Below are 71826 nucleotides of genomic sequence, written 5' to 3' on the forward strand. Positions count from 1 at the left end.
TGGGAGCTCCTTTGTATGTAACAATTTGCTTTTCTCTTGCTCCCTTTAAGATTCTCTCTTTGTCGTTAATTTTTTACATTCTAATTATAATGTGTCTGGGTGTGGGCCTGTTTGGGTTCTCCTTGCTTGGGACTCTCTATGCCACCTGAACTTTTGTGACTTTTTTCTTCACCAGGTTAGGGAAATTTTCTTCCATGATGCCTTCAAAGACATTCTCTATCCCTTGCTCCTTTTCTTCCCCTTCTGGAATACCTATTGCTTCATTTCATGTTTCCCCACAGCTTCCTTAAGCTGCCCTCTTGCTTTGTAATTGCTTTTTCTTTTGGTTCTCTGATTGAATGATTTTTCTACCATGTCTTCTAATTCACTGATCTGATCCTCAGCTTCTCCTAATCTATTGTGTACTCCCTTCCAATGTGTTCTTTATTTGTGCTATGTCATTCTTTATTTTCAACTGTTCTTTTTTTCCCCAGTTTATATCTTTTTCCATGCTGTTGAGCATCTTTACCATCATTGTTCTGAATTCTATATCAGATAAATTTTTTATCTCCATTTCTTTTATCTCTTCTTCTGGAGAATTCTCTTATTCTTTCATTTGGATGTTGTTTATCTCCTCATTTTGGCTGCCTGTTTAGGTTTGTGACTATGTATTAGGTAGCTCTGCTATGCCTCTCATTTTCTATTAATAATGCAGAATAGTGTCAAATGCTGTTTCTGATTAATTAGATAAGGTAAGAACTCAAAGCCTCCAGAGACCACTTCAGCCTGCAGACTGATTGGATTCAGTCGTGAGTAGCCCTCAGGCAATCATCCACAGGTAGTGAGAGGTTTTCCAATAGGGTGGCACAAGTGCTTCTGCCTAGTGGCTAATTATTATCCTCAGTCTCATAATGGGCTTCAGAAACTCTGCACTGTGGGGCAAGGTGTTTTCCAGTAGAATGGGTTAACTATCTTCCCCCCAGGCAAAACTCCCTGGATAGCAAATATATGCTTGAGAAAGATGTCCTCCACAGCATGAGGGAATGACTCAGCACAGGAAACCGGGGTGTCTGTCTTCTGACCTCTAACCCCAGAGTCCCCAACCCTGGCTTCTGCTCACACAGCTCCAGTATAATCTCTCTCTTCCAGAGCACGAGTGGTTGCACATGAAATTTTGTATGTTGGTCTTTTAAGAGAGTGCTTGCATTTCCAGCTGTCTTTCTCCTGCAGACAGCATTCCTGATGCTTTTCACAGCCAAATATTATGTGGGCACCTTTCTTAGTTCTGGTGCTCTCTGCTGGGGGGCTCAGCTTGGAGATTAGATATCAGAGTTTTCAGTGGCAACCCTCCACAGCTGAGATATCTCTCTTGAACATCAGCTGCTGTCTGGGAGCCCAGCCAGCCCTTTCACACCTCTGCCCTTCATACCAGCTTCTATGTGGTCTCCACTTTCCATCCTTGGTTATCAGGGTTCTCTCCAGGTAGTCTTCAGTTGATTATTCAGGATGTATTTTTGTCATAATTCCAGTTTGGTTCTGGGAGCATTTTTGTGCCACCATTTTTAATCTCTGGAGACCAATTTGGGATACTAGAGCAAAGAGTTCTTGCTTAGGGTTTGGATGTGGAGGGTGAGGGAAACAGAGGAAGCAGAATAAGTGTTAGTAGGTATTCAGAATATTTATCACTGGATTCTTCCATTAACCAGATCAGGTACTGAGTGAACCTCTCTTTCCTGGTGGCTCGGTGGCTCTGTTTTTATTTTTCTGTAATAACAGGACAAAATACTGACCCTCTAAGGCTGTTGGAAAACAAAATGGATAATATTGATCTCAGTCTTTCTGAAAAGAGACACTGGAGGCTCTGGGGGTGGATGAAAATCCCTTCTTGATGTTACCATTGGGCAAACACACAGATTCAATATAAAGCAGATATATCAACCCTCTCAACAGTCCTATGAGGTAGATATTGTTATTTGATACCATTGTAATTTAACCTAGTTATGAATAACTGGTAAGTAGCAAAGGAAAGGTCAAATATTTTAGTGTGCTCCATAAGGTCTGAGTGAAGTAGGGAAGTTACTTTCCTGTCAGTCACACCTGGGAACAGGTCATTTCCCAGAGTAGGTGTGGGCATTGCAAGTGTGGGAAGATTTGAGATATTTAAGCTCCTAAACAAAAGAGTTTGTTTTCTTAGTCTCTTGCTCTTGTGTTCTTTAGACTCTTGGGATTCCTGTTGCAGGGTGCGTGCCCTCTTGGCTCCCCTGCACTTGCCTACATGGCCCACAGCCATGTGGTCCAACACACAATGAACTAATGGAAGCTTCATGCTACACTGGACCCAGCTCCACCATGGACACTGGCTTTGCTTCTAGCTCAGCTGAATTCCTAGCTGCACATTTTCCAGGACTGGACTAAGGGAAATGGGACTTTGGAAACCCAAGAATGGAATTCCACTCAAATTAAGCTTTCTACCACATCTCATCCTCCCATGTGGGCCTCTCAAAATGCTTCTTCCAGTGGTATCCCAAGAATCCCCCTCGCACTAGCAGCAGAGAAAGGCCATTCACGCATTTCTCTGTTAACATTATGATTCATTTTATAGGGGTGGAGACTGAGACCTGGGGTGTTTGTGCATCACCAGGTGTGGAGCATTGGAGGTGAGCAGTTACAGAATAGAGTTACTTGGCATCATCTTGAAGATGAAAGAAAAGAGAGGTCCTCATGCTTGTTAATGCTCAGCTTTAAGATCTCAACATGGAGCAGAGGGATCCCTACAGTGTGGTTTTATAATGCATTTCAAGAAGGTAAAGTGGGGAGGAGGATGCCTCAGGCCTCCTTGGAACTGCAGTTCAGACACCATTCTCTGCCCCCTGTGGCTGGGGCCAGAAGCTGACAGCAGGAATGCTATGTGGCCTCACTGTGTCTAGGCTACCCAGGGCTGGAAAGGTGGGAGGGAATTGACAGGACCTTAGTCTGCACCAAGGCCCTGGGCCTTTAAGAGCACTCCACTTACCCTCTGGTACTCTGTCACTCAGTCAGCCCAGCTTTGAATAACACTGGTCCAGGACCTGTATCCTTACACCAGACACAGGAAAGAGGAGTGATGGTATAAGCTTTTCCAAATTAAACCATCCTAGGCCCCCATTGGCTTGCTAAGGATCATCTCAATGCCTAGCACAAAGTCTGATAACCGAAAGGGATTTCCTAAGCCAATGGGTAAATTTTCAATGGAAGTCAGTGTCCCCAACCTCTAGCTTCCCTCAGCATCTTCAGAGCCTGAGATCTGGGCCCCTGACCTGGCTTCTGGCTGGTCAAAGAAGTGACTTTTCTCCCCACTACTTACCTTCCTGTGTCCTGGAAAAGGACCCCCAGACACAAAAGCCTAGGGAGCACACAGAGGAAATGCCCGAAGGGAAGCTCACTATGGGGGACAGCAGGCAGGAGCCCTGAAACTAGGCCCAAATCTGCAGCCAGCAAGCTGTGTGGCCTTGGGCACCTCATTTAACCTCTCTGTGCCTCTCTTTTCATCTCCAAAATGAAGATACAGCACAGAAGGTAAGGGCAGGTGGGCTCTGACATTGGTTGGCCTGATTTTGAATCCTAGTTTGACCACTTTCCTCAGATTTTTTTACTAAGGCCTGCTTATACCCTTGTGATAGGCCTCAGTGCTCTAATTGCTGAAATGAATAAAAATAGTATCTACTAATACACTGTTGGGAGGTTAATATAACTAATTTATAGACATACTTCTGGACAGTGCCTGGCACCCAAGAAGTGAGTTATTGTTATTGTAATGTTCCCTTGTTTAAAAGATAAAGGGCTGCTCTCCTGGCCTCCTAGGGTTTTGGTGATGCCCAGGCATCATGAATAAAAAACCCGGGAGGAATTTGGTAGCTACCTGGTTTCTTTTGTTTTCAAGACTGGAAACTCCTCTCCTTAGTGGTGCTAGCCACTCACCCCAGCTGACTGCTCTCCATAACAAAAGGCAAGGCCTGGTTGGCCCACCAGGTCTTTACCCCAGAACTGGCCAGCTTCTGCTGCCCAGAAAACCACAGTGGCTGTTTTTTCAACAACCACTGGTGTCAGTGTCTTGAGCATCTAAAGAAGACAAGACCCAGTTAGACCCCAAAGATTTAGGCTGTTTCCAAATTTGGGGTTTCTCAGAGAGGAGACCACTTTTGGAATTTCCTCCAAAGTTCAGTGAGGCTCTTCCTGTACCAAGCTTGGCCCATTTGGCCCTGGGAAGAACCAGGAAATGCCCTTGGGGGCTAGGGAGGAGCTGGGGTAAAGGCAAAGTTTTCAAAGTCCTTTTCCATTAAGTTTAAGAATGGGGTGAGCTGAAACCGGTTTGGCTCAGTGGATAGAGCTTTGGTCTGTGGACTGAAAGGTCCCAGATTCAATTCTGGTCAAAGGCATGTACATTGGTTGCGGGCACATCCCCGGTTGGGGGTGTGCAAGAGGCAGCTGGTCGATGTTTCTCTGTCATCGATGTTTCTAGCTCTCTCTCTCTCTCCCTTCCTCTCTGTAAAAAAAAAAAAAAGAATGGGGTGAAAGGGTCCAAAAGTATTAAACAGAAAACCTGAACACTGCTGATTTGGTTTTCACCTTCTCCTTAGCTCCTGTCTGACTCTGAATGGTACAGGAGGTTCTAGAAGGCCAAAGGCAGGTGCTTTAGGTTACAAAGGTGCATAATTGGCCTCAACCTGACATCAGCCCCCAGTCCAGGAACCCCAGAGAATAAAAGCTTCGGAATGGTGTGCCAAGGTTCCACATCCTTTCCTCTGCAGACCCGAGCACCACAGAGTGAAATGTCGCTCAGGTTTGTATTTCTAACCTGGTTCCCAATTGGAAAGCAGGTGCAGACTTTGACCTGAAAATATTGCAGGCAAAGACAGCTTAGTCCCCTTCCCTTTAATCCCATGCCCAGCAGGAGGCACAGCTTCCTCACTCCTGGGAGTGGGGTCTGAGGCACCTGCTGCTCTTCCCAGTTAGTTGTTCTTCTCATCACTTTTGTTTTCACAGATACCAATGTTCTGGCATTTAATAGCCATCAACCACCCAGATCTAGATACTTCCAAATACAGGTTAATCATGTTCTTTTAGCATGTCCTCCTTATGCCTGTTTCATCCCTCCCTCCCCGCCCCCTTCAAATAACCCAGATCATTTACTACTGTTCAATTAAAATTATCCCCAGCCTAGATCTCTAATAAAATAATTAGATGCCAAGAAGGAAGCTACCATAAGAAATCTATAAACAAAAACTAAAATATTGAAGGAGCCTCCAATGTGACTGGGCAAACCATAGGCCCCAGGCTTTGAGAAATGCCTGTTACTGGGTTACACCGGCTCACAATTTACTCTCCTTAGGAGAAAAAGCATCTCAGGACAAACTACCTGCACAGGCCGAGGTCTAACTCATTCAGGGCTCGACTGCTAGCCCCAAGACTTAGGACTTCCTGTTGGAGGCTGAGGGGGCTTCCTTTCCTCCTTGACAAACTGTGGTTGTTGCCCTACATCAGTGGTTCTCAACGAGGGTTCATTCTGTGCCCCGGAGTACATTGACAATGTCTGGAGATACTCTTGGTTGTCACTCATGGCCAGGGCGGGAAGGGGCTGAGGTGGGGGAGTCTAATGGGTAGGGACCAGGGATACTGCAGAAACCTGTGGTGTAAAGGGCAGCCTCCACAACAAAATTACTTAGCCCCAAACATCAGCAATGCTGGTGCTGAGAAACCCTAGCCCAGAAGCCAATTTCAGGTTTTTTCCAAACAAAGCCGTTCTCAAGTTTCCTGGGAAACGCTGGGCTGCCTGTGATCCCAAGGACTGGAACACTTGGGGCTGCACCCAAGGACTGCTGTCAGCTGATGAAACTTTTCCAGTGCATTTCTTTCTGCAACAGAAATTGTCCCATGCACTGAATTGCACTTTAAATGACAGAACTGACTCTAATAAAATGCTCAAGACCCTCCCCAGAGTGGTGCTCCGTCCCTGCCCTTTCAGATGGGGGTGGTGGAAAGATGCCAGTCTTTTCTTTTAGGAGAAAGAAACTGAAGACAGAAAAATAGCAATGCTGAAAAATGGCCAGAAGTCATCCCACTTAGTTTATTTCATGAGATTCTCAGCACGTAGTGAGTATACTTTCCTAGGAAAAATTTTTGTCTCAGTTTACATTATAAATTATTTTACAAATATAGAACTGTGTTAGAAACAATATTTATAAAAGTCCATAGGATTTTCACATAAAATAATATCCCCTGAAACTGGATTTTGTGCAGTGTGGGAGGGCAGTCTCTTTGGTTCTTTCTGCAGGCAAGCCTTGGATACTGCAGTGTCTGTGCCAGACCATTCCTAGAAAGCAAGTGTCCTCTTTTTTGCTGGGGAAAGGGGAGATCTTGCCTTCAATTTGTAAAAAAACAAAACAAAAAAAACAAAACAAAACCCAAAACCGTAACCTCCGTGAAGCGCAATAAAACCAGGCACGCCTGTCCATAATATTTAAATAATGGTGACGTTACTTGTACCTCAATAACTTTAAAAATAGTTTTCTGTAAGTTATCTCAAAATAAAAATTTAAGAGTAATGCTGTGAGTTTCAAGAATCCACAGAGGAAAGCTAATTTTTTGACAATGTACTAGTATTCCTTTAAAAAAAAATAATTAAAACCCCAAACCAACCACATGGCACTAAGGCAATTCATAAGACATTATCTTCGTCTTAATGTAACATTGTTCCAATAAAATCAACTAATACTTTTTGGATAAGTTCAAGTTCAAGCAATGACTGGGTGTCTGCCAGGCACCAGGCTCTCTGCTGGGTGCTGGGAGGCTAACCATACAAATTATTCAAATGAAAATACCTCTTGGGAAGTAAAAGGGAGTGCTAAAAATAAATTATATTTTTTTAAAATTTACCACAAATGGTAAATATTTTGGGAAAAACATTTGTGGTAAATAAAAATTCAATTTAAAAGCTATTTTTATTAAAATTCTAATACTTTGTTTAAAGAAAAACCCAGGACACATGCTAAAAGGAACAGGATGTAAAGGTTTGCGAGGACAATGGTCAGCCCAGGCCTCAGGAATTCGGCGGCAGAAGTAACAGGGAGGTGGGGGTCCATCCGTGCTGCTCAAGAGAACATCTCAAGTGACATTTTTTTCAACTGGAATCTTTGGTCCAGAGTGATCTAGCTCATTCCTACTCTCTATGCACTGTCTGCCCTCAGAACTAGAAACACAAAGCTATAAGCACCAGCCTTTGAGCCAGACTGCCTGGACCTGACCCTGCCCTGCTGCCTGGAGAGCCACCTGACAGCCTGGTGCTTCACAGCCTCATATGAAAATGAGGCAGTAACATCAGTCTCCCAGGCTGTGAGGGTTAACAGAGTGCAGATGCTGAGCATGAGTAAAGGGGACTCATGAGCTGGATAGAGCTCATGGGTATTGGGGTTTCCCAGTACAGTATTTTTTTAAACTTTAGCGGCCAAGAATTTAAATGGAGGTTTCCTATAAAATACAGATGTGTCTTTTCTAGGAAAATCAGAATGCTGCCAGGCAGAAGGAAAGAATTAGCTGTCCACAGCAGCCTTCAGTGGGTCAGTCCCAACTACTCCCTGATGCTTCCAATGCCAATTGCTATCTTTTTCCTCCCCAATAACGTCATTCACTTTTTTTATTTTTAGCTAGCCATGTACACATTTGAGCTTGTGACCCTGATCTACAGTAATGAACAGAACAGATGTAGTCCCTTGTCCTCACAGGGCTCACTGTCATCCTGGGTCAGAGTAGGATGGCTGTCTCTCCAGAGAGGCCCTATCCTGAGCAACCTGGAGAAGCATGCTGGGTTGTAGAAAGAGTTGTCTTATACACCCAGGCTACTCCCAGATGTGGTTAATGGACCAGATCAGCCAGGAGCTCCAGAGAAACGCAGAACCTGCTCCAGATCAGCTGCCTTGGAATCTGGATTTTAACAAGAGCTCAGGTGTGCATCATCATGTCTATACCTCAGAGCCCTCCCTCGAGTAGATGAGGCTGTTGACCATGCTGAAGTTGTAGAAAGGCGGGCTGAAGGGACTGCTCTGCCCCGCACCAGTGCTGGCAGGGAAAGGGCTATAGTAGGAAGATCTCTGGCTGCTGCCATTGCTGGTGCTGGTGCTCAGCTGCAGGTTGTCTGAGGCTTCCGAGACGGAGCTGGCAGGAAACGTGCTGCTGGAGGGCAGGTGGGCCCCCTGGATCCCTAGGGGGTGGCTGCCGGCCACAGCTCGCTGGGCACTCCCAGTGCTGCTGGCACTTAAGGTGCTGAGGCTGCTGAAGAAGGTGCTGAGGCAAGGAGTGGAGGTGAGCCCAGCTCCTCCAGGGGAGGAGACACTCTTGGTGCCCTCAGGAGGCTCTGGAGACTGGGAAGGCCTTAGCAGAGCAGAGGGGCTGTCTTCTTCCAGCTTCCCACCCGCTCCAGCCCCTAATCCTGAGGACAGACCCTCTTCTGATTTTGACGTCCCTGCAGCCACCGTGGAGCTGCTGCTGGCCTCAGAGCGGCGCTTTCGCTTTCGGCGGAAGTTCCCGTTATCAAACATTTTCTCACAGTTTGGATCCAGAGTCCAGTAATTACCTTTTCCTGTGGAGATAAAAAGACAGGTGTTAGAGAAGGAGCTAGTTTATGCCTGCTCATACAGCTTCTATTTTTAGAGAAGGAGGGCAGACTTTCATTAAACGCTGATGAAAAAAAAAATGAATAGCTTCTTTTCACTTTCTCTTCTATATCCCCATATAAATGTGTACAAATTTTAAAAAAATAAAATTGCTTGGTGTTTAATAAATAAATAAATAAATAAATAAATAAATAAATAAATAAAAACGCTGATGAAGATGCTCAGTCGCCTATACTGTCTAGAGTTATTCTTATGGAAGAGATTTTACTTACCTTTAAAGAGAAATCTGGAACAAAGGTTCTTTCTGTCTGCTTTTACCTTCTCCTGGTAGTGTCTGCTACTTAAATTTTAAAACCTAATTCAATTCATGAGGCACTTATGGAGTGGCCTCACAAAATCCTGGTGCTATTTAGTAGGGCTAGGAATTGGCCCCACCTCATAGGTTGGTTGTGAGGATTAAGTGATATCTTTGGCCAGTAACTGGCAGCACACAGTAAGCAGTGCAAAACAGTGTCTGCTATCACTATTATTTGCTGAAAGTATATAACACTTGTCCCTAAAAATACTCCACTGGAAAAAGGCAATCTCAAATGCCCAATCCCATGCCTTGCTGGACAAAAAAGACAGCAGGCAGTACTGAGCAAACACTTGTTTCAGCCTCTTGGATGGATGTTTGGAGGACAAGGGAAGGCCTCTCCTAGAGTCTCTGTATTCCTCACCCTAAGCAGGAGGTGTCCCCGCATCTCTTCCAGGTTTTCCCTCCCCTGGGCAAATCTCGGGGATCAGGGTCCCATTTAATGCCGAAAAACGCTATTCTCCTGCTTAGAAAATTTCACTGGCAATTTATCTAACACAATCATCTTGGAGGATTTTATCTCTCAAAAGCTCTTTTCACTTGTGGCAAAAACAACTGCCAGTGTTTGAAAGTACTATTAAGCACTTATCCTGTACTGAGTGCCTTGCGCAGACAGCCTAGCCTACTCCTCACAGCTCCATGGAGATAGGCAATTTATTGCTTCCATTTCTCAGATGGGGAAACTGAAGTGCAGACTGGTTAGTAACCTGCCGTATTCCCAGTTAACAACAGTAGAGCCAGGAATGCTCTTGACTCCGCATACCTCACTAGCCCATTATGCTACCTCCACAAACTAACACACACTCCTCACATCCACTTTCTCCACTGACACATTCTCCACAAAGTCTCAGAAAAAAAAGTATTCATAACTACCATCTCAATAATGCCCTCACCTATCAGGATAATTATATTGTGCCACCTTTGTACCAAGTTCTTTGACAAGACACTCTACAGATCCTTGAACTTTTGGAAAGTCCGAGGAGTGCATGTAAAGTTTATGTGACCATCTCAGGTGCTTTACGGGCGGAGTTGGAAGATGCACGTCCAGAATTGCATGCCTGGTCCAGTGCAGTGATCACCAGCCCCACGTGGCTGGTGGGCACTGAAAAGTGGTTAATACAAAGCGAGATGTGGGGTAGACACACAGGGTTCTGAAGACTTGGTACCAAAAGTAATGTAAACTACCTCACTAATAATCTTTGTGCTTGTTACAGGTTGAAACAAATTTTGGTTTACATAAAAAACACATTGGGATGAAATTCACCGGTTTCTTTTTATTAATGTGGCTATAGAAAACTTAAAATCACATGAGGTTTATACTGTATTTCTACTAGAAACCACTATCTAATTTAAACAAAATTCTAAATCTCTGGAGTGTGCAACCGAAATGGTTTCTATTTCTTTTCTTTTTCTATCACAACTCTGCCCATACCTCCCTTGTCCTGGGCTCCATCTGAAAACCTCAAGTAGGATGCTGTTCCTCTGTTTTCAGCTTTTCCCCACATCCTCTCCCCAGGTAGAGGGAAACAATTACAGCACTCCACTGTACCCCAGCCCTCCACACCCCAGGGCTCAGATCAGAGAGAAGCAAATTGGGAGGGGGGGGGGGGTAACTTTTGCATTTTCAAATACTTAAAGTACCAAAACCACAATTTGCAGGACTCAGCTGACGCTCTCGGATCCTTCTACCGCGTCTCGTGTCTGTGCCACTTCTCCTCTCGAGATAGGCAGAGGATCTGCTTTGTGAAGGACACCAGAGGCTCTCACCACATCTTTTGTGAAATGTGATGGGATTCTCAGCTCATCCGAATCCCTCTATAGTCCCCTTCATCAGAGAGCTCACAGGCTCTCAGTCTACTTCCCCTCAGGCGGCACGGGCTCAGACCCGCCAGCCGTCCGAGTGGAGGCTGGGGGTTGGGGGCGAGGGGCGAGCTTCTCCCTCCCGGGGTCCCCGCTCCAAGGATCCTCTGATACGTTTCTTGTCCTGTGGGTTCTCCTCAACCCAATCAGACGAGATTTGGGTGGTTATCCCTCCACTGGCTCTCATCCGCAGTTAGAACCAGAAGACTCCGCGTGGACCCAAAGTCAGCCACGCCGAGAACACCTCCCCCCCACCCCACCCCCGTCCGCGCCGCTTCCCTGCGCTCAGGCCCGGGAGGAAGCACCTGCCCAGCCGCCCTCACCTGGGTCATCCTCGTCGCGGGGCACCTTCTTGAAGCAGTCGTTGAGCGACAGGTTGTGGCGAATGGAGTTCTGCCAGCCCGCCTTGCTGCGCTGGTAGAAGGGGAAGCTGTCGGCCACGAACTGGTAGATGTGGCTGAGCGTGAGCTTGCGTTCGGGCGCGCTCTGAATGGCCATGGCGATGAGCGCCGAGTAGGAGTAGGGCGGCCGCACCATCTTCATCAGGTCCTCGCGGCTGGCCACGGACAGCCAGCCCAGGTCGCAGGGTGCCGCGGGCCCCGAGGGCGCGGCGGGCGCGGCGGGCGCCAGGGGCCGCTGGGCGCAGGCGAAGGTGCCGGCGGCGGGCGGCGGCTGCAGGAAGGGCCCGGCGGCGCCCCGGGGCGGCGGCGGGGCGCCCAGGTAGGCGGCTGCCGAGGCGCCCGGGGCGGCGCCCGCGTTCGGGCCGTTGAGCCACAGGTACGGGTTGGCGGCGGCGGGCGCGGCGTAGTCGGCCAGCCCGTAGGGCGCCCTGGCGGCCGGGGGGGCGCCCGCGGCGGCGGCGGGGGCCAGGCCGGGCTGCGAGTACACGCCGCCGAAGTTGTCGCCGCAGTAGAGAGACATGTCGGCGGACGCCGGCGGCTGCGGGGCGGCGGCTGCGGGGGGCGAGCGGGGCTGGTCTCGCCGCTCGGGCAAGAGCATCCCTCTGGAGCGACCTGCGGCGCACGGCCCGCGATCGGCTACCGGCGCTCCGGGCGGGGCGGGCGGGGGCGCAGCGGAGCCGCCTCTTATACCTGCGCTGGCCCGGCGGCCGGGCGGGGGCCCCGGCGGCGCCCTCCGGCCCGCCCCACCTGCCGCCCTGGGGCGCCCCGCCCTACAGCCCCTCCTCGCCGGGCCCGGAGCCCGGAGGCCAGGGAGACTGGCGACTCCAGGTGTAAGGCGAAGAGGACCCCTTCCTAGCTAATATAGTCTTAGCGCATGAAATAAAATAACGAATATTAAAGAGATGATAACGAAGAGCACAAATACTTCTCCTAAGTCCGTGCGTTAGCTTTGGATGGCCTCTCGGGCCACCGGCCTAATTCCCTTTTTCTAACTCCAGCATCTGCACTTTTTGTGATTGAGGTACAGGATTTAGGTCTGGTCTCCACTGATCAGCTACCAGCTAAGCATAATAGATGTGATTTACAACTCTTTGGGATACTGGGTAGTTTATATTAACAGGCATCCTCTGTGATCAGAGGGACTGAAATCGGTTTTTAATTTCATATAACTATTTGTTCGTTCACATTCGGGCAGTATTTGTTCATTTTTATGTTCCCTGTGTTCATCCCTTTGGTGTGATTTGTCTTCAAAAGTAGAAGGATGAATGTTTCAAAGACATTTAAATAAGTGGGTTCGGAATTATCATTTTAAAGCCAAGTTTAATTTATACTGTGTGCAAGAAGCGCTCTTTAAAAAGAAGAAAAGGAGAGGAGGAGAGATAAGGGGAGGGCAGGGGAGAGGAGGTCACAAATTGCGTGTTACTTTTATAAAAACGTACTTTTACAAACTACATCTGTAAATTCTCAAATGCGGTTTCTGCCTGGGAAAACTAACAAAACCAGTATAATCCTGCAGCGACACCACATGCCATGCAATCATTATTTATTGGCTCCCAATAACAATAAGAAAATTGTGGGGGTTTTTACAAATTAAAACTCTCCTTAAATATGTTCTTAATAAGTGACAGGTCTGAGCTTTTCATTTAAGGAAGAGGAAAGAGGAAAACGTTTTTCCCCTACTTGCCAATTGCAGACTGGCAGCTCAGAGTACTTAATCCTGAACCCACACGCTTCCCAACTTGCATTTATTTTCATGAGAAAATTAGTTATGTACTTAGGGGGAAATTATGGTCTTCTGCATATAACTTGGGGGGTGGGAGCAAATGAAATCTAGAACTACTTAACTAGCAAATTTTGGTACCTGAGATCCAAATCACACCTCAAATGTAACTATTTTCCCATCTTTTCTGGAACAAGAAAGGAATTATTTGCCAACTCTTAAAGCACACTATTTCTTCAATCTCCTGACAAATGCTATAGAGTGGAATAGTGTTTGCCTTAATTGTATTTTGATTTAAGGGTCTAAATGCTTCCCCCCCCCCCCCATATAGCCCTAAATGAAGTTGTTTTGTTGTATTATTCTCTTGGGATGTTAATAAGGATGACAAGGATAGTCCAGGAGGTTGGAAAGTAATTTTTTAATGAATTATAATGCCCAAGTTTAACTTTTTTCCTTAAAGGTAACAGTCTAAACTAAATAGGGAAAGTCCAAAAGAAAAGCTGGATAGAGGGTCATGAGTTCAATTCCAGTCAAGAACATGTACCTTGGTGGCAGGCTTGCCAATCTATGAGACACATAGATGTTTTCCTCTCCCTGTCTCTCCCCTTCCCTTCCACTCTCTCTCAAAATCAATAGAAAAATGTCCTCAGGTGAGGATTAACAATGACAACAACAAAAGCTGGGAACCTAGATGGCAATAAATTAGGAAAAATTTGGAACAACCTTCCCTTTAGTAATTAGCATCCTTAAGAATATACCTTCCCTTATTTTTTAGCAAATTGCTTACCCATACATACTTTGCAGTCTTGCAGGGTTATTTTTAAGTCTAATTCTCAATTGAATAGCTCCAAATTACCCTGAGAGGCCATAATTGCATATTTTTGTTTCTTGCTTTGATTAAAGGTTTTGCCTACTAGAGGTGTTGTACAGTATTTTGTTCCTTAACTATATGCTATCTTTTTCGGACTTTAGTTTTATTTAAAAATGAGAGAGCCATCTAGTGGCTCTTTGCCGCTGTTACAGTGTCTATCTGGGGAGAGATCTGTGAAACAGACACACCTAACAAGGATCTGGAAGTTACTTTTCTATTTCCAATCATATCTTTATTAGGCAAGATTAAAACTGTTCTTGGTCATAGCTTGTGTTTTTTAATGTCAAAATGATAACAATGTTTTAAAATCTCTATTTTAAAGATTAAACAAAAATTTAAAAACAAGTTCCCCATAATGTTTTGTCAAAATGTCTTTTCACAGGAAGATATAATCAAGGCAATTGATTAATGTATCTCTGCCCATATAAAATAAGGATGGACTGTTCAATATTTTCATCACTGGAAAATAAAAATTTGGGATATGATTCTATATATATATATATATATATATATATATATATATATATATAATCTCATTTATTTTCCACTAACATTTTATAACATTCTTGTTCTTCTTTGAAGCACATATAATGGGAAACTGTCATTTTTTTCATTTTTTATTAAGGTATTATATGTGTACATATCTTATTGTTGCCCCCCACCACCCCACTCTCATACATGCCCTCACCCCCAAGAATTTTGGTTTTGTTCATAATTTTTATCTTTACCTTTTTCTTCTTCTTCCTCTTAAAGAATACCCTTCATCATTTCATATAATACTGGTATGGTGGTGATGAACTCCTTTAGCTTCTTCTTATCTGTGAAGCTCTTTATCTGCCCTTCAATTCTGAATGATAGCTTTGCTGGGCAGAGTAATCTTGGTTGTAGGTTCTTGCTGTTCATCACTTTGAATATTTCTTGCCACTCCCTTCTGGCCTGCATAGTTTCTGTTGAGAAATCAGCTGACAATCATATGGGTACTCCCTTGTAGGTAACTAGTTGTTTTTCTCTTGCTGCTTTCAAGATTCTCTCTTTGTCTTTTGCCCTTGGCATTTTAATTATGACGTGTCTTGGTGTGGTCCTTCTTGGATTCCTCTTGTTTGGGATTCTGTGCACTTCCTGAACTTGTAAGTCTATTTCTTTCACCAGGTAGGTAAAGTTTTCTGTCATTATTTCTTCCAAAGGCCTTCAATATCCTGCTCTCTCTCTCTTCTTTTGGCACCCCAAAAATCTGAATGTTGGTACGCTTTAAGCTGTCCTAGAGGCTTCTTAAACTATGCTCACACTTTGAATTCTTCTTTCTTTCTGGCTATCTGGTTGGGTGTTTTTTTGCTTCCTCATATTCCAGATCTTTGGTTTGACTCTTGGGGTATGTTGATCTACAGTTGAATTTCTGTATATTCTTTATTTCAGACAATATATGCTTAATTTATGACTGGTCCTTTTCTTTCTTTCTTTCTTTCTTTCTTTCTTTCTTTTTTTTTTTTTTTTTTTTTTTTTTTGCATTCTCATTAAGGTCCTTGAAAGTCTCACTAAGCTTCTTGGAGGTCTCATCAAGTTTTTCAATGGTTTTTAGAAGATTCTTGAGTAACCTTATAAATGTGGTTCTGAACTCTGTGTCGTCCAGTAGTTTTCTTTCCTCCATCTCTCCCATTCATGACTGCTTCTGTGTCTCCTCATTTTGGCTGCCTCCATGTGTTAATGGAGTGGCTTTGTGAGATTGGTGACCTATAGGGTCAATAGCTCAGCTTCCCCAATCACCCGAGGTGGTCGCTCTTGGTACACTCCTTCATGGGCTGAGTGCAAAGTCTTGGTGTAATTAAGCCTTAATCACAGTTGGTACACTGGGAGGAATTTACCTCCAGGCCAATTGGCTGTGTTTATAAAGGAAGAACTGCTGCGCTGGAGATTTGGTTATGGTGAAGGCCTTGTTTCAGTGGGGCTTCGGTGCTCACTGAGTCTGCCTCCTGAATGTGTCACTTATGGGTGTGAGGAGTTGAAATCTAGTGTCTCACACTGACCACTAGATACATAGGCTTCTGGATCTCCAGTGTGGTGCAGTTCAGCTACTGTCTGAGGCCACCCTGCAGCAGCTACAGCAAGAACCACAGTTCTCTCCTCTCTGCTTAGAGCTTGAAGGCTTGGAGCTGTCTGCACCAGGTTTCAAGTTTGCTAGGTTATACTGCACCAGAGAAGGCCATTCATATGCAAAAGCTGCTGCTTGGAGCTTGAGTGTGTTTGGAGATTGTGCAGTCTCAGGGCATCACTAGGCTAGGGTGTGGCCAACACCCGTCTCTTCTCCCCCCATGCCTCGTCGTCCCCCCCCCCCCGTCTTGTGCCTCCCACACAGCAAACAATTGTTCTTGTGCGCAGCTTTGCAAGCAAGCCACCCTCACATTCCCACCCAATGGCAGATAGTCTAGCTTCTCCCCAGAAACTGGATTTCAGAGAGATTGGGAGCTTGTCTCTCTTTAGGTTGAAGAAAGCAATGCCCACCTCCAGCTGGGATCCGCTGCCAGCCCGTATTGCATGCATACACCCATACCTCAGTTTTCCAGCACTTGTGCCCTGATGCTCTTTTCTCTTTCAGTCTAGTTGTAGAGCTTCCTCTCAGCAAGTGGTTCAGGGTGATAGACGTTTTGTCTTTTAGTTGTAGTTTTGTAATTGTTGTGCCCGGCAGCAATTTGGATGTTTACCTACGCTGCCATCTTAGATCTCCAACCTGGAATACTGTCATTTTGAATAAATTATGTAACAGAATGTAAAATGTATTACACTCATGAATTTATAGCATCGTAGAAACAATGGCACATTAGTGTTTGCTAGTATTTTTACACATTTCCAGAGGAAGCAAATGTACTATAAATTGGAAATAGCCTTGGTGCTTTTAACTTCTAATGGCTGCCAACTTAGAAGAACACTGAGCTGTGCAGAGAGCTGGTCCTCCGATCTCAGCACCATGTGTGTCACCTATGAAAAAGCCACAGGTGAAAGTAATGAAATCTGCTCATGTCTCCTACTTGGTTTTCCACTTTGCATGATTATTATTATGCCTATGTGACCTCTTCTAGTAAATCAGAGGTCTTTTTCAAGACAAATCCTTTTTAAAACAACATTCACCCAAGAATAGGTTTATTGATTTTTAGAGGAAGAGGGAAGGAGAGGATGAGAAAGAAAGAGAAACATCAATGTGAGCAAGAAATATTGATTGGTTGCTTGCCACATACACCCTGACCAGGGTTAAACCACAACCTGGAGAATGCCCCAACCAACTGAGCCACATGGGCCAGGGAAAGACAAATCCTTTTATGTAATTTTGTTTTTTAAACACCTTGCCCACCGTAGAATAAACTAACATCAATTTAAAAAAAAATGGTATCTGTTGAATTAAAGAATTACTAAGTGCCACATGGAATATACATAAGCCCATTCAAGGATGTATAAACTCATGGGCAGGCGCGCTAGTGCACACACACACACACACACACACACACACACAAATAGGACTAGGGAAATTTTTCTATAACAAGAAAGAATAGAAACATTACTTAGAGATGGAGGAAAAGCCCAACTCAAAATAATTTACTAGATTAATGGGAAATTTTTTTTTTAGAAAATATCTGTTATGCTCTCAGTGAGACATAAGAAAGCTTGGCTTTTATGAAACAAGAAATCAGCTAAGATAAAAGGTAAACAAACTGGTGCAAGTAGGGATGAAAAAGGAACTAGAAGAAGTGAGAAAAGATACAAGATGAATTGTAGTTGAAGAGGAGTTTAGAATAATGAGGTGAGAATAACTATCACAATAAGTGAACTTATTATTTTGGTGAGGAAAGGATTGATTATTTAAGAAAAGATGCTGAAATAACCAGACCTGGACCCATTAGTTCATTCCTTACTTGCTGTAATTTATTTCCAATTTCTGACCACTCTATTGGTTCTTATTTTAGAGCTGGTAGTGTCATTAATGAGGGGCCAACTGAAGAGCCTTTGTCTCCTCCCATCTATACCCCAAAGGCTGTGACTTCAGAGGACTGAAGCAGAACTCAGAGGGACCATCATTTGATCCTTTAACAAGTATTTTAGGGCTCTACTTACTGAGTGTTGATGGGAAACTGAGGCAGCTCTTTTCTTCCAGAACTTTCTACCAATTTGGAATTTACTTCCTGTTCCAATACTTTTCCCTTAGAAGCCCTTAATGTTGATGTTGCCAAATTGTCCCAGCCAGTCACCCAGTCAGCCCCTCAGACTGGAGTGAGCTGCAAATCCAGAGGGGGACAAAAATCAAACTCAGAAAGTCTCAGAAGCCCAGAGATAACCCAGCCTCATGCAGCTGACCCCAAGGCTCATGACCCTCTTCCCACTGCAACATTAGGCACAGGAAGTGTAGCAATAGGGGTAAATCCTGAGAATTATGGAAGCCTAAAGCATCTGGGGATACCACAGAAGTTCCATGTAATTAATCTAGAAAAAAATAATCAATCAGCCAAAACATTGGGCTCCAACCAATTCCTTAGAACATTTATTGATCTGCATCCCCTCCCTTCCCACTGAAGCTCTTCCAGTTGCCTCATTGCCCCTCCCTGCTCCCCTGGAATGCTTCCTGGCCTCTGGCTCCAGCTAATTAGCCCATTCCTCAGCTAACTTCTGGGACTCTTCCTTCTGCTTCAGGCTTCCAGCTTTCCTTCAGGATTTGCTGTGCACAGCTCCCTGCCCTGGGGCCACCTTAAGTGAAGGTTACACATGCAGCACTTCTCCCTCCTCTGGGCTAGAAGGCCCTCTAGCCCTGCTATCCTGCTGGGTGCTGCCCACAGATGCCTGGATGGCTCATCCAACAACCTGGCCTTTTACTTTCAGTAACCAACTCCTCTTCTCCAGGTCAGTATTCACTATACAGGGTGTTACTAGATGGGAACCTCACTTTTTTCTTTTTTTTTTTAGAGTTAACCATTAAGGAACAGGTACTAAATACCTGGCACTATCTCATTTGATTCTCACAGCAATGCTATCAGCTAAGAGCTGTTAGCCCACATCTTACAAGCAGCAGGCAATAAGGAATTTTGCTGTGATTTGCTGTGGAGCCCAGGCCCTAATTATCTCCTCGGTGTTTCTGCAGTGCCCAGTGCAGTGTCTGACATCAATGCATGCTCAATTATTGCTTATTGCTTGACTAAATTAAAGAGCTTTAAAAAAAAAAAAGTATAAAATGGAAAAAGTCTCACACTACAACCTCCTACCCCTCTTTGCCTCTCAGCAAAGGCAGTTGCTGGCTCTCCGTGTCTTCTGTTTTCCTCCAGCATGTTCTAAGGTGCTTACTCATACAGCTGTAACATTTCACAGTGTACAAGTGAAGCCCATGCTACTTGCATGGTTCTGCACCTTCCACATACATGAATATATATTGGATCACTTTCCAAAACAGCCCAGATGACCCTGCTTGAGCCTAATTCTACCAACCTGACAATCCTTTCCTGAGGTCTCAGGGAGGACCCACTGGTATGGCTGTGTGAGTGGCCCATAGCCAGTGTCTGCTCCAATTTGTTTGTGTCCCTCCATGCATATAGGGCAATATTTTGAATTTAACTTCTTTTTATGTATATTTGGATTATTTCCTTGTTTTATTTATTTTTAAAATATATTTTATTGATTTTTTTACAGAGAGGAAGAGGGAGGGATAGAGAGTTAGAAACATCAATGAGAGAGAAACATCAATCAGCTGCCTCCTGCACACCCTCTACTGGGGATGTGCCCACAACCAAGGTACATGCCCTTGACCAGAATCGAACTAGGGACCCTTCAGTCCGCAGGCCGACGCTCTATCCACTGAGCCAAACTGGCTAGGGCTATTTCCTTGTTTTAAAAAGATGGCTTAGCCCTAGCTGGTTTGGCTCAGTGGATAGAATGTTGGCCTGTAGACTGAAGGGCCCCGGGTTTGATTCTGGTCAAGAGCACATCCTGAGTTGCTCGCTCTATCCCCAGTAGGGGGCGTGTAGTAGGCAGCTGATCAATGATATATATATTGTATATATATATATATATATATATATATATATATATATATATATATAGATATAGATATAGATATAGATATAGATATATATAGATATATAGATATATATAGATATATATAGATATAGATATATATATATATATATATATATATATATATATATATATATATGATGGAGTGGAAAGGAGGGGGAGAGACAGAGAGAAACATCAATATGAGAGAGACATTGCCTCCCACATGCACCCTGACCAGGGCTGGGGATCAAGCCTGCAACCGAGGTGCATGCCCTTGACCAGAATTGAACCCAGAACCCTTCAGTCCACATACCAATACTATATCTATTGAGCCAAACCAGCTAGGGCTCCACTGCTCTTAAGATAAAGTCCAGCCCAGCCAGCATGGCTCAGTTGTTGAGCATCAATCTACAAACCAGAAGGTCATGGTTAAATTCCCAGTCAGGGCACATACTCAGCTTGTGGGCCAATCCCCAGTGTGGGTTATGCAGGAGGCAGCGCATCAATGATTCTTCTCTCTCTCTCTCTCTCTCTCTCTCTCTCTCTCTGTCCCTTCCTTTCTCCTTCCCCCCTCCCTCCTTCTCTCTTTCCTTTCTCCCTCATCTCCCTCCTCTCTGAAATAAATAAAAATATATTTAAAAAGATAAAGTCCACCCAAAATGACCTAGAGGACCTAGGGACCCAGGCTACAGGCTTACGGTTGTCAAGGTCACTGTGTCTGGCTTTCGAATACTGAAATAATCTTGTCTTTCAAAGGTAAATTGGGCTTTCAAACGAGGAAGACTTCTCTGTAAGATATGCCAACTTGCAAATCCTCACCAATCATGCAGATGATATTAATGGAGATAGAAGTTTTCTTATAAAGACTTAATTCTTCTATCTTGAAAAGGCAGGCCTGGGGCTGCATACGAAGCAGTAGTCACTGCCCAACACTTCTTAAAGCTGGAAAGATTGAGAAGACAGTGACCTATGGTTAACATAACTTGACAATTTAACTGCCTCATGGATCTTTCTGCCTCTCTTCTGTGGCCAACACTTCCCCAGTGTACACAGTGGATAGTGTTGGCTCTCCAGCCTGAATGAAGGGCATTCATTCCTCTACTGAGCCAGCCACAACCCCAGTATCCTCATGCTTTTCCTAATGCATTGTTCCCGTGTCTTGTCATCTTTGCCATGAATGAATCAATAAGTTAAAAAAAAAAAAAATCACTGCCATGGACAGCGTGGCTCAGTTGGTTGAGCATTGTCCTTGCACAGAGCTTTTGATTCTCCATCAAGGCACATGCCTGGGTTTTTAGCTGGATCCCCAGGACAGGGCATATGGGAGGCAGCCAATTGATTCTCACATTGATATTCTCTCTCTTTGAAATCAATAAAACATATATATTTTTTAAAAGTTAAAAAGTCAGTTCTCTTCCTCAGATATAATGGGCAGGTCAAGATATATCTATGAGCCCTAGTTGATTTGGCTCAGTGGATAGAACGTTGGCCTGCGGACTAAAGGGCCCCAGGTTTGATTCTGGTCAAGGGCACTTACTTGGGTTGTGGGCTTGATCCCCAGTAGGGGGCCTGCAGGAGGCAGCTGATCAATGATTCTCTCTCATCATTGATTTTCCTATCTCTCTCTCCCTCTCCCTTCCTCAATAAAGTTATATATATATATATATATATATATATATATATATATATATATATATATTAGAGTCTTTTTTTATTTTTTATTTTATTTTTTATTTATTTATTTTTACATATTTTATTGATTTTTTTTTTGCCCCTTTACCTCCCTCCCACACATCCCCTCCCTCCCCAGAGTTTTATGTCCATTGGTTGTACTTATATGCATGTATACAAGTCCTTCGGTTGATCTATTATCTCCCCCAAATCTTCCTCCCCTCCCCACTGTAATTTGACAGTCTGCCTGTTCCTTTACTTTCTCTATATCTGTCTCTTGGTTCATCAGTTTATAGTGATCTTTATCATCCACCAATGAGTGAGGTCATGTGGTGTTTCTCTTTCATTGCTTGGCTTATTTCACTCAGCATGATGTTCTCCAATTCCATCCAGGTTGCTGCAAATGATGAGAATTCCTTCTTTTTTATGGCAGCATAGTATTCCATTGTGTGGATATACCATAGTTTTTTGATCCATTCATCTGCTGACGGGCACCTAGGATGTTTCCAGATTCTAGCTATTGTAGATTGTGCTGCTATGAACCTTTCTGATTCGTGTTTCTAGTTTCTTGGGATATATTCCTAGAAGTGGGATTACTGGGTCAAATGGGAGTTCCATTTTCAGTTTTTTGAGGAAACTCCACACTGTTCTCCACAGTGGTTGCACCAGTCTGCATTCCTACAGCAGTGCATGAGGGTTCCTTTTTCTCCGCAACCTCGCCAACACTTGTCATTTGTTGATTTGTTAATGTTGGCCATTCTGAAAGGTGTGAGATGGTACAGCATTGTTGTTTTGATTTGCACCTCTCGGATAATTAGTGACTTTGAGCATGTTTTCATGTGCCTTTTGGCCTGCCTTCTGTCTTCTTTTGAAAATATTCTATTTAGGTCCATGGCCCATTTTTTAATTGGATCATTCATCTTCCTTTTATTTATTTGTATAAGCTGTCTGTAAATGTTGGAGATTAAACCTTTATCAGTGATATTATTTGCAAATATGTTCTCCCACACCGTGGGCTTTCTTGTTGTTTTGTTGATGGTTTCTTTTGCTGTAAAAAAAGCTTTTTATTTTGAAGTAGTCCCATTTGTTTATTTTCTCTTTAACTTCCATTACCCTAGGGGCAGTATCAGTGAAGAAGTTCTTTTGGCATACGTCTGAGATTTTGCTGCCTGTGGATGCTTCTAGTATTTTTATGGTTTCCCATCTGATGTTTAAGTCCTGTATCCATTTTGAGTTTATTTTTGTGAATGGTGTAAGTTGGTGATCTAGTTTCATTCTTTTGCATGTGTCTGTCCAATTTTCCCAACACCATTTATTGAAGAAACTGTCTTGACTCCATTATATATTCGTGCCTCCTTTGTCAAATATTAATTGAGTGTAGTGATTTGGGTTGATATCTGGGTTCTCGATTCGATTCCATTGATCTATATGTCTGTTCTTGTGCCAGTACCAGGCTGTTTTGAGAGCAGTGGCTTTGTAATATAGTTTGAAGTCTGGTATTGAGATCCCTCCTACTTTACTCTTCTTTCTCTGGATTGCTGTGGCTATTCGGGGTCTTTTATTGTTCCAAATGAACTTTTGGAGAGTTCTTTCTAGGTCAGTGAAATATGTCGTTGGTATTTTAATGGGGAGTGCATTGAACCTATAGATTGCTTTAGGAAGTATGGACATTTTGATGATGTTGATTCTACCAATCCATGAACATGGTATGTTCTTCCATCTCCTTACATCTTCCTCTATCTCTTTTTTCAGTGTTATGTAGTTTTCTGCAAATAGGTCCTTTACTTCCTTAGTTAAATTTATTCCTAGGTATCTTAATTTTTTTGCTGCGATGGTAAATGGAATTGCTTTTTTAGCCTCTGTTTCTGTACTTTCACTGTTGGTGTATAGAAATGCCATGGATTTCTTGGCATTAATTTTGTATCCTGCTACATTGCCAAATTCATTTATTAAGTCAATTAGTTTTTTAATGGAGTCTTTTGGTTTTTTTATATACAATATCATGTCATCTGCAAATAAGGATAACTTTACTTCTTCTTTTCCAATTTGGATGCCTTTTATTTCCTCCTCTTGTCTGATTGCAATGGCTAGTACTTCCAGAACTATGTCAAACAGGAGTGGCGAGAGTGGGCATCCCTGTCTTGTTCCTGTTCTTAGAGGGAATGGTTTTAGTTTTTGCCCATTGAATATAATGTTGGCTGTGGGTTTATCATATATAGCTTTTATTCTGTTGAGGTATGATCCTTGTACTCCCACCTTGTTAAGAGTTTTTATCAGGAAAGGGTGTTAGATTTTATCAAATGCTTTTTCTGCATCAATTGATATGACTATATGATTTTTATCTTTCAATTTGTTCATGTGATGTATCACGTTTATTGATTTGCAGATATTGTACCATCCTTGCATTCCTGGAATAAATCCTACTTGGTCATAGTGTATGATCTTTGTGATGTTCTTCTGGAGTCGATTTGCTAGAATTTTGTTGAGGATTTTGGCATCTATGTTCATGAGGGATATTGGCCTGTAATTCTCTTTCATTGAGTTGTCTTTATCTGGTTTTGGTATTAGGGTGATGCTGGCTTCATAGAAGGAGTTTGGAAGTGTTCCTTCCTCTTGGATTTTTTGGAATAGTCTGAGGAGGACAGGTTTTAGTTCTTCCTTGAAAGTTTGGTAAAACTCTCCTGTGAAGCCATTTGGCCCTGGACTTTTGTTTGCTGGAAGCTTTTTGATGACTGCTTCAATTTCTTCCAAAGTCACTGGTCTTTTGAGATTTTTAGATTCTTCCTGATTGAGTTTTGGCGGTTTGTATTTTTCTAGGAATATGTCTATTTCCTCCAGGTTGTTCAGTTTGTTTGAATAGAGTTGTTCGTAGTATTATGTAGCAATCCGTTGTATTTCGGTGGGGTCTGTTGTTATAATATTTCACCTCTTTCATTTCTGATTTTGCTTATTTGGGTCCTCTCTTTGTTTCTTGGTTAGCCTGGCTAGAGGTTCATTTATCTTGTTTATTCTTTCAAAGAACCAGCTCTTGGTTTTGTTGATCTTATGTATTGTTTCTTTGGTCTCTATGTCGTTTATCTGTGCTCTGATTTTTGTTATTTCCTTCCTTCTGCTTACACTGGGCTTTTCTTGTTGCTCTTTTTCTAACTCTTTGAGTTGTAGAGTTACATCATCTGTTACTATTTTTTCTAGTTTTTTGCAATAGGCTTGTAAGGATATGAACTTCCCTCTCAAAACTGCTTTGGCTGTGTCCCATAGATTTTGGATTGTTGTGTTTTCATTGTCATTTGTTTCCAGGATGTTTTTAATTTCTTCCTTGATTTCTCTGGTAACCCAGTCCTTGTTTAATAGCATGTTGTTTAGTCTCCATGTGTTTGATTTCTTTGGATTATTTTTATTGTAGTTAATTTCCAGTTTTATGCCATTATAATCTGAGAAGATGCTTGATATGATTTCTATCTTCTTAAATTTGAAGAGACTTTGCCTATGTCCCAAAATGTGGTCTATCTTTGAGAATGTCCCATGTGCACTTGAGAAGAATGTATATTCTGTGGCTTTGGGGTGGAATGTTCTGAAGTTGTCAATTAATTCCATCTGGTCTAGTGAGTCGTTTAGGATTGATATTTCTTTGCTGAATTTTTGTTTAGATGATTTGTCAAAGGGTGACAGTAGGGTATTAAAATCTCCAACTATGATTGTATTGCTATTAATCTCTCCCTTAATGTCCTCCAGCAGTTTTTTTTATGCATTTGGGTGTTCCTGTGTTGGGTGCATATATATTTACCAGGGTTATTTCTTCTTGATGGATTGTTCCCTTTAGTATTATGAAGTGGCCTTCATTATCTCTTGTTATGTCCTTCACTCTGAGATCTAATTTGTCAGATATAAGTATTGCTACCCCAGCTTTTTTTTTCATTTCCATTTGCCTGGAAAACTTTTTTCCATCCCTTCACCCTCAGTCTGTGTGCATCTTTTTTTCTGAGGTGGGTTTCTTGTAGACAACAGATGTATGGGTCTTGTTTTCTTATCCAATCTGACACTCTATGTCTTTTGATTGGAGCATTTAATCCATTTACATTTAAGGTTATTATTGATAGGTACTCATTTGATGCCATTTTAATTCTATACCCGTGTTCCTCCTTCACTTCCTATTTCTTTATTTTTACAGTAGACCCTTTAGCATTTCTTGCATTGCTGGTTTGGTGGAGATAAATTCCTTCAGTGTTTTTTTCTCTGTGAAGCTCCTGATTTCCCCTTCAATTTTGATTGATAGCCTTGCTGGCTACAGTATTCTTGGATTCAGACCCTTCCTTTGCATGACTTTGTATATTTCATCCCATTCCCTTCTGGCCTGATATGTTTTTGTTGAGAAATCAGTTTCTAGTCTGATGGGGGTTCCTTTGTATGTAACTTTCTGTCTCTCTCTGACTGCTTTTAAGATTCTTACTTTGTCATTGTTGTTTGCCACTTTAATTATAATATGCCTTGGCGTCTGTCTTCTGGGATTCATTTTGCTTGGGACTCTGCGAGCATCTTGGATTTGTGTGGGTTTTTTCTTCTCTATCTCAGGAAAGTTTTCTGTCATTATTTCTTGAAATAATTTTTCCATGTCTACCTCAGTTTCCTTTCCTTCTGGAACCCCTATTATTCGAATATTATTTTGTTTTGTGTTGTCTCAAAGCTCCTGTAGGCTCTCCTCCTGCTTTTTAATCTTTTTTTCTAGAAGCTGCTCTAATTGGGTATTTTTTTCCATCTTGTCTTGTAGCTCACTGATGTGGTCCTCCACTTCATCTAGTCTACTCTTGATGCTTTCTATTGAGTTCTTCATGGTATCGATGTCATTTTTCATTTCTTCTTGGTTCTTCTTCAATTCCTCATGGCTCTTCTTCAATTCCTCATGGTTCTTCCTCATTTCTTCTTGGTTATTGTCAAATTTCTCTTTCATTCTTTTTAGCCAACGTATGATCATTATTCTGAACTCTTGCTCTGGTAGGCTGCTTGCCTCTGACTCGTTTACTTCCTTTTCTGGTGATGCCTGCTTTTCTTTCATGTGTGGGGTATTTTTTTATCTTCCCATGGTTTCTCTTTTCAGGATGTCTGGTTATGTTGTGTTCCTTCTCTTGCGTTGATTTAAAGGTACAAAATACAACACTACCAGGTACAATACAAGAGGCACTTAACAGGAATGTATTTACAATATTAATAACCTCTAATAAAGGTGACCACTAGAGAAAGACAAATTAGGGGATAGGAGAGAAGGAAGGAAGGTAAAAATAAAATAAAGAAAAATTTAAAAAATAAGTAAATAAAAAAAGAGGGATAAAGAGATAGTCAAAGAAGAAAAAAAGTAATGACAAAATGAAGTTGGAAAACAGGGAAAAAAAGAAAAAGAGAGAGAGAGAAAGAGAGAGAGAGAGAGAGAGAGAGAGAGAGAGAGAGAGAGAGAGAGAGAGAAGAAGAAGAAGAAGAAGAAGAAGAAGAAGAAGAAGAAGCAGCACACTAAAAGAGAAATGGGAAACAAACTATATATATGTGGAGAAAATTGCCATAGGACAACCACTGAACCCAGCTAATGCCAGTAACAATACTAGGAGATTAATACAAACTACAGTATCCACTATTATTAAGTAAGGCTATGATATACAGAAGTAAAAGAAACAAACAAAAACAGAGGATTTAAAAACAAAACAAAACAAAGCAACAATAACAACACAGGAATAAGCATAACAATTTCACTAAAAAGCATAAAAATTCACAATAATCAACCTTCACACAAACTATGAAAAAAGGATAGAAAGTAGAACAGTTTTTGTTTGTTTGTTTGTTTTTTTAACTAGTTAGTATAGTGCAGAGAGTGGTATTTATACACTTGGATCAGGGGTTGGAACTTAGGTCTATAAGTAAAGTGAGAGCTTTAGCAGGGGGTATTCAGAAAGAATATAGGAAAAACTAAAGCTGGAAAGTGATAGGATAAACCGGAGACTTAAAGGTTAAAGTTTAGTAAGAGAGTGATGGTGTAAAGGTCGAGTTGAGATAGGGTTGAATGATGCTATAGTAGAGATTGAAATAGAATGAAGGTTACTCCCAATGTAAAATAAAGAAGAAATAAAATGGTACTGGAGAGGAAAACAAAAACAAAAACAAAACAAACAAACAAACAAAACAAAACAAAAAAAATTGCAAAATAGCAGTAGTATTAGTGATGACAGAGATTGAAAAATGTAATAATTGAAAAGGTAAAATCAAGTAAGGAAAAAAGAAAAAAATTTGTTTCTTAAGTAAAAGATTTCATTGTTACAAAAATGAAAATTAAAAAAATATGTAAAAAAGGAAAATAAAATAAAGAATAGTAAAATTAGCATAAAAATATCCAGTCGTGGTCATTCACTTCCTCTGTTATAGTATTTGGCACGCCTGATTCTCGGACCAGAGAGTCTTGCAGTTCCCAGATTTCCACTGCACCTCAGTTTTGTAAGGTAGTCCTTAATTTTAGGTAGGCTATATCTTAGTTATTTGTGTCCATTTATTTTTTTTTTATTTTTTTATATTTTTTATTTTTTTTAATTTATTTTATTTTATTTATTTATTTATTTTAATCAATCTTTATTCATATTATTTCAAAGGTTCCTCATTTCTTCCCCCCTCCACCAGGTTCCCACCCCACCCTCCACCCCTCCCCATCCCGCATTGTCCTCATCCATAGGTACACAGTTTATGTTCAGTCTCTTCCTCCCTCCCTTTCCCCTATAGTAAATCCCTTTTCAGATAGTAAATCAGTTACTTAGCATTTTCTCACATCAATAATACCTCCACATGCCCAATGATACACTTCACACAAAAGACATTTCCAAATAGGTCAACCACCCTCATCCAGGCCCCACCCAAGGCACTCACAGATCAACACCCCAGCACTATACTAACTCAACACATCCAGATGTAAGCCTTCATCACTTGATTCAGCAGACCCTCAAGTTCCCACAAAAGTTTCCAGCCATATCTGAGAGGCAGCCGTGGGGCAGGGGCAGGTGAGGAGTGAACTGTTCCGGGCCTGGCTGCTCCGGGCCTGGCCTCTGTTGCTCTGGTTCGTTCCACAACCAGCTGCTCCGGGTTTGGTCACTGCCGCTCCTGACCTAGTTGCTCTGGACTTGGCAGCTGCTGATCCGGGCCTGGCCGCACCAGACCCGGATGCTCTGGGCCCGGCTGTTCTGGGCCTGGTCGCTCCCAGCCTGGCAACCTCTGCTCCGGGCCTGGCTGCATCCAACCCACCTACTCTGGGTCTGGCTGCCCCGGGCCTGGCCGCTCCGAGTCTGGCCGCTCCCGGCCTGGATTCTCCGGGATTGGCTACTGCTGTTCTGGGCCTGGCTGCTCCCAACCCGGCTTCTCTGGGCCCGGCCACTCCAGGTCTGGGTGTTCCTGGACTGGCCACCCTGGGCTTGGCTGCCTCCGCCTCAGGCCTGGCTGCCACTGCCCCAGGTCTGGCTGCTCCAGTGCTGGCTGTTGATGCTCTGGTTCTGGCTGCTGCTGCTCTGGGGCCTGGCCGTTGCTGCTCCGGGCCCGGCTGCCACTGCCTTGTGCCTGGCCACTCTAGGCCTGGCCGCAGCCATTCCAACATTCTGTCCTTTTTTAAAAAAACGCATTTATGTTGCAATGTTGGCTGGTGAGTTGAGTTCTGACTTAGTCTTTGATTTTTTTCAAGATCTTCTTTTTATTCTTTCTTAAGTAATTTTACTATCTTTTTCTCTCACTTGATTTCTTCACATTGAGAACTTCTTTGGTTTCTTCCTCTTTGTCCTGGGAGCTCAGCAGGTTGGCCTGTGGCACCTCTTTGTTCTCCGTGGGCTCCTGCGCTGCTTCAGCCTGTTGCCAGGGTCGGCGCTGCCCAGGAAGCAGCCCCTGGCCTTGGCTCCATTGCCCGCGCTCAGCGGTCGAGGGCTCAGGGGCACACCCCCCCCCCCCGGGGGCCCCATCGCCCGCTCCTTGCTGGTGTTTGGCTGGCCGGTGTCCAGCAGGGGCTCCTGCTCCTTGTCGCGTTCCTCTAGTCTGGAGCTTTTTTTTCTCCTTCCCGCTAGGGGAGTCTAGCATCAGAGTCAACAGACTGTCTTCTGTGAGCAGTGTGCGTGACTCTGGGGGCTCCGCTTTTCGCCTCTTCCCTGGGATTCTGCCTCACAGCCCCGTCTCCCCCTGCCTGAGCCTGGGTCCCCAAGGTCTGGCCTAGGACTGGGGTTCAGAGTAGTTGAAGCTTGGGCCCAACACGGCCAGGGCTCCTGTTTCCTTCCCTCCAGGGCAATCCCGCATCAGAGTCAACATTCCTTCCCTTGCAAGCAATGTGCGCAACTCCGGGGGCTCGGCCTTTTGCCGCTCTCCCGGGACTCCACCTCACAGCCCTGTCTTGCTCTGCTTGAGCTTGGGTCCCCAGGGACTGGCCCAGAACTGGAGTTCGGGGGCGGTCGAGAGTGGGGCTCAGGACCACCGGAGGCTTTGTTTCTTCCCTCCAGGGCAATCCAGCATCAGAGTCAACATTCAGTCCTCTGTGCACAATGTGCGCGCGACTCCGGGGGCCCTGCTTTTTGCTGCTCCCCTGGGATTCCGCCTCACAGCCCTGTCTCCCCCTGCCGGAGCCTGGGTCCCCAGGGTCTGGCCCATAACTGGGGCTCAGCGCTGCAGGTTCGGGGGTTCAGCCCAGGCTGGGGGTTTTATTTCCTTCCTGCTAGGGAATGCCAGGCAGCACCCAGTCCTCTCCTCCTCTCCAGCTGCGACCTCTCCGCGTGTGCATGCGTGCGGGTGCGAAGCATGTCTCCGTACCTTAGGCTCTTTTTCAGCTCCTCTGATTTTCCTTCTGGTTTTCTCTTTCCTTCTTGTTGTAGAATTTTCAGTCAGTCGACTACCTGTAGCTCTGGGAGATGTCCACTCTACATTTTAGTTGTATTCCATTGAAATTGTTGTGTGCTGCTGCGGTTAAATGTCTACCTGAGCAGCCATCTTGGATCCTCCCAGTGTCCATTTATTTTTGATTAATTAAAAGAAAAAGAAAAAAAGAAAAAAAAAAAGAAAGGCAGTTTGTAATTCAGCCCTTATCTATGATCCTAATTGGACCTGTTTAGTAAACACACAGGTGAGCTGATTTTATAATATCCATGGTTTTGGCAGTTTGCTAGCCTCCATTCCATATTAAACCTTTGTATAAGCAGCAGATGCATTTTACTGGTTTACTGCCACTCTTTTTAGCCAGCGTCCAGTGGAACCCAGATTCATTCTTCTACTTTCAGTCCCCACAGCCTTTCTGTCCTGGAGCCCTTTACTTTTCCCCTACTTTTTAGATTGGTAATTGCCTTTCATATAATAGGTACACCATAGATAGTTTTTTATGATTATGATGATGATAAACTTGACCTTATGGCTGCTTCCTGACTCTTGCTTGGGTCAACCCCACTCAGCCAGGGTGAAAATGAAGCTGGATTGACCTAATTTTTCAATCAGTATTTCCCAGTCTGTGGTAGAGCTTGTTAAAATACAGATTTCTTTACAGTGGGGAGGTTAGGGAGATCTGGGGGAGATAAGAGATCAACCGAAGGACTTATATACATGCGTATAAGTACAACCAATGGACACAAAACTCTGGGGAGGGAGGGCACGTATGGGGGGGGGGGGCAATGGTATATGTACAAAGATAATAATTTAATTTAAAAAATTAAAAATAAAATAAAATACAGATTCCTTACTAGCCAGTTTGCCTCAGTGGATAGAGCATCAGCCTGCAGACTGAAGGGATCCCCGGTTTGATTCTGGTCAAGGGCACATGCAGGTTATAGGCTCGATCCCCAATAGGGGGTGTGCAGGAGACAGCCATTCAATGATTCTCTCTCGTCATTTATGCTTCTGTCTCTCTGTCCCTCTCTTTTCCTCTCTGAAATCAATAAAAATATATTGTTTAAAAATACAGCTTCCTTGGCCCCAACCCCATGAGTCTGACTCTCTAGGGTGGGGTACCTCAGCCTGTATAACCTCCATTCCCCCCCCCCTTACCCCATTACCCTGACACTTGAATTTGGGAGAGTAATTACCTATTCAAAACTTTAAAATGAGAGAAAGTGTTGCTTTATAGATACACATAAATGATAAAGCAGTGATTCTCAAGTTGGGAAGATTAGAGAAGGCCATCAAAAATCAAAGTGTTGCCCTGGCTGGGTGGCTCAGTTGATTGGGACATCCTCCTGTACACCAAAAGATTGTGGTTCTATTCCATCCCAGGTCAGGGCACATATCTAGATTGCAGGTTTGATCCCCAATCAGGGTGAGTACAGGAAGCAACCTGATCATTATTTCTCTCTCACACTGATTTTTTTTTTTAACTCTCTTTCCCTTCCTCTCTCTCTAAAAGTCAATGAAAATAGTCTACGGCCATACCACCCTGAACGCACCCGATCTTGTCTAAAAGTCAATGAAAATATATCCTCGGTTGAGGATTAAAACAAAAAAAATCAAAATCTTTTTCAAGTCAGAAGTCCTGCTCCTTGCCCTTGTTTCTATTGGAGAGGACTGTCATGGCAAGCCGGGACCAGTAGGTGTATGCCTGGAGCACCCCTCAGAAGTCAGGGGCAGCGGGAGACAGTTGACAGCTATGCTGAGGAGCAAAGAGCATACAAGAGGCAGAAAAAAAATCAACATTTCTTTTCTTTTTTAAAAAAATATATTTTATTGATTTCTTACAGAGAGGAAGAGAGGGATTGAGAGTTAGAAACATCAATGAGAGAGAAACATCAATCAGCTGCCTCTTGCACACCCCCTACTGGGGATGTGCCTGCAACCAAGGTACATGCCCTTGACTGGAATCGAACCTGGGACCTTTCATTCCACAGGCAGACGCTCTATCCACTGAGCCAAACCGGTTTCGGCTGGTGTTGAGTTCTGATGGCAGAGTGACTGATATTCAATAACAATGAACCTGAGGCTTCAATAAAAATTAAATCATATTATTGTGTAGCCTCTGTTAAGAGGGGAAGGGAGTGAATGATTTATATAGAATGATTTTAAATTTTTTAAAATATATTTTATTGATTCTTTACAGAGAGGAAGAGAGAGGGATAGATAGTTAGAAACATCAATGAGAGAGAATCATTGATCAGCTGCCTCTTGCACACCCCCCACTGGGGATGTACCTGCAACCAAGGTACATGCCCTTGACCGGAATCGAACCTGGGACCTTCCAGTCTGCAGGCCGATGCTCTATCCACTGAGCCAAACCGGTTTTGGCTAGAATGATTTTAAATATTTCTTTACCATTTTGTTGTTGTTGTTTAAAGGGCAATTATTTGAAAGTTTACAGCTCATCACCCAATAGTCAAAATAAATCTTATACAAAGTAGAAAATGAAGCATTCTTTTTCTTATTTTTAAGTTCTGAAATAGTAAAAATTCCTTGGTAACTAAAACGAAAATGAATATGAAAATCTCAGAGAAACCCTGTCTGAAATGATGAGCCACCGACAGCTGAGCCTCACACACCAATGTTTCAAGATCAGAGCCCTGAGATTCAAGAATTCTGAAACTCTCAGTAGAAAGAAGTCTGGGGCCAATATATAAGCCAATCAACAGTATGATTTTTCTCCCAGCCCTTATCAAGACTGAACATAAATAAAATTTGCTAATATGATAAATAAGACATATCTCATTTATTGTTTAACCTTGCTGCTTTAAATTTTATATATATATATATATATATATATATATATATATATATATATATAATTCAAATAGAACAAATGGCAGAACAACCAAACAACCAGTTCTATGACGTGCACTGAGCACCAAGGGGCATGCGTGGAACATGGCAGGCATCAACCTCGATGGGATAGTAAGCAGGGGCACCAGACCAAGGCAGGGTGTCAATTCCTGTCATCAGGGCAAGCCTCTGGTGGTTACTGAAAATTCTTTGCTACCATGTACACCACAATCCTGCCTGTGCTTGCACCTGCTGCTGGAGCCGGCCCCACTCACACCCATTGCCAGAGCCAGGTGACAGTCCTGATCGGGGTGATCAGGTCCAGTGGGTGCAAGCGTCTGCCAGCCCCAATTGCCCCTGAGGGCTTCTCCACCTCCCCCTGTTCCTGAGGGGCAATTGGAGCAGCAACCTCCACTCACTCCTGCTGACACTGCTGTCCCTGCTCTCAACCGCTGTTGGCGCCGGCCCCAATTGCTCCACACCATCAGCAGGTGCAAGTGGGACCTGCACTGTCAGCGTGTGGCAGTGGCAGCAGTGAGAGTGGGGCTGCCAGCAGACAGGGGACCAGGGGCCACAGTGGGAGGGGCCAGGAGGGCCACGGAGGATGGGCTGAGACCGGCTCCTGTGCTCACTGCAGCCTCACAACCCACATTTCCTTTCAAGGTGCATGGATTTGTGCACTGACCCCCTAGTTTCATATATTTTTTGATGTGTGTTCTTTTTCGGTGAATAATATTCTTTGTAAATTATTATTATTATTGAATTGCTTGACTTTTTGTTATGTGTTTATAGGAATCTTTGCATTAAATCCATGATAGACAAATCACTTAACTTCTTTAAGCCTCAATTTTCTCACTTGGAGAATGAGAACAATAATGCTAATGTGGATGATGATTGTTAACTTGCATTGAGCACCTGCTGCAGGCACTTTGCTAAGCAGCTATCCTGGTTCAGGAGGCTGATCCATAAGGTGCCCCTGTAACAATTAGGAAAGGCACCCCCTCCTCAGGTGAGCACCACCCTGCACTACGACACAGGCTTGGAGAGCAGGCAGTGGATTTCAGCCCCACTTATTGTCCTAGTTGTTTGCCCTCATCCAGGGCTCGTCTCCCAGCTGCTCACAGAGCAAGTCACAGAGCAAGTCAGTGGTGACTCTGCAGCCTGCATGAGCCACTTGTTTTGTTTTGTGTGTGTGTGTTTCCTCCCCAACATCCCACACACAGGCTGTGGTCAGTGTCAGGACAGCCTCACGGCACCCCGCACGGTGCCTGACAGATAATATACCCGTATTAAACGTACCAGTGGGAGCCCTCAGTCTGTCGTATGCTGTAAAGATTGCTTCCAGTGTTGTCATTTGCCATTTGATTTTGCTTGTGGTGTTTCCTAACCTACCCAATTGTTATACAATCAGATTTCTTTATCTTGCATTATGAGTTAGGTTATGACTTTCGGTTATCATCATAAGCACAAAACAATTAAGATAACCACTCCAGTGTTAATTAGGGAACAGGCTAACTCAAAGGACCCCAAAATACAAGATTGCGCTGTGTATATCTCACAGAACAGGCTGGGCTTGGGAAGTGGCTCTGCGCCACGGCTTCCTAGTGACCCCATGTCTGTTAGAACATGGGAAGGCCAAGGGAGTGGAAATAGAAAGCAAGCAATTTTCTTTAAAGGAACAGACATTCGAGAAACCAAGATGGCAGCATAGGTAACCACCTAACTGCAGCCTCATGCAACAATTTCAAAAAATACAACTAAAATATAAAGTGGACACTATCCAGAACTACAGGAAAGTTGACTGACTGGAAATTCTACAACGAGAAGGAAAGAGAAAACCAGAAGGAAAATCAGAGGAGCTGTAAAAGCCTAAGGTACAGAAACACATTGTGTGCTCAGAGAGGATGGAGCCGGAGAGGAGGGGCGGCTGAGTGCTTGGCTGGTGTTCCCTAGCAGGAAAGAGATAAAAACTCCGGACTGTGCTGAACCCCAGTTCCCACAGCACTGAACCCCAGTTCTGGTTGAGACCCTCGGGCCCCAGGCTCATACAGAGGGAATCTGGGCTATAAGACAGAGGAAGCTCAGGGGAGCAGCGAAAGGCAGAACCCTGGAGTCGCGCACATTGCGTACAGAGGACTGACTGTTGACTGTGCTGCTAGATTGTCCTAGTGGGAAGGAGACAAAGCTCTGGACTGTGCTGAGCCCCAGTTCCGACTGCACTGAACCCAGTTCTGGGCGAGACCCTCGGGCCCCAGGCTCATACAGAGGGAATCTGGGCTGTAAGGTGGAAGCTCAGGGGAGCGGCGAAAGGCAGAGCCCCCGAGTCATGCACTTTTCGTGCAGAGGAAAGACTGTTGATTGAACCGCTGGATTGCCCTAGCAGGAAGGAGACATAAGCTCAGGACTGCTCTTAACCCCACTTCCAACTGCACTGAACCCCAGTTGCGGGCTGGTTGGGGGAGAGACTAGACTTTCTGTTAGCAGGTGAAACTCTAGGGCACCTTTCTCTCAGAGGTGCTTGCAACGAGTACCAAAGACACTGAGGAACACTGAGACTCAGGAACCTCATAGGACAGGGCTAACTGGAAGCCAAGGCTGAAGGCTCCACCCTGAAACTCGGCCCCATCCAAGCTGAGCACAGAGGCTCTTGCAGTTTCCAAGTCTAGTCGAATAAGGCTGTCTCCTGGCATGGATACAGCTGATCTTCTCACCCTACCAACTCAGGGAAGCAGCGAAAATACCCAGACAAGGAAACAGATCACAAATGAAAGAAATGGAGGACAAAAAGCAACTGGATATAGAGTTCAAAACCACACATAATGTTTTTCAAGAATCTCCTAGAAAAGGTCGATAAAATAAATGAGACCTATGAGGATATGAAAAGGGATCAACTAGAAATAATAAAGGATCAACTAGAAATAAAGAATACATTGTCTGAAATAAAAAATATTATACAGAGTCCTAAAAACAGAATGGAAGATTGCAAGAATCAAGTCAAAGTCTTGGAACACAAAGACCCAGAGGACACTCCTCCGCAGAAGCAAGAAGACAAGAGAATCCAGAAAGTTGAATATAATGTAAGAAACCTCTGGGACAACTTCAAGCAAACCAACATCAGAATTATGACAGAGAGCAAGATACCGAAAACATATTGAAAGAAATAGTGACAGAAAACTTCTCCCACCTGGTGAAAGAAATAGACTTACAAGTTCAGGAAGCACACAGAACCCCAAACAAAAGGAACCCAAAGAGGACCACACCAAGACACATCATAATTAAAATTCCAAGAGTAAAAGACAAAGAGAGAATATTAAAAGCAGCAAGAGAAAAGCAGGTAGTTACCTATAAAAGAGCACCCATACGATTGTCAGCTGATTTCTCAACAGAAACCATGCAGGCCAGACGGGAATGGCAAGAAATATTCAAGGTGATGAATAGGAAGAACCTACAGCCAAAAATACTCTACCCAGCAAAGCTATCACTCAGAATCAAAGGCCAGATGAAGAGCTTCACAAATAAAAAAAAGCTAAAGGAGTTCATCACCCCCAAACCAGAATTATATGAATTGCTGAAGGGAGTTCTTTAGGAAGAGGAAGAAAATAAAGATAAAAATTATGAAAAACAAATATGTAACTATCAAGTGAATCTAAAAAACAAGGAAATTAAAAAAAACAAAAAGAACAAAAATCTGATGAACAATTTTAACTGTTGAATATAATAGAATCAGAGGTATGGAAGGGGAGTGAACTGACAATTCTTGGGGAAAAGAGGAGTGGGGGGTATGGGAAGAGATTGAACATAAACTGTGCCCTATGGATGAGGACAGTGGGGGGTGGGGAAAGGTCGGAGGGTGGGGTGGGAACCTGGTGGAGGGGGGAAAATGAGGAACTTTTGTAATAATATGAACAATAAAGATCTTAAAAATATATTTAAAAAATAAATAAATAAAAAATAAAGGAACAGACATTCATTTCCACTTAAATCCCACTGGAACGTAGTCACTTGGACATGCCTGACTACAAAGGAAGCTGGAAAATTTAGTCCCAGTGGGTGGCATGTGCCCTGCTGAAGCCAGTGGCCTGGCAGGCAGGAGCCTGGCTCTGCACTAAAAGAAGGAAGGAAAGCTCGCCAGTGCACACCACACCTCCCAGTCCCTGTGTTCTCAGGTGTGGCAGTGCTCGCTTGTTGAACTCACTTCTGGATAACTTTTGCTCAAGCTGCAAGAATTTCTGTTCTTGTAGATGAAGTATTTTGTTTTGTGTATGTGTGTTTCCTCCCCAACATCCCGCTTTCCCTCCCACACCCGGCCCAAGCTCTTTTGTTGGGGTTAGTTATAAGAGGTAAGTCAAAGATAGGAAAAAGAAAAGAGAAATAATACTCCTTGCCTTCCGAGGGTCTTGGCAAATTCTCCTTCCCAGTCTTTCAGCCAGTTAATTGCTACCTGCTCTTCAGATGCCAGCTCAAAACCCCATCCTCAAAATAGTGCCCGGCTCCTTCCCTCCTCTGCCTCCCAAAGTCAATGAGGGCCCTTTATCATCAGCTCATGTTACTTTTATTCCCAGCACTCACACAGGGTAGGTGCTCAATGGATGTTTGCTGGATGAAGGAATGAGTGAATGTTGAGAGAGGAAGACAGAGGAGCTCTGAGAGAAGGAGGCTGAGATAAACGTAACTGATACCTTAGCATGTCCATGGGTGGCCTGTCAGGTGAGCTAGATGTGGGGAGGGGCAAGCGGAGCCAGACTGGCCCACCGGGTGCTGCTGAGCTCCACATGCTCTGCACTGCAGTCCCCAGTTGTCCTCGGGTGGAGACAAGAAGGTGACACCCTTTCAGGACAGAGGGGTGCCATGAGAAGTGCTCGCTCTAAGTCCAGTACCAACTCGAGAGCTCTGTCCCTTTAGAAGGGGTGTGGACACTTAGTAATTGATCGCTAAATTAGTGAAATGTTCCATGTTGGAATTTTCCCAGCCTTTGCTGTGAAATAAAATTACTTGTTCTTTGACTTCATCCTTTTTCTTGAATGAAGCTAAAGCCTCTGTCGGGACCTACAAGTGAGCACTTACCATGCACTGTGGTGTGACTTTCTCAGTGCCATGGCAAAACTAGCATGGGTTTCTTCTCACCTTCACAATTTTACACATAGAAGATTCGTTCTTATCAACCTCACCACACAATTTTTTCTTACCTTATTAGTCGAGAACTTTCACCTTTTCACTTAAAGGAAGCACTTTACCTATTCTCCTCCGCATGTCCAAATTGCCAGCATCCCTGCTTTTGCACTTTGGGGCCGTTGCTAAGCAAAACAAGCGCGATTTCAGCACAAGCACTGTGATACCTGGGCAGGGGATATGATAGCCTGAGATGTGACCAATGATGATGGTGGAGCGCTTATGCCACGTGCAGAGCCTGGAAGAAGGGATAATTTCCTCCCCGGTGGGACAGAGTAGCAAGGCCACTCTGGCCTGCAATTTAAAACTTATGAATTGTTTATTTCTGGAATTTTTTATTTAATATCTTTGGACCTCAGTCAATTTTCTGTGTTTAACTGAAACTGTGGAAAGTGAAGCTGCAGAGAAGGGGTTCCTGCTGTATCAGAACAGCATAGCAAACCCAATCAGGGACCCATCGTTTCCTGTGGTCGTCACCTTTTGGCATTGCTCCTGGCATTTGGCAAGTGTCCTCGTCAGTAAGGTGCACAGCATGTTGACTATCAAACTACTGAGATACTCTCATTTTGCACAGATGTAAATTACATTACATGTAATGTATCTATCTTTTGTAAACTTGAGATTGCTCAAATTTTCTGCCTTTTTTATAGGAATGACAAATATTTTAATTAAATGTTAAGAGGGAAAAAAACACTTTGGAAAGCATACAGAGAAAGTAGTCGATACAGAATCACTTATAAGATGGAACCTCAGGCCAAGACCGGTTTGGCTCAGTGGTAGAGCATCAGTCTGTGGACTGAAGGGTCCCAGGTTCAATTCCGGTCAAGGGCATGTACATTGGTTGTGGGCACATCCCTGGTAGGGGGTGTGGAGGAGGCAGCTGATCGATAACTTTCTCTCATCAATGTTTCTAGCTCTCTATCCCTCTCCCTTCCTCTCTATAAAAAATCAATAAAATATATTTTTTTAAAAAGAAAAACAAAAGTAAAAAAAATGACAACTTTCTTAAAAAAAAAAAAAAAAAAAGATGTAACCTCAGGGAGTCTAACAGAAACTCACCTTCTATCAACTTTTGCTCATCTGACTTCATGTCCCAATGTATGTAGAAACAACAGCTGCTGAGAGGGGTATGGAGTTGGAGAAAATCCCTAGAGAATCAAAGGGTTGGGGCTAAGCTCTGGAAGTTTCTTGATTTGCTCTTTCTGAATTTCACTTTCTTCTCTCACTGTCGCCAAGGAGTGAGTAGTCCGTGGCAACCTGCTGGGAGAAAACACCCTGTAATGTTTTCACTTTTTGAGCTGCATCTACACATCTGTTACTGACCAATGGCAAAGTTTGCACTTCTTCAACTTTAAACAGTAAAGCCCTTTGCAATAGGCCATCTCCCTGCTTGCTCTTCGGGTTTTCTCTGTTCTAGGAGATGAAAGAAACAAAAGCCAGAGGGATGAGTCAGCAGTTCCTTTATCCTGGCTATTGCACAGCACAATCAATGCATAGTTATCTCTTGCAAACATTATTATTAGATGAGGTGATTCTAACTTTCTCTTATGAACACATCCGCCAGATTTTTATTGCCTAAATTAGCCCATTTTTATTGTTGCCATTATGGAGAACACGCCTCTGAGGAAAGCCATTTGAAAATAACACTGATAACATCCAGCTGAGGCACCTGAGGGCTCAAGGAGTAAGTCTCTGCTGGAAGGTGTGAATTGCAGCCACTTCAAAACTTGTGGTGTCTCTCCTGCACAGCGTGAACGCATCTGTGTCACTGAATTTTCAAATCTTGTCTGGCCAAAGATTAGGTCTGAAAAGAGAAATTATTTCAAGTCTAAGGAAAACATTAGGACGAAGGCCAGGAGGACGGAGCTGGAAACACCGGCCTCAGATGCTTTACACTTGAAAGCCATCGTTCAGTGGGCTTGGCTTAATCTGCACCTGCAGAGGCACAGGAAGCGGAGATGAAGTTTCCCACTGGGCTCTTCACAAAGCCAAGAGCAGCCTGGGAGTCAGCCCCAACCTCTGTCAGCCCAGGTTCTCTCTCATTCCCTAAATGCTGAGAGATTTAAGATGAGGGGGTCAGAGTGGCAATTTTTATGATTCCACCTAAGTCAGAAGAGATGCTTTTCTTAGACAGCTGTGGAAAGGAATGTGAACTGCTGAGTGCTTTGGGAAACCTGTTTTAAAACACCTGTAGTGACTGCTGTTTCCTCAAAGCCACCTCCCTGCCCAGCCCCAGCCCCAACCCCAGCCCCTGCCCTTGCACACTGCGATTCCTCTAGCTGCCAAAGCCTTGCTCCTTCAATGTGAGGACTGAAAGGGGCCCCACACCCACTGCCAAAGCATGATGCAGTCGTCGTTATTGCGGGAATGGAAAGCTCTGTTACACAGGTAATCTCAGCAGCACTCAGGGCTCGAGCGCACAGGGCTGGGGGGCCTCTGGGACGTGGGGAGACTTGGGCCCTCCTTGTTGCTCCTCTTCAGGATGGGCGCACTCAGAGAAAGTTCAGCAGAAACACAGAGCACCGAAGCGGCTCCTGGCGCCCTTGGCGGGTCAGTTTACTCCTTCGAGGTCGGAGAGCCTGAGAGAGAGGACTGACACAAAGCATCAGTCCACCTTTCACAGCCGGGCAGGACCCAGGGACTCCCTCCTCTCAGCCCCGGCTAGAGCGCTGGGCACGCACTAGATCTCAGGTCTGGCTGGCTCTTCGGTAAACCCAGAAAACAAGACCTGCCAACAGGATGCTCAGAGATTTAAAGCTTCATTAAAAAAAAAAATGTTGTTGATTCCTCAAACAAAACTGGTTCTGTAGCTACCTCAGGAGTTGAAATCAATCCTGCCCGAGAGAGACGGTAAAGGAAGCGAGATGACTGCCACTGGTCATCACTGTCCAGGGTGCAAAGAATCGGGGCGTCTGTGGCTTTAGAAGGTCCCTTGCCCGAAAGGTGCGCGGGGACTGCCGGGGAGCCGTCCCCCCCCTGACCCTGTGCTAGCTGCAGGCAAGGGCTGGGACTGCGGTGTCCGGGCTCTGACTGGGAGGCTCGCTCAGATCCTCAGATCGCAGGCACAGTCCCGGCTGATGGAAAGCTCGCGGAGTGCTATGGTTAATCAATTAGCTGGGTTGACAGCGCCCTACCGCCTCAGGTGTGTTCATGTAGCTTTCAAATAAACCCGCTTCTCTGAAAGGTAAGGGGTGTTTATTTTTCATTTCAAGCTTATCCCTGGAGGAGCCTGTAATTGATGATGGCACTGAAAGTTGCAGTTTGCTTTTATTCAACTGTTTTCACCTACAAAGTATGCATCATGGCTTAGTTGATAATGGCCCTTCTGTTGCAGATCGTGGGCTTTCTGTAGAAAAGTGGCATTTTCAGATGTGTGACAGAATTGCATGTCATCAACCATTTCTCTATTCTTGCTCATTCCTATTAATCCTGTCATTTTACTATAAAGACTTTATATAAAATGGGGAATATTGAAGACATTTCCCTGTTTGAATCATTCCAGGTTTAAATTTTAAAATAGGTTTCTAAATAAATACTCTCAACAAAGTGAATAAGCAGTACTCAGTTAATTTTGTAACATATTCCAGTGATAAATAAGATTAGCTCCAGATAATACTTTGCAAATGCACAGGGAGAAATTACTTGAGTCTAAGAAAGCAGGGCTCTGCCATCCATAGTTTAAGTGTGGAGCCCTGGAATCTAAGTCTGCATGCAGTTGGTTTACAGAATTAACATCTAATTATTAATTGGAGAAAAGACGACTGTATCTGAATCTCCTCTACAGAGAGAGAGAAAATGTCGCTACTAGAAATAATAACATGCAGAGACTGTGAAAATACACCTGAGTAGTTCTCTCTTACCAAGCAGAGATATTAAGAGTATATCTCAATTATACAGTGTCTACAGACCAAAGAGAAATTCAGAATTTTCAGAGATAATAACCAGTTTATTATTTAATCAAAGCCTTAGCTGTAGCTCTAATGATCCTGATACCCCTGCCTGAGTTGCTCTGAGAGACAGGGAGAGGAGGGGAAAGGGGGAGTGAGAAAGAGAATGACGGGGAGGGGTGGGGGGGAGGGGAGGAGAAGGGAGAGGAAGGGAAGGGAAGTGAGATGGGAGGGGAGAGGAAGGGAGGGGAGATTGGAGGGGAGGAGAGGGAAGGGAAAAGGAAGGAGAAGGGAGGGGAGATGAGAGGGAAGGGAAGGGAAGGGAAGGGGAGGGAAGGGAAGGGAAGGGAAGGGAAGGGAAGGGAAGGGAAGGGAAGGAAGGGAAGGGAGGGCTGGGGAGTGGAAGGCTGGGGAGGGGAAGGCTGGGGAGGGAAGGGAAGGGAAGGGAAGGGAAGGAAAGGGTAGGGAAGGAAGGAAGGGAAGGGGAAGGGAAGGGAGGGCTGGGGAGGGAAGGCTGGGGAGGGAAGGGAAGGGAAGGGAAAGGAAGGGAAGGGAAGGGAAGGGAAGGGAGGGCTGGGGAGGGGAAGGCTGGGGAGGGAAGGGAAGGGAAGGGAAGGGAAGGGAGGGCTGGGGAGGGGAAGGCTGGGGAGGGGAGGGTTGGGGAGGTTGATACTCAACCACTGATAGCTCAGTGGTTGAGTATCAACCTGTGAACCAGGTGGTCAATGTTCCATTTCCTGACAGGATTTATGCCTAGGTTGCAGGCTCAATCCCCAGTAGGGGGTGGGGGCATGCAGGAGGCAGTCCATCGCTGATTCTCTCTCATCATTGATGTTTCTAAATCTCTCTTCCTCTTCCTTCCTCTCTGAAATCAATAATATATATATATATATATATATATATATATATATATATATTTTTTTATTTTTTTTTAATGTCCATCTCTTAAAAATGTTGATGGGGAAAAATATTGAGGAGAAGTCTCTTTTAAGGGACTCAGACTCTGTGAATTGTAACTGGCCAATATTTGAGTTTAGTATTGTCATGGGCTGCGTTAGTAGACTGGGAGCAGATTTGGATTTGATGTATGGCACACTTTTATTATAGAAATGCGTGAGGCGGTGGGGGCAGCTATCTTGTGATGATGTGAGGGCACAAGGACAACCTAGGCTTTTATTAGTATAGATTGCTGAGTAGTGTTCAGTTCAATGGATTTACCACAATTTGTTTATTTACTCACTTGTTGATGGACATTAGTGCTGTTTCAAGTTTGGAATATTACAAATATAGCTTCTATGAGCACTCATGTACATAGGAATAGAATGGCATGTGGATGTTTAAATTTAAGAAACTTGTCAGTTCTTCCAAAGTGGGCTACAGTTGACATCCCCAGGCGTGGGTGAGAGAGTTTCCGTTCCTCACATCCTCACCAGCACTTTCTGTGACAGTCTTCTTTATTGTACCCACTATAATGTGTGCATAGTGGTATCTCGTGCTTTTAATTTGCATTTTTCTGATGACTAATGATGCTGAGTCCTCTTTTTGTTGTTGATCACTTTTCAGGACACATGAAAACTTGTATTAAGAAATCTTTAAGGCCTGGCTGGGTAACTCAATTAATCAGACTGTCTTCAAACCCTAACGAGCCTGGCAATAGTGATGCACAACATGATTGAGAAAGTCTTGCTATTAAAAAGGATAATAATTACACACACACACACACACACACACACACGCACAATCACGTGCTCATACTGAATGAACTAGAGGGAGTGCTTAGTGCCTGTGAAGTTCCTTGGAAACTAGAAAGAACAGGCTGCACACTGCCCTCGTCCACAGACCCATTGTGGTGGCTTCATTCTAGAGAGGCACCAGCAGCTTTTGGGTTGAGCACGGAAGGGTGAGTGATTAATTCTGAAAAGTGTGTTTTCACTCTCTGGCATGTACGGCATGTGTTCGTTGGCTTCAAGGCAAGGTAGTATATTTCAGGAAACTGCAAAGATCAAAGCACTTTAAATTACATGTTCATTTTAAAATTAAACAAACATTACAGTTGACTGCATGTTGTAAACAATAGGAAATTAATATTTGACAAATGAAATAAGTGTGTAATAAGCATAATAGTATTTTTACTTATCAGCCTTTGAGGACTCAATGACTTTCTAACCAACCTGGTTTATATCAGTGAGACACTTCGTAACATCATTGCCCTATCCTCTGTGGGCACTGTGTTTGTTTACCAAGCACTGAAGTGTCATCTCATATTGTACAACCTAGGCACGGGTTCCCGCCAACCTGGCACGAGACCTTGGCAGGCAAAGTAATGTTCCCCGGGGATGCCCACCGACCTGGGAACTGGGGACCATGCTCCCTTACGTGGTGGAAGGGAATTTGCAGAAGTAGTTAAATTAAGTTCCTTGGATGGGAGATCCAGGTGGGCACAATGTAACAGTCACAGGGTCCGTGTGAGAGAGAGGCTGGGCAGTCAGTCGGGTGTGAGGAAGCTGGAGTCATGTGCTTTGCAGACGGAGGAAGGAATGCAGGGGACTCTAGGCACTGGAAAAGACAGGAAACAGGTTAGCTTCTCCCCTGAAGCCTCCCAAAGGAATGGAGCCTGCAGAGACCTTCACTGTAAGACTTTTGACCCCATCACTGTAAGATAACAGGTTGGTGTTGTTCTAGGCTGCTAAACTTGCCGAGATGTTTGTGGCCGCATTGAAAATGAAGCTAGAGAGCGGGGATAACAGCAGTGCTGTTGGCTGCTGGGCTGGCCTGTTCCACAAGCTTTCCACGTAGTAACTCATCAGCCTGTCGGAGCCATAGGGTGACTTCTGTTATCAACTGCAGATTACAGAAGAGGGAACTGAGATGGAGGCATTATGGTCAGGGTCCCTGTGGCTTTGGAATGTGTGCACTAACTCACCACAGCTTATCGCTCCTCTATCCAGAGAAAGGCTCAGTGGTGATCAGCAGGAGGGAGAGTTTCCAGCCACACATCACTCCTAAAGGACATTTTACTCTATAGCTTCACCACCATTGCCCACATGATACTGTGTAAGACAAGATAAAAATGATAGCTCATCTCTGTCTTTCTGTCCTCTGCTCCAGGGCCACCTTACCTAGCAACAGCACGCCACGTATGAAAGGTCACACTGTGGGCCTGCTGCATGGAGAGTGAGTCTAAGCTGTCATTCAGCAGAAGTGCCTGCAACTGAACCTGTAACAAGAAGTCCTTTACATGTGAAATCAGCTTTTAACTATCCTTTAAAGTTTTATTTAAAAACATTTTTAGTGAGAAATGTTCATGTTTTGCTGTTAGAAAATGCTCATTTATAATCTTGATGATTTTTAATATGAAAGTATACCTACACACCATTTTAAACTGAAAAGTTTAAAGAAAGGTTAGGAGATAAAGTTGAAGGAATTTTCAAGAAATGAAAATAGAAAGAGTGCTTAAGCCAGAAGGCCCAACCAACATCCAATAATATGAATTCCAAAATAGTCAAGGAAATGGAAAGTATAATATATAATAAAAGCCCAGCAACTGAACAGTAGAACAACTAGTTGACCAGTCACTATGATGCACATTGACCACCAGGGGGCAGATGCTCAATGCAGGAGGAGCCCCCTGGTGGTCGGTGTGCCCCCACAGCAGCTGATTCCCAAAGGCCATGCCCCCCCTACTGATGCACTAATCCTGTGTGCTGGGCCTCTAGTAAGGAAATGATAGAGGAAGATGTTCCAGTTTTGAAGCCTCAGGTACCTAAGTTCAAAGGATCCACTGGGGAGGCCAACACAGTGACTCAGTAAAGTGCAGCAACTTCAGCACCAGGAGTGAAGAGGGTCTTCTAAAAGAACAGAGTGGAAGTCTGAAGTCATATGAAGGGGCCTGCAGACTGCAGCCATACCTGGGAGTGTCTCTCCAGCGGGAGGGAGAGCCAAAAGGGGGAACCACTGAATGTCCACTAATTGGTGAATGAGTAAATAACAGTGGGATAGCAATACAAGAGAATGCCATCTTATATAATAAAAACTTAATATGCTAACTGTCTGGTCATCTGGTCATCCATTCAACCAATCAAAGGGTAATATACTAGTGATATGTTAAGGCTGCTCAACTGCTTGCTATGATGTGCACTGACTACCCGGGGGCAGACTGAGAGGTTAGCTTACTGCTGGGGTCCTGCCAATCAGGACTGAGTGAAACAGGCCGGACATGCCATGGAGTCCTTGCACAGTCCCTCCCTGGCTGGCCAACCTCCCTCATCCCTCCCCAGCCCTGATTGTGCATCAGTGGTGTCCCCCAGCCTGGCCTGCACCCTCTTGCAATTCAGGACCCCTCAGGGGATGTTGGAGAGCTGGTTTCGGCCTGATCCCACAGTCCAGGCCAAGGGATCCCACTGTGCACGAATTTGTGCACCAGGACTCTAGTTTGGTGATTAAAAAAAAACAAAAAAACGGAATACTCATTGGTGCTGCTGCACAGAGGAGCCCTGAAGACGATGCTGAGATGCTGTTACAATGACCACCCGGGCAGGATTCTATGTAAATGCGGGCATGGGCAGGAGCTGCTAGTGGGTTTGGAGTTACTTTTTGGAGGGAAGAAAGTGTTTTCAACTGAGTCTTGGAGATATTTGCCTTATGAACTATCACTTCCACTTGTTTGACCATTGGGATATTATTAAATTGTGTACTAAAATCTCTTATTTTCAGTCATCAGACTAGCCCTGGCTGGTGTATTGGTTGGTTGAGTGTCCTCCACTGCACCAAGAGGTCATGCTTTGATTCCCAGTCATAGGGCTTAACCCTTAGGGGCATGCAGGAGGAAGCTGACTGATGTTTCTCCCTCTCCCCCCCACCTCTCTCTGCTTTCTGTCTCTCTCTCTCTCTCTCTCTCTCTGCTTTCTGTCTCTCTCTCTCTCTCTCTCTCTCTCTCTCTCTGCTTTCTGTCTCTCTCTGTCTCCTTTCTCTCTCTCTCTTTCTCTCTCTCTCTCTCAAATCAATTTAAAAACATTTAAATGAAAAGAATCATCAGACTAAAATAGAATTGTTTTTTTTGGAATTTCCTAACACATCAGTTACCAGTTAATAACAGAAGAGTTTTGCTGTGGATGGAATGTGGGAGTCTTCCAGACCCCAGACAGCCAGAGTGTTTGCCTGCTCACCTACCCTTCAGAGGCCAACAACCAGCGGTGGGAATGAATCTTTAAAACTCAACTTGGTTCCTTGATCTCCCTGTCGTTTGCTTCCCACCGCCTGCCACAGGCCCTCTGCTAGATGCCGGGACGCAGAGGTGAACAAGCTACCGCATGGCCCATGGAGCCCTCTACAGTTTCTCTTGAGCAAAGAAGGAAAATGCTTGACACCCTTCCTCATATTTTTGTTCCTGACAGCCTTTCCTCCACTCTGCCATTAGTGCTATTGGGGCAACTTCTCTCTTCCTAGTAAAATGTGTGGGGTGGGAGGGTATGTGCTGTGATGTGTGCCCCTCTGGCCATCGGGTGCCCCCCCCCCCTGCATCTTTCAACAGGTACTGTGCAGCTGCTTCTGTGAGCCAGGCCTGTGGCCCACCCAGACCAGGCCCCTTCTCTGTGTGAAGAGGAGGAGTGAGGGCTGCCTTGGATAGAGTGGGCAAGGGCAGGCCTCTCTGCAGGATGAGAGTGAAGGCCAGGCAATGAGCTGGAGGCAAAACATTTTCCACTACGCCGTATAGGAGGCAGGCATTACCGGCCCCACTTCACAAAGACAGAGGCTGGCTCTCAGAGGTGGAGATTGTCTCAGACCTGGTAGCTTTCAGTTGGCAAAAAAGACATTGACCGCCCATCCTCTGCCTGTGCCCACCCTGGCCATGCTCTACCACCCCATCGTGACATCTGGAAGCAGAACAGCAGAGGACCCTGGGGAGGAGAGGGATCCAAGCCAAAGGCTGAAGGGCGAGGAGGGAGAGGCGGCCCAGAGAAGCAGGGCAGTTTGAGCAGGGTCTCCCTTTCCTGCTCTTCTCTGGCCGCCTCTCCTTAAGCATTGCACTTGGTTGGGGAAGATAACCTATCCAAAGGATTGAGACTTAATTCTTGCACCGAAAGAAGGCTTGAATCAAACATGTTACTGATTTCTGAGCATTGAGAAGTGTGTAGGTAACATCACCTACCACGCCAGCCTGCCAGGGATGCTTTGTCTCCTTACCTGTCCCGGAAAGGCCAGTGACTGGTGGTCAAGGAGAGAGGGAGGAGGGCAACACAGCTCCCTGCACAGGAGGCCACAGGACGGGCCTCGTGTTGTGCCTGCAAACTTTACTGCTTCCACAAAGCTCGAGGCCCTCAGTCCATCATCAGCCGCTGGGAACCTGGTCCCACCTGAGCCATCCTTCTTCTTCAGGACACTTCCCCAACCGGGCCTCTGAGAACCATAAATAAAGACCTCTGCGAATGGCTTTTCTGTCTGACCTTTTCACCTGAAATAAAAATAAAGCCTGGAGAAGGTAATCCTGACTCCAGGCTTCTTCATGGAGTCCGCCTTCCCTTACCTGTTGACAGGTGCCTGCCAGACCTCACAGTTACCTTTGATTTAGCTGTAATGGCATCTCTACACCTCGGCAGGTCTGCCCTGAAACCCTCTCTGAAGCTTAAGTCAATCTTCACCGTAACCTGAGAGCCATTCCTCCTTCCAGATGATGTCACTGTCTGTTAACACACTAGAGTGATCACCGAACTCACGCTTGGGGCAAGGACAGCGGAGCACTCTCAAAGCCAGAGATGGGAGGGAACAGATGTTCAACAAATTTCCAAAGAAGGCTTTCTTCCCATACACCTTTCTGTAAATTCCTAAGATATCACATTTGTTTTCAAAGAAGTGGGCATGTTTTTTTTGCTTTTTTTTTTTTTTTTTATAAATCTTTATTGCTCAGATTATTAAATTTTGAAATTGGCAGAAAAGCATGGACATAATACTAACCAAAATCTCCAACTGAACACTTAACCATGAGTTTTTTCTTAACTCAAACCCTGAAATGCGTTTGCATTCAGGAAAGGGTCCCCAGCATTTGTGTGTTAGAGCACAGTTCTGACTAACAAGGATTCTAAGTGTCTTTGTTCCCAATTTATTTGCTACTCCAGAGTGAACAGTGTAGCACTTTCTTTGTGTTAAACAGAATCTGCTGAGCACAGTAAAATTGTTGTCACTTTGTTACAGGACGGAAATTTGTGTTTGTTCCCATTTTGCTTTAAATGTGTGGAAATGATTGAAATAAAGAATCTAATTCCAAAATATCAGTGTTCTCCTTTCCTAGCATGTTATTTTCCTATCGCTGCTATAATAAATTACCACCCATTTAGCAACTTAAACAACAAATGTATTCCCTTGAGGTGCTGGAGGTTGGAAGCCCAACCTCTGCTGTCACTAGGTCTGCACTCCTTCTGCCTTGTCCAGCTCCTAGAGGTCCCTGCATCCATAAATGTGTGGTCTCTTCCTGCATCTTCAAAGCACATCACCCCAACCTCTGCTGCTGTCATCACATCTCTGATCTAACCCTTCCTGTCTGCAGACCCTTGTGATCACCTTGGACTCACCAGATAATCTATATAATAAAAGTCTAAGCAGCCATTATGGCAGAATGACTAGAATGAACAGTTGCTATGGATGCGCACTGACCACCAGGGGGCAGACACTCAATGCAGGAGCTTCCCCCTGCTGGTCAGTGCGCTCCCACAGGGGAGCGCTGCTCAGCCAGAAGCCAGGCTCACAGCTGGTGAGTGCAGCGGTGGTGGTGGGAGCCTTTCCTGCCTCTGCAGCAATGCTAAGGAGTTTCAAGCCCTGCTTCTAGCCAGCGAGGGCTGTGGCAGAGGCAGGAGCCTTTCCCACCTCCACTGCAGGCAGGCGGTAAGGAGCGAGAGGGATGTCTGACTGCCAGCTTAGGCCCAATCAGGATCGGGCCTAAGTTGGCAGGCGCACTTCCTAGGGGTCCTGAACTGTGAGAGGGCTCAAGCCAGGCTGAAGGACACGCCCCCACCCCCATGCACGAATTTTGTGCACCAGGCCTCTAGTCAAGGATAATCTCTCACCTCAAGATCATTAGTTGAATCTCATACTTTGTAAAGTATTTGCCTTGTAAAGTAACATATTCCTAGGTGCTAGGGATTAGAGCACAGGCTGTCTTTGATTCTCTACCACACTTACTGTCACAGTCTTTACAAACCTGTGAACTAAAAGTAGGGCTTCCATAGCAATAACTGAAATGCTGATGAAGAGTTGATTATACACCTCACTCTAAGAATGGGCTTTTCTGTCTGAAGGCCCATACCCTTCTCCTCAGTGAGTCATCACCATCAGGTCTGGTTCTAGAACATGCAGGTGCTGCTCTGCACTTGGGTGGGGTGGCTGGAAGGGCATTGGACTCAGAGTGACTTAAAACAAGACTCAACCTCTCAGAGGACAGCTTTCACATGTGTAAGAGGAAGTGACAATACACTCTGCAATGGCAGTGAGGGGTGAATGAGGTTGATTCTAAGAGTGCTTTATATACATAGATTTGCTTTTTTTTTATTTTTTATAAATCTTTATTGCTCAGATTATTAAAATTGTTTCTCCTTTTCCCTCCATAGCTCCCTTTCACCTGGTTCCCAACCCACCCTCTGCCCTTACCTCCTTCTTCCCCCCTCACCCCTGCCATTGTCCTCATTCATAGGCGTACGATTTTTTAAAAATTTTTAAAATAAATCTTTATTGTTTAGATTATTACAAATGTGTTCCGCTTCCCCCCCCCAATTGCTCCCCTCCACCAGGTTCCCACCTCACCCTCTGTCCTTTCCCCATCCCCCATTGTCCTCATCCATAGGTGCACAGTTTTTGTTCAGTCTCTTCCCGCACCCCCACCCCCCACCCCCCTTTTCCCTGAGAATTGTCAGTTCACTCCCTTTCCATACCTCTGATTTTATTATATTCACCAGTTAATATTGTTCATCAAAAATTTTTAATTCCCTTGGTTTTTAGTTTCACTTGTTGATAGTTATGTATTTGTTGTTCATAATTTTTATCTTTATCTTCTTCCTCTTCCTAAATAACCCCCTTCAGCAATTCATACAATTCTGGTTTGGCGGTGATGAACTCCTTTAGCTTTTTTTTTTATTTATGAAGCTTTTTATCTGGCCTTCGATTCTGAGTGATAGCTTTGCTGGGTAGAGTATTTTTGGCTGTAGGTTCTTGTTATTCATCACCTTGAATATTTCTTGCCATTCCCATCTGGCCTGCATGGTTTCTGTTGAGAAATCAGCTGACAATCGTATGGGTACTCCTTTATAGGTAACTACCTGCTTTTCTCTTGCTGCTTTTAATATTCTCTCTTTGTCTTTTGCTCTTGGGATTTTAATTATGATGTGTCTTGGTGTGGTCCTCTTTGGATTCTTTTTGTTTGGGGTTCTGCGAGCTTCCTGGACTTGTAAGTCTATTTCTTTCCCCAGGTAGGGGAAGTTTTCTGTCACTATTTCTTCCAGTATTCTTTCGGTATCTTGCTCTCTTTCTTCTTCTGGCCCCCCCCATAATTCTGATGTTGGTTCGCTTGAAATTGTCCCAGAGGTTTCTTACATTATATTCACCTTTCTGGATTCTCTCATCTTCTTGCTTCCGCAGAGGAGTGTCCTCTGGGTCTTTGTGTTCTAAATCTTTGTCTTGATTCTTGTGATCTTTCAGTCTGTTTTGAGGACTCTGTATAATATTTTTTTTTTCAGACAATGTTTTCTTTATTTCTAGTTGATCCCTTTTCATATCCTCATAGGTCTCATTTATTTTATCGGCCTTTTTTTTTTTTTTTTTTTATTCTTGAAAAGCCTTATAACTGTAGTTTTGAACTCAATGTCCATTTTTTTCTTTTCCTCCATCTCCTTCCTTTGTGTCCTGCCTCTTGTCTGCATTTTAGTTGTTTTCCTGATTTGATGGAATAGTTTGTGTGCTAGGTGTTCTGGTAGAGCCCAGTAGCACAGCCTTCCCAGTTACCTGCGTTGGACAGTCTTGGTGTAGCCCTTTGTGGGCTGTGTGTGCAGTCTTGTTAAGCCTTTCTTATTGTTGGTATCACTGGGAAGCACTGATCCCCAAGCCAATTGGCTGTGACGATTAGCTGTGTCTCAATAAGGAGGGCTTCTATACTCCACTTGGATGGGGCAGAGTCTCAGGGTTGCGCAGACAATCTTTGGTTCCCAGTCATTCTCGCCTTAGAAAAGTCCTGTTCGCGGTGAGTCTCACAAGATTGGTTGCAGGCACACGCACCTCTTTGGTAAAGGTGCAGACAAGCTTTGGATTCTGGCCAGTCCCTCCTTAGAGAAAGCCAGCCTCTGGGAGAGTTTCTGTGCTCAGCTTGGATGGGGTTGGAGTCTCGAGTTGGTGCAGACAAGCTTTGTTTTCCCGTCGGCTCCTCCCCAAGTCCCACAGTAATGGTCTCTGGCTTCACACACCTCCAAGAGATCTCTGCCCACTGCCTGACAGTCTGGCCTCTCCTTGACTGGGGCCATTTACCAGAGCAATAGGGTGATTTTGTTTTTCTCTCGAACAAGAAAGCCAGCCGTGCGTTAGCTGTCCGTCCTCTCCACGGGTGCTGGGAGTAAGACAGCAGCAATCTAGGCTCGGCCCACCCTCTCCGCGCACCGGGAGTAAGCCAGTGCCTTTTCACATGTACAGTTCTCCATACCTTCACAGTTTCTGAGGGTCAGTGTGCCTTTTCTCTCCTTTCCAGATGGCAGAGCCTCCTCTCAGCTAGCCGTCCGGTGCTTCAGGGCAATTCCCCCCATCTCCCCCCGTGTTTTCCAGTTCTAAATTCAAATTTGTTGTGGTAGACTGCATTTGGGTGTCTACTCTATGCCGCCATCTTGATTTCTCATAGGTGTACGATTTTAATCCAGTTTCTTCCTGCACCCCCCACATCCCTTTCCCCCTGATAATTATCAATCTACTCCCTTTCTTTGCCCCTGATTCTATTATATTCACCAGTTTATTTTGTTCCTCAGATTTTTAATTCACTTGATTTTTAGATTCACTTGTTGATATATATGTATTTGTTGATCATAATTTTTATCTTTTTTCTTCTTCCTCTTCTTAAATAATACCTTTCAGCATTTCATATAATACTGATTGGGTGGTGATGAACTCTTTTAGCTTTTTCTTATTTATGAAGCTCTTTATCTGTCCTTCAATTCTGAATGATAACTTTGCTGGATACAGTAATCTTGGTTTTAGGTTCTCACTATTCATCACTTTGAATATTTCTTGCCACTCCCTAATGGCCTGCATAGTTTCTGTTGAGAAATCAGCTGATAGTCATATGGGTGCTCCCTTATAGGTAACCAACTGTTTTTCTCTTGCTGCTTGTAGGATTCTCTCTTTGTCTTTTGCCCTTGGCATTTTAATTATGATGTGTCTTGGTGTGTTCCTCTTTGGATTCCTCTTGTTTGGGGTTCTGTATGCTTCCTGTACTTGTAAGTCTATTTCTTTGACCAGGTGGGGGAAGTTTTCTGATATTATTTCTTCAAATATGTTTTCAGTATCTTGCATTCTCTCTTCTTCTGGCACCTCCATAATTCTGATGTTGGTATGCTTGAAGTTGTCCCAGAGGCTCCTTACACTATCTTCAACTTTCTAGATTCTCTTTTCTTCTTGCTTCTTCAGAGGAGGGTCCTTTGACTCTTTGTATTCCAAATCTTTGACTTGATTCTTGTGTTTCTCCAGTCTGCTGTTGGATCTCTGTATAATATCATTAAATTTATCAGCCTTTTCTAGGAAATTCTTGAAAAACCTTATAACAGTGGTTTTGAACTCTATATCCAGTCTTTTATTCTCCTCCATTTCTTTCGTTTGATATCTATTTCCTTGTCTCGGCATTTTTACTGCTTCCCAGAGTTGGTAGGATTACTTTGTTTGGTGTCCTATATTGCCCAGTGAGTCAGCTCCCCAGTTACCTGAGATAGACATTCTTGGTGCTCCCCTTTGTGGACTGTGTAAACAGCCTTGTTGTAGTTAAGACTTGATTGTTGTTGGTATCCCTGGGAGGAATTGACCTCCAGGCCCATTGGATGTGAGTATCAGCTGTATTTACTCCGGGATACCTTCTGTATTGGAGACAGTCTTATAGGATCAGACTTGCAAAATTGCAGAAGCCTCTGTGCTCAGCTTGGGTCGGGCGGAGTCTCAGGGCTGAGCTGATAGTCTTGGCTTCCCATCAGCTCTGCCCTTTGTGCTCACCTGAGTTTCTGCCTGACCATTCAAATTCCCCATGCAAGAGTGTGGGTGCCCCAGGGGCTCTCCCAAAATTGGGTTGGGTCTCTGTAGTCTGGAGCTTCTTTGCTATGGAGAGGCAGCGCCAACCTCCGCGGTCAGACCTCTCTGTGTGCACTCACTCACGTGCGACTGTAGACCCTGCCCACTGTGGTTCCCAGCTCCCCGGTCTCCTAGTCTCTGAGTCTCTAGGCGCCTTTCTCCAGACTCCATCCTTATGAGCCTGGGTCCACGGGATTTCGGCCGGGATTGGGGTTCAGTACAGTCAGAAAGGGTTCAGTGCAATCGGGGACTTCCTTTCCCCTCCTGCCAGCCAGGCATTCGGCCGCACTTCCTCTCTGCATGCGCGTTGCCCTACCTCAGCATTTTGCGGCTCCCAATCTGATCAGTGAGCCTCTCTCCTTCTTTCTAGTTGTAGATTTCTCACTCCTCCAGATTTCCTGTGGATTTAGATGATGTCCATTCTGTCTTTTAGTTGTTTTGAAATTGTTGTGTTATGAGGCAGCTTAGGTGCTTACCTAGGCCGCCATCTTGATTTTCATCTAGATTTGCTTTTATGGTGTTTCCAAATCAAAAAACAAAAAAAACAAAACCAAATAGTTTTATGGTGTGTGTGGGTGTGCAATTTAAAGGTTTATGTTTTCTGAATTTTGTTGTGTAATTTGGGGAGGGATAATTTGGGAGGATACTTAAAGCCAGTAGGTTTTGCATGTTTCTGAAACTGAGCTTGATGGAGGGGCTGAGGAAAGAGTAGCCTGGTCTGGGGAGGGTGGGTAACAGTGCAGTGGGGGGGGGGGGGTGGAAGAGGGTAGGCAGAGGGGGCCCTCTGAGGAGGATGGTACAGGGAAGTTTCAGAGCAGGGCCTGATTGAGAGGTCCCTGGTCACAAGGACAGCACAAGGAGGATGGGGTATTTTGCAGAATTAAAACAACCTGGCTCACTTCCACTTGCTGAACAGCTTTGGAGGGGCGCCCTGCGGGCAGCGGGGTTGTGGATGGACAGGGCGATCAGGAGCTGGTGACACTTGGCCTCTCTGAAGGCTGCCAGCTCCGTGGCAGTGGTGAGCAGACTGCATCCAGGTGATGTACTGGGGAAGTTGTCAGGAAGCATAGTTGTCGAGGCCCACACATCCGGAGGAGCTTGGCAGGGGGACACAGCATGGGTCCAGAGGATCAGGTGCAGTTGCAGAAGCAACACTCTCAGGGGGCTATGGCAGCCTGCTGGAGGGTAAGCGGGTCCCCACAGACAAACTGGGGTGTCATTGGGGTGGCAAGAGCAAGCTGTGCCAGAAAGGCTGAAGCAGCCAGTGACACCAGCATCTGCTTGCCCATCAGAAGCTCCATCGGTCTCTGCAGCTGTTGTGGAGGTTTATGGGGCGCAGGAGGAGAAGGCTGCTGTCTACTTCCGTGCCTTTACATTTAAAGTGGGGATTTGTAGGCAATATATAGTTGTTTTCTTTTTAAAAAAATATTTTTTATTGATTTTTTACAGAGAGGAAGAGAGAGGGATAGAGAGTTAGAAACATCGATGAGAGAGAAACATCAACCAGCTGACTCCTGCACACCCCCTACTGGAGATGTGCCTGCAACCAATGTACATGCCCTTGATCACAATCGAACCCGGGACCTTTTAGTCCTCAGGCCGACGCTTTATCCACTGAGTGAAACCAGTTTCGGCATATAGTTGTTTTCTTATCCAATCTGATAGTGTCTGACTTTTAATTGTGAAGTGTAGGTGTTTATATATTTATATATCAGACATTTGAAGTAGCTCTTTTGGCCTTGGCTGGTGTGACTCATTGGTTAGTGACGCCTGCGCACTGAAGGTCATGGGCTTGATTCCTGTCAAGGGCACTACCTGTGTTGCAGGTTAGTCCTCAGCCCTTTGGGATGCAGGGGAGAAGGCAAGCAATTTGTGTGTGTGTCTGTGTGTGTGTGTCTGTGTGTGTATGTGTGTGTGTGTGTGTGTGTGTGTGTGTGTGTGTGTTCCCTTCCCTCATTCCCTTCTAAAAATCAATGGGAAAAAATATCCATGGGTAAGAATTAACAACTACAAAAAGTAGCTCTTGCCCAGCCAGCATGGTTCGATTCCTGGTCAGGGCACATGCTTGGGTTCCAGGCTCCAGGCTCAATCCCCCTTTCCCTTCCTCTTTGAAAGCATTAAAAATATATTAAAACATTAAAAAATGTAGCTCTTTTACCTGAAAGAAGAAATACCAAGATACATTGACTGGGTAAAAGGGCTGGCACTAAGTACCATAAAATAGAATGTTTTCAAGGTCTGCATTTCATTCTTGATGTATTTACAGATGCTTCTAACTTGCAATGTTTCAACTTACAATTTTTAGACTTTATGATTGTGGGAAAGCAATACACATTTAGTAGAAGCCATAGTTCACATTTAAAATTTTTATCTTTTCCGAAGCTAGCAACATTTGGTATGATGTTGGGTAGCAGCCGTGAGAGGACTTCGCCCAGCTGTCGCTAATGTAAGTGTCTGAGCACATTTAAAGTGGCTGAGCAAAGTCGTGACGTTCAGAAGGTTGGGTGCATTAAGTGCAGTTTTTACTCCAATATTCTCAACTTATGATGGGTTTGTCATGATATAAGCCCACTGTAAACTAAAAAGCATCTGTATTTATTGCATTTATTCTAAAACTTGAATGAATAAAAAATCACCAGGTTTTGAAAATTTAGGTTCTTGGGTCCCACCACCAAAAAGTTTGATATGTTTGAGCCCCAATGCCTGTGCTTTATTGCACACTCTACCCTTGTCCACCATCGTCCTGCCCCAGCACCAAGGTGGGAGGGCCCAGATCACAGCTAGAGGAACTATGGGAATAGTCGTCCACTGATTCCTGTCACCTGATTTCCTTTATTTTTTTTTAAGTTATCAAAAATACTGAACAAATATCCTGGGCTGTGTGACAGCACAGGCCAATATCTACTGACATAGTTGAGTCCTTCAAGGAGGTAAATTTATTATTCATGCCTCTATCTCCATCCTCCAGCTGCTTGTCTAGCAGAATCTATGTTATCAAGGAATGAAAGAGGAAGAAGGCAGCTATTCAAATGAAAATTGAATCTAATGAGGACAAAATGTTGGATGGTTCAATTGCATCAATAGATCATATATAATTATAGGAAAGCATCCTATATTCACCAATCATCTACTTTTTAATTATTTTTTCATTTTTAGACACCCCCCACCCCCCCGTGTTGATTCCTCCCTCTGAATGACCCTTTCTGCCTCTCTTCTGTCCTGGGTCATCTGAATCCTTCCACTTTTTAAGATCCAGCCTAAAGAGGTTTTTTTTGTTGTTTTTTTTTCCTCCCACAATGCTGTTACTCCGACTTACCATAAAGCCAGTGTTGATTAGGCAAATTGGTCATTTGGTGAATTGATTTTCAGCTAATTGGCCTGCTGGACCCATGATGTTATAAGAAATCAACCTTAGAAGCCAGATGTCAAATGAAAAGGACAAATTACATCCGAGGCCCAGAGAGGAAATTTTCCAGAACCGGTTCCTCGGATGCTAGGATGGATGAGAAATCCCACCTGTCAGAGCAGATGCTGAGAAGGAGCAATTGGTACAAAGGAGAGGATACTGCCAAATGCAGAGCACCAAGGATATTTAAAATTTTTCTTGTGCTAGTAACTACATGTAAATAAATTCAATAAGCTTTCATTTAACATTCCAACAGCAAGGAATCATTCAGCATCACCAATGCCAGCAGGTCCCTGATAGAGGCTCAGCCCATGTGGGACAGGAGCCAGGCAGGTAGACAATGCAGTGATAGGCTGGCCAATCAGAGGCGCTTCCAGGGAGGTGCCTTGAGCTGGGTGGCCTCTAAAGAAGGAAGCGTGGGTGTGGGGACAGAATGAGTAGCACAGAGGTTTATAAAAAGATGGCAGCTGGCAGGGAGAAAGAACCATTTAGTGAGATGCATGGAAGTAGCAGATGAGCCTGCAAAGGTAGGAAGCTGAGTTGGGACCAGACCAAAATGAACCTTATGCGTCAGAGGGTTAGAAGTTGTAAGAAGGCAGGGTCTTCCTGTTTGGTTGTGAGACCTTGTCAGCTCATCCAGTATCCATCGGGAGCCACAGGAAGATATAGAGACAATATCTTGCATTATATAGCAATTAAATCAGCACTTGATTTTCTTTCGGTTTTTTTTTGTGTGTTTTTTTTAAATGCCTGTTGAGATTTCTGGGCCATTTCACAAGCAATCAGCAGTAATCTGTGCACAAACCAAGCAGTGAAAGAAGGTAGATCACCAGAGGAGGGGCTGTGTTTACCCACAAATACCTTGGCAGCGTGCAGTGATGGAGAGGAGAAACAGGCGCACTGACTGGGCAGGCAGCAGGCAGCTTCTCCACGCGCAGCTGCGCTCGTCCTGTCTGGTGGTGTGGCGGCTGCTGCTGTACGCAGTGTCACTAATGCAGAGATCTTCCCAAGTATTATTTTGAGCAGATGTTATATGCTACTGAACATAAGCTGGGCAGCTTCAAATCCAGGGACAAGCCTGGCGGGAGAACGGGATTGGAGAGTTCCAGGAGTGGTCTGCACGGCGTCTCCTCAGCTGTCATTTAAAACTGGGCCAAGTTTTTTTTGGGCCTCATATAACCCTATATGTCTCACAAATAGTATAGATACAATGTTCAAGTGAAAAAACAAAACAAAACTTCTTATGGCAGTTATTTGAGTCTATACCTGATATTAGGATGCTGCTCATGGAAATATTGTATAACATGAGAGACTAGGAGAGAGTGCTGGACAGAATGGAGGCTTGTATATTTAAAATACTTATCACTGATTCAAGTCATCAGTGAATTGTGTCTTTAAAAGTAAAGTCTATAAAGTGAAATATTACTAATGAATATGCATTCATTACAGAAAACTTTAAAAAATACTCAAAATTGCCGAAGCCAGTTTGGCTCAGTGGTAGAGCATCGGTCTGCGGACTGAAAGGTCCCAGGTTCGATTCCAGGCAAGGGCATGTACATTGGTTGGGTGCACAAGAGGCAGCTGGTCGATGTTTCTCTCTCATCGACGTTTCTAGCTCTCTCTCTTCCTTCCTCTCTATAAAAAAATCAATAAAAAAAAATACTCAAAATGTTAAAAGAAAAACAACACTGATAGTTCCATCAGTCTAATACAACTGTTACTATTTTGATGATTTCCTTTCAGATGTTTTTCCTACACATAGTTTTGAAATCTTTCTTAAATAAAAAGAAAATAAACATTTATTTTTAAAAATGTCAGGGAAATAGTTGGGATCTCAAGAATCATGTTTTAAATGAGGGAAACTCTAAGCCAGATATTCTCCAACATCTGGATGTGCCCTTAGAAACGCCTGATGCCAGCCTTAAAGTGGAAATGAATGGGAATCTTTGTTTCCCTTGCCAACACTGAGCTGTGGTCTGACCAGTGCTAGGGACCAGGGAGCGTAAAACCAACAAATTCTCCGGATGGCTACTGTGACAAGAAAGTGCACTGAGCCAGAGCACATAAGCACTGAACTCAGAAGAAGTGCGCTTTAGGTAGAGCCGAGGGTGGGCCGAGGATTTGGTGAGGATAGGACAGCGACAATCTGAAGATCAATGGAAACCAGGAAGAGAAAAGAAATATTTTCCTCATTTAAAACACAAACAGAATGTGGTTGAGATATAACATGCAGTAAGGGCACAACCAAAGTACCCCTCCAGGTGGACTTGCCCAGCAACTGGGTAAAGGAGTGGCAGAGGGAGCCCCTAGGAGGAGCCAGTCTCCTTCAGCAGAGTCCTGCTGCTTCCCAGAGAGGGAGCTACTCCCCAAACCCCCGCCCTGGGGAGGAATGCCATCTCCCACAATTATCGATAGCAACTGTCGTCCAGAGAGACCCGGGAGCTTCTGCAAGCGCACAGCCCAGGAAATGTTGCAGCCAGGATTCAAACAGTCTTTTCTACTCTTGAAAACAAAGCCTCATCCCTGAGCAGAGGCTCCACACTGTGGGCCCGGCAGGAGGACACAGCAATCTCACTACCAGGTCCCCCAAAACCAGCTCCACAATCAGAGCAGCCCTGGCCCGCTGCTATTGTCTACACTGCTTCCAGGGCGCTCCTGGCGTCTCTCTCACTTCCAGGAGTTCTGATTTGTTAAAGTATTTTCAACTTAACCAAACTGACAAGGTGGGGCTGGGATTTCTGGGGTGTGGCTCTGGTTCCCAGTGCTCATCTCTGCTCTGGCTAATCACTTTGAAATTAACCGGGCCTTAGGGCCTTGCAGTGGGGGGGCGCAAAGACACTTACAGAGAGAATGTTACCTTTTCCTGCATTGCCAATGGTCTGCAGTCATAGGAGGAAAACCAAAGAAAAAATAAGGAGGAAGCTTTAAGAATAGGAAAACTCCATTGACCTTTCCCCTCAGTCTCCAGTTAGGCAAAGCCCTCATTTTATGCTAATAGTCATGAGGAAGGGACAAAGGGGAGATGTGTAATTGAGGGCTAAACAAAATGCTGCAATGATGACGATGAGTTTCAGTGATACAGCACTATTGCATTTTGATTCTGGTACCAAAAGGTTAAAACTTTACTGCATTATTAAAAAAATAAATCAGAGAAGCCTGCAACCCCCCACAACTGTTTCAGAAGCACAGATGTCTCATTTCAGAGAGCACTGAGTCACTTTGAGCTTCTTGAAGTTTGGGAAAGCAGCTGAGGAATGCCAACTAGCTTCCTAAATGTGTGAGGGTCAGTTTTCACTAGGAAGGAAGTGAGACGAGATGTCTGGGGAAAAGCAAACACTTTGCATTTCAAGGTGGATTGAAATTTCTCTCTTGCCCTGCCCCTCTTCTCCCATGACCCCTGAGACAGCGTGCACCTTAGCTGAGTCCAGATCAAAGGTAAAGTGTGACTCTAGGCACAAACTGAAACCATCCTGTTGTTTAATTATCTCTTGATGGGAAAGGCCAGGTCTTGCTTTGCTTTTCCTTCAGTGTAGTCAGGTGGCTGGTGAGTACTATGGTGTTTATATTCCGGACAGGTTTATGCCACCTAACAGAGCACAAGTGGGCCAACAGTAGAAAATCTTGGACTTCATTATCCATTTTGGAATGATTCTTACAGACAATAATCTAAGGCATGTGGAATGTATGCTGTATGCTTTCAATTTGGAATCTGAAGCTGAAGGTGGTTTTTGTTTTTGTTTTGGTTTTTTTTTTTTTTTTAGAGTTCTACAATTGCTAAATTCCTTACTGATTCTAACAATAAATAAAATATTATCAGCTAGTTCTGCTTATGCCTCCCCTTCATTAGCTTCAAGTTTAGGAAGAAGGCGTTTCAGTGAATGCAGCCCTTACCAAGGTAAAGTGGACACTTTCACCTGCCCGTGGGGATACACCGTAAACATGGGTCTGAGTCCAAGCTAAAGGCAAAACCAGAGGGGCGGTGCAGCGGCTGGCAAAGAGCAGACGCTTACGTCAGGCAAATCCTGGGCCACTTCCTAGCTGTGTAACCCCAGGCGGGGCTTACGTTCTCTGGCACCTGCTTTTCTCACCTGTAACATTAGCACGTTGGCACATGACAGGACTGTCCTGAGAATTAGTGATAACATCCTTGGAGCCCGCCCCAAGAAAGGGACCTTGGGTCAAGACTATACCAGCGGCAAATTCTCAGAGCTATAGCTCATCAGTTAGTGCCCCAATTTTAAATACAAGCCCAGCAAATTTGGGGATCACAGCATTCTGCTTTGACATTCAGTTTGGACCCACCAATTAGATATTATGCTGTAAGTGAAATATGTGAAAAGCACTTTTATGTAGTTATTTATTTTTTTTGAGAAGCACTTTTAAATCCAAAGTCCCCTAGAAACAGTAACCAAGAAAGATAACTATAGTGTCAACAATTTGTAGTTCAATTAGGGGAACAAGTCAATTACTTTTGTAGCAAGGGTGTTTGGACCAACGGATCATGTTTGAGACCTGGAGAAATGCAATGATGCTAACCATTCTGCAGGAAATCTACAAGTCAGTTCAAAGCAAGTTCAGGTTGAAAATTAAATGTCTGTACAGTTAGCTGTGGCATCAGCTTAGTCAAATGATGTAGCTAACATTTTGTTTATGTTTTGTGAGATTGAGTGGTTTGTTATGGTAACACTGACTTGAAACACAGAATATACCAAAGGGACTAATACTCTGATGACAAGAAACAGAGATGGGTAAGAGTTTATGAGACTATCTATACTAATAAAAGGGCAATATGCAAATTGGTCACAATGCCTTTACAGTCACAACCGAACAACAGGCTGCATGGGGAAACCAGGTCGGCAGAGGGGATAGTGAGGGATGACCAAATGACTGATCAGCAGGCTGTGTGGGGCAACCAGGCTGGTGGAGGGCGGAGGGGGGGGAGACAGTGAGGAGTGACCAGGCTGGCAGAGGGGGGCAGTAAGGAGCAATCAGGTTGGCAGGGGGGCTGTTGGGAATGACCAGGCCAGCAGGGGGTGGGCAGTTAAAGGTGATAAGGCCATTGGGGGGGGGGAGTTAGGGGCAATCAGGCTGGCAGGCAGGTAAGCAGTTAGGGAGCTAGGGGTCCTGGATTGTGAGAGGGATGTCCAACTGCTAGTTTCAGCCCGATACTGGCAGTCAGCCATCCCCCAAGGGGTCCCAAATTGGAGAGGGTACAGGCTGGGCTGAGGGGACCCCTCTCCCCCATGCTTGAATTTTGTGCACCGGGCCTCTAGTGTGGTATATGTGTGCATGAGGGAGAAACAGAGAGAGAGTTATAAAATGTAAGTCAGAGGAAAAGAGAGAGAGACAGAGAGAGAGAGAGAGAATGTTTAAAAAGCATTGCCAGTGAGTTGTTACCTATTAAGGGGAAATGTTCAAAGCGACTGCTAATAGCCCTCAGATTATGGCTCATCAATGAGCACTATAGTTTTAAATGCAAGTCCAGTGAGTTTGGGATCACAAGAATTGTGCTTTCATACCAAATGTGACCCACGAGTAGGATATAACACTGAGAGAAAGAAAGAAAGAAAGAAAGAAAGAAAGAAAGAAAGAAAGAAAGAAAGAAAGAAAGAAAGAGAGAGAGAGAGAGAGAGAGAGAGAGGGAGGGAGGGAGGGAGGGAGGGAGGGAGGGAGGGAGGGAGGGGAGGGAGGGAGGAAGAAAAAGAAAGAAGAAAGAAAGAAAGAAAGAAAGAAAGAAAGAAAGAAAGAAGAAGAAAGAAAGAAAAGAGAAAGGAAAAAAAGTAACCATGGTTTCTATCGTTGCTGATGAGATGTGAGGCGAGGTGCCCAGAGCACACACGTTTCCTGGGGCCGTGCTGCAGGGTCATGACCAAGACCAGAAGAGCCAGAGTGGCCCTGCCGCTGCGGCCGCTGTGTCACCAGACCGGCTCCTCCTGCCGCGGTGCCGGTGCCAGCTCTCATGTTGGAATAGGGAGGGTTGAACGGATAGTGTGTGTGGGTCCTGAGGACGGCTTCTGGCTTAGAGAAATGCTCACAGGCACCTGCTGTGTCCCTGAGGCAGGAGGCGGACACCGTGCACAGGACGCGCCTGAGAGAGACCGCAGCATCTTCTTGCCTCCTGTGAGCATTGAGGTCTAGTAAGGGGCGTTTCCACTGTTTCAGGTTGAACAGTAAAGTCAGTAAGTGGTATGTGAAATGCACTTTTCCCTTCTAGAATTGGCACTGCCACCAGCAACCCTGGCTTTCTCAGCTGTAGCATGAATTGGTTTCTGTCCAAGCAGTGGGAGGGGATAGTGCCCTGGCCACACAGAGCTGGTTACCGACCCCACTAGCAGAGCCCAGCACTGAACTCGGCAGTGGTGTTTGGGGGCACACGGCACAGTGCTGGAGCCAACCCGGGCGGCACTTCATGAGCTTTGCAACTCAGGGTGAGTTGATTTCATTCTCTGAGCCTCGGTGCCCACATGCGCAGGTGGGTGTGGCAGCAGGACCTCCTTTTTCGTGCTGGCGTGAGGAGGGTCATGAGGGGGTCAGCCTTGCAGGGTGTTCGCAGTGCCGGCAGCTGGTACTTAATGCTACCTATTAAGTAGCACGCGTGGAAAGGTGCTTCCTGCCTGCCTGGCCCCACGCTGAAGTCTGGATCTGAACCAGCTCTTGTGCAGCACCTGTGAAGTGGGTGCTGGAAATGCTCTCCTTCACAGATGTGGCCTCGGGGGAGGGGGAGCTGGCGGAAGCTGCCCATGGTCAGCAGCTACGGAGGCAGAGGATTTCCAAAGATCTCCCTGTGCCCACTGCACTCCTTGGCCGGTCCTCAGGATGTGCCACACCAGTGTTCCTAGACCCTCTATACTCAGGGGGTGGGGAAGGGAGGAGCAAATGCCCTGGCCCAGGAAACCATCCGTGGATCATTCAGATCTCCCAAAATGTACTTTATGGACCCAGAGCAGTGATCTCTTTGGTTTGTCTGGCATCTCTGTGCGGGCACATGGGAAGCCGTGGGTAGGGGTTTGTGTGCTGGAGGAACCTGAGGGGTGGGGGGGGATAGAGCTTTAAACAGCTGTGTGGTGAGAGGGTCAGAGCACGCACGTCAGGGAAGAAGCTGACCGCCAGCATTTAGGGGAGGGCCTCACTCACGTCAAGAGAAGGCTTGTTTGGAGGAAGTTTTAATGAAGTGGCCTCGGAGCTGCAGGACGGACTCCCCCTGTGATACAGGCCTCGCTTTGCCTCTGCCCAGTCAGCGCCTGAGTTAGCAGTGGGGCCTTGGACTCTGTGAGTCTTCCCAGCTCAGCAATGCTATCTCTGTGGTCTTAGTGGCACCATCCTTTGGTCGCGTGGTGGGCCTTGCAATTCCAACGAGATTAACTGAAATCACAGAGGGACCTGGAGAAAGGGCTCCCATCCCGGGCAGCCAGGTTGGGAACCACATTCCATTTTAGCTCTTCGCCATCTCCTGGTCCTAGAAACGAAGAACATGACCATCAGCAGACATTGATGTTCTGTGCCCCCATTGATCTACTGAATTATTTCAAATTATTTTTCTGGAAATACAAATAGAAATAAATTTGATATTTAAGCTTTCAAAAGTAGTCAAATGAAGCAAAGGAAACAGCAAGGCAAACGGGATATTTTTGCAACAAGTCCTAAAGCCTTTACCATCTTCTTCACATTTTTAAAAAAATATTTTTTATTGATTTCAGAGAGAGGAAGAGAGAGGGAAAACATCAATGAGGAGAATACTGCATGCCCCCTACTGGGGACCAAGCCTGCAACCGGGCATGTGCCCTGTCCAGGATTTGAACTCTAACCTCCTGGTTCATGGGTCAACGATCAAGCACTAAGCCACACCACAGGGTGACTTTCACTATTTATGTCACAGTGTGCATGATGCTGTCATAGGTGACTCTCCTTCTGGCCTCCAGAGGGAACGGCTTTGAACCACAGGAAGAATGGGCCGTGCTCACACGCCTGCCCTAGGTTAGAAGGACTTTAGAGTTCTTTGAATACATTTACTTGGATGTCGCATGGCATCTCAAGTGAAGGTAACCAGTGCGTACATGGAGAGATAGACCTGAATTGAGATGCAGGAGGCAACACTCTGAAAACCAGCTTCTCCTGACCTCTGTAAGGAGGGACATTGGCAACCTGGAAGGAGCCTTCAGGGGCCTGATCTGGGTACAGGTTATACACATACAACGCATTAGACTAAGTCATTGAACTGTATATGCACAGTTTAAGGATTTTTTTTAATGTAAATTTTTTACAATGAACAAAAAGGAAAAAGGATGTGTTACCCACACAAATCTAGCTCTCCCTACCCTCTGTGATTTCAGTAAGTGGTGGCACCTCCATCCATCCAGTCACTAAGGTCTAAGTCCTTGTGTACCTGACTCTCTTTTCCTCCCTCTCCTTTTTTAAAAAATATATTTTATTGATTTTTTACAGAGAGGAAGGAAGAGAAAAGCCAGAAACATCGATGAGAGAGAGAAACATCAACCAGCCGCCTCCTGCATACCCCCTACCAGGGATATGCCCGCAACCAATGTACATGCCCTTGACTGGAATCAAACCTAGGATCTTTCAGTCTGCAGACAGACTCTCTACCACTGAGCCAAACCGACTTCGGCCCTTCCTCTTTTTCTACCCCTCCATCAATTCCATCAGAAGCCCCAAAGTTCACCCCACCCTCCAGTCCTCACCTCACCTCACCCACTGCACCCTGTCCAACCTCTTAGGATAGCTAAGATCCTCACACCCACTCTTCCTCCCACAAAACATGGAGCCTTTTTTAAAAAGTCCTACTTGAAATTATTATAGATTGACAGCAAGGTCCCACATATCTCTAGTTGCCCTGATGTTAACATCTTATGTGACTATACACACAATCAATACCAGGAAATGGAGAGCTACAGAGCTTATCCAGATCCACCAGTTTCACCAGCACTCATTTGTGTGTGGAGTGTATGTGAGTGGGAGGGTGGGTGGATGGGGGTCAGTCAGGGTGATTTATGAAAGACCCAGATGTGTGTAGCCACCACCGTGATCAAGACACAGGACTGCTCCTTCCCTGCTGAGGACAGCCTCGGGCACACTCCTCACCCCTGGCAACCACTATTCTGCTCTCATCTCTGTAATTTTGTTATTTGGATGATTTGGTATAACTGGAATCATGCAGCATGTGACCCTTCAAAATCAGCTTTTCTTCTTCGTGCACACCCAGTGGCAGTTTGCTCTTTTTCCTGCATACCTGTTCTGCATCTGCTGCACGCCCCAGCAGTGAGTGTGTAACAGGCACTAACAAAAGAATGGGCTGAAGAAAGAAGCGAATTGGTCTCTGAAAGAGGATGCTGATGATTATAATGTACTTGTTGGTACCTGGCCTTGTTCCAGAGAGGGATTAGGGTGGCTTGCAAAAACACAACAAGGCGACAAGATAACAAATAAGGTAGCGATGGCTAGGCCGCAGGTGAGAGGTAAGCCGTGTGGGGGGTGCAGGAGAACCCTCTTGCTCACCTTGGAGCCAGGCTTGGGCACCATGGTGGCAAACCCAACCCAGCTGGACAACCAGCAATAAATACACAAGTGGGGAAATTTTAGGCTGTGTTGAGGGATATAAAGAAAGTAAAAGTTGCCCTGCCAGCATAGCTCAGTGGTGAGTTTGAACCTATAAACCAAGAAGTCACAGTTTGATTCAGGGCACATGCCCAGGTGGTGGGCTCAATCCCCAGTGTGGGGCATTTAAGAGGCAATAATCAATGATTCTCTGTCATCATTGATGTTTCTATCTCTCTCTCCCTCTCCTTTCCTTTCTGAAATCAATAAAAAATATTTTTTTAAAAAGAAAGTAAAAGTTAAACGTTTAATTTTTGATGCCCCCACCATCTCTGCTACATGCAATTCTTCTGCATTCCGAGCCCCTACCTTGGGTTCCCATAAGACCTGGCAAGCCTTCTTTCCCTTAGATCAAACTTGTCAGACTCATGGCCCTCGGGCCGCATACAGCCCACAATGAGTATTTTTGCAGCCCAGCCAATATAACATTATGTAAGAAATGTTTTAATAAAATTTTTGTAACTTAACTTTTACAATATCCTGTTATACATAATTATTAATAACGACCTGCAATATACACTGACTGATTACTATCATCGTGTTGCATTCATTTCCCTTACACACCTTATGCATAGGCACACCATTTCTCTTCTCTAATACCAGCAGCGAATATTTTAGCAGCTGATTGCACATTGTTAGTCTTGTACTGACTTGTTTGTACATGTCAGAAAATATTTCGCTTTCAGAGAACAAGAAAAATATGTTCTTTTGCATTATGCTTATTAATTTGTGCAGTTATTCAGTGTCTAAATGTTCTATTATTTTATGACAATTATTATTCATTTATTTCAGCCCTTTGTATTCAGCATGTCTCTATCAAAATAGCTTTTGTTTTCTTGCATCCTACATAAACTTAAAACTTGTTTATTTGGCTCCTGTTAGCCTTTGAGTTTGACATGCTTGCCTTAGATGCTGCAACAGGCTTCGCCCTCCTGTTAATGGCACCTGCACCGTTTGACTCAGCCATCTCTATAGATGAAGTGACTGAGGCTCAGGGGACTTGGCATTGCTTCCTAAGGATGACTCTTCAATGTCGCTGTGTCAGTAATACAGTCCAGGAAGCACTGGCTGGGCTGGGCGCCTGTTCACAATGCAGACCCCTGCCCTCTGCAGTCTCACGGAGTCAGATCCTCTGTGGCAAGGCTCAAGCACCAGAACTGCTGAGAAGCTTGATGGGCAATTCTTAGAAACTGTGTTGGACTCTATTCTATTCTCAGGTCCGATTACATCCTCTGCAGTCTCTTCATACATACCTGTCAATTCATTGACTAGCAATAAATAAGTGTGTCTGGGGTGTTATATACATGGACTGTGGGCCTCAGGGTGTCAGGAAGAGTCCTTCAGTGCCAGGAAGAGTCCAGGCCTATTGTGATCGTCCTTTGCCAGGAAACCTGTCTCAACACACACAGGTTGAGGCTTCAGGAAGGTTTTGGTATAGAAGGTAGAAACTTTAGAATGTACCTTATCTGATATGGGGTTCTTGCAGATATAATTATAGTGAAGACCAAGATGAGATTCTACTGGATTAGGGTGAGTCCTAAATCCAGTGAGAGTATCCTTGTAAGTGATACACAGAGACACACAGAGAAGGTGGCCACGTGAAGACTGAGGCAGACAGAGACTAGAGTGATGCTGCCACAAGTCAAGGCACATCTGGGGACACCAGGAGCTGGAAGAGCCTTCTGAAGGGCAAAGCCCTGCTGACACTTTGACTTTGGACTTCTAGCCTCCAGAACTGTGAATGAATAAGTTTCTGTTGTGTTAAGCCAACAAGTTCGTGGTAGTGTGTTCTGGCAGCCATAGGAAACCACACAAGGGACTTCTCACTGAGGGCAGTTTGAACTGCTCGGGTCGCTGCCACCATGCACAGAAAGCTGCTTAAGGCAGAAGAAATCAGTACAGTGGGCAACTTGGAGATCCTATAGTATACCCTATGTACCCCTCCATTAGTAACGAAGACAGGCTCATTCTGCAAAGCTTATGGGAAGAAAGCAGAATTTTCAATGAAGATCAAGACTCATCACTAAAAGCAGAATCAGAGCATTTGCAAGGCAGTAAGTAACCTAAAAGAAGTCAGGCAATGTCAGTCCGGGAGAGACCAGGCAGAAGAGGAGCCAGGCCAGCTCCAGGGCTGCTCCCTAGCCACACGGATAAGGATTGCCATGGCCTCTATGATGGATGGACGCACCTTGCACCACGCTCAGGCCCAACAGGGAGTGTTGGGGTTGGGGGTGGGGGTGGGGAGACAAATGCACTTTTCAGTCTCTAAGAGCACATAATGTGTCTCAGTTGAGAACATTTTGGTTGCAAGTAACAGAAAACTCAACATAAATTGATTTGAGCAATAAGAGGAACTTATTGACTCCAGGAACTAAGGGGTCTGGGGCTTGAAATACCATTCAGCCAAGATTCTACTTTGTTTCTGTGATTCTGTGTGTATCACTTCTAGCCTAGTAACTTCACTTTTGCTCAAAATACCTTGCACAGTTGTAAGATAGCTACCAGCAACATCTGCAGTTACTTGCTTTGCATTGTGGGGTGTGGGGAGGGGAGAGAGCTGCTCTCCTGCAATCACTGAGCCATCATAAATCCAAGTGTTCAGCCCTGGCTCATTCATAAGGCAAAGGAAGTAAGATACCCTGATTGACTTAGACCTGTGCTACTCAAAGTGTGGTTGCCAACCTCTCCTGGGAATTTGCCAGAAATGCAAATGCTTGGAATCAGAAACTGAATCTAAATTCTGGGGGTGGGGCCCAGGGCTCTATGTTTAACATGCCCTCCCGCAGGCTCTGATGTTCAAGAACTGCTCTTGAATGAATCAGATCCCATCTATGCAGCTGGTGGTCCAGGTAAATCTACCCAAACTGCATAGCTGCTGTGCAATGCAGAAGGATGGAGTGAATGTTGGGTAGGCAGCCATCATGTCCGCTACCCTTAACTATGACAGCTATTGTAATTGGCAGCATTTATTCTTATTATGTGCCAGGTCACTGCTGAACACTTTACATGCATGATTTCATTTAATCTTCATCACAAACCTGAGGAAACTGAGGCCCAGTGCAGCTTAGTAAATTCATTTAGGGCTAAGTATCAGGATTGAGTTTGAACTTCACAAATGACCCCAGAGGCAGTGTGCTAATAAGTGTGCTGCCAGAACATGAGATGAGCATCATGGCAGAGGAAGTTCAAGTGAACTGCAGCAACTTGGAGGCACCTTACATGCTCTAGTTGTGGGCAAGGGGGATTCCTGGAGAAAGTGACAAGCTGGAAAGAAATTTACTAGCTGGGTGAAGAGGAGGAGAAAGAGTATGCTAAGTCCTAGAGCTCGGAGATGGCTTGGCAAGTCAGAAGGACTGGCTTCAGTGCGATGCTGGGGTGGAAGGAAGGAAGGAAGGAGTGACTAAGTGGTGGGCGGAGGCTGGAGCTGGAAGATGCTGTCCACTAGGGAAGAGGTTCAGCTTTTTTCTGGGGTTGTAGGGAGCATGGGGACTTGTCCGGGAGTGAATATATTGGACTTGGCCTTTAGAAAGAAGTCTCTGTTTGCAGGGGGAGAATCCAGCTGAGGAGACCCCATTGCAGGGTCCATCTCATGAAATTGATGGTGGCTGGAAAAGGGCATGCGGCAGAGGTGAGGGGGGGGGGGGGGACACAAACACATTGAGGGCTTGGTGGGTCTTGAGTCCCTGGCCTGGACTGATGTGTGACCTCTTAAGAAAGATGAGGAATAGCAAGTTTTGGGGAGTGAAACTCAATCTTTGACCTGGTAGGTTTACCAAGAATTATAACAAATTATAACTGTGATTGTCTTTTTAAATATAGGGTTGGGTTTCTTTGGAGGCTCCGGAGAGTGGCTATCATTTGTTGAGCTTTTACCATGCACCAGGTGTTTATATACACTATTATGATTCTATGCTGTATTATTATATGTCTAATAATACTGTACATATTAGTATATTTCTAATTCATTTAACTACTCTATGCAGTAGGCATTGTTTTCTGCATTTTCTGTAAGAGGGTATAGAGATAAATAGCTTGCCAAGAGTCGCACTAACACACAGTCTATACTCCCTGCAAGGACTTATGCTGTTTCCCCAGCCACAGCCACTAGTGGATGGCTGTGTCAGGCACTATTTCTAACCATTTCTGGAGTTACTTTCATGTGATTGGTATAAAATTCATTCCAGAGAGTGGAATCACAAAGGGTAAGCCATATTCTT

The 71826-nt window shown here is 44.7% G+C and overlaps 1 protein-coding gene across 1 annotated transcript; it reads right to left on the bottom strand.

Moving 5' to 3' along the window:
• Window positions 1-7410: 7410 nt before the first annotated feature.
• FOXI3 (forkhead box I3) lies at window positions 7411-11886 on the bottom strand. The gene is made up of 2 exons (XM_036448466.2): window positions 11163-11886; window positions 7411-8590 (listed from the first exon to the last, which is right to left on the bottom strand). The coding sequence occupies exons 1-2, from the start codon at window positions 11836-11838 to the stop codon at window positions 7974-7976; spliced, it is 1293 nt and encodes a 430-aa protein (XP_036304359.2). The 5' UTR covers window positions 11839-11886; the 3' UTR covers window positions 7411-7973.
• Between the last annotated feature and the right edge of the window lie 59940 nt (window positions 11887-71826).

This window comes from Pipistrellus kuhlii, unplaced genomic scaffold (genome assembly GCF_014108245.1).
Source record: "Pipistrellus kuhlii isolate mPipKuh1 unplaced genomic scaffold, mPipKuh1.p scaffold_m20_p_2, whole genome shotgun sequence".
NCBI classification, from domain to species: domain Eukaryota; kingdom Metazoa; phylum Chordata; class Mammalia; order Chiroptera; family Vespertilionidae; genus Pipistrellus; species Pipistrellus kuhlii.

Coding starts and splice junctions, on each gene's coding strand:
- FOXI3 (XM_036448466.2), bottom strand. CDS start 11,838: ATGCTCTTGCCCGAGCGGCGAGACCAGCCCCGCTCGCCCCCCGCAGCC. Junction 8,591..11,162: donor CCGCGACGAGGATGACCCAG/GTGAGGGCGGCT, acceptor TTATCTCCACAG/GAAAAGGTAATTACTGGACT.